The 70270-nt window shown below is 50.1% G+C and overlaps 2 protein-coding genes across 2 annotated transcripts; both read right to left on the minus strand.

Annotated features, from left to right (window-relative positions):
- Positions 1-12097: 12097 nt before the first annotated feature.
- On the minus strand, positions 12098-22366 carry CX3CL1 (C-X3-C motif chemokine ligand 1). Its single transcript, XM_032854394.1, has 3 exons — positions 22108-22366; positions 15860-15980; positions 12098-14095 (listed from the first exon to the last, which is right to left on the minus strand). The coding sequence occupies exons 1-3, from the start codon at positions 22175-22177 to the stop codon at positions 12988-12990; spliced, it is 1299 nt and encodes a 432-aa protein (XP_032710285.1). The 5' UTR covers positions 22178-22366; the 3' UTR covers positions 12098-12987.
- A 7110-nt stretch (positions 22367-29476) lies between these two features.
- On the minus strand, positions 29477-35268 carry CCL22 (C-C motif chemokine ligand 22). The gene is made up of 3 exons (XM_032854395.1): positions 35097-35268; positions 33862-33985; positions 29477-31178 (listed from the first exon to the last, which is right to left on the minus strand). The coding sequence occupies exons 1-3, from the start codon at positions 35167-35169 to the stop codon at positions 31094-31096; spliced, it is 282 nt and encodes a 93-aa protein (XP_032710286.1). The 5' UTR covers positions 35170-35268; the 3' UTR covers positions 29477-31093.
- Between the last annotated feature and the right edge of the window lie 35002 nt (positions 35269-70270).

Raw genomic sequence — 70270 nt, forward strand, 5'->3', positions numbered from 1 at the left:
CACCTCCCACTACCATTTCCTCTCTGTTCGTGGGTGATTTAATTCTTAGTGCTATGGCCCTCACATTCTGGGGAAGCCACTTTGTCGGTGCCTCTCAGCCACCCATGGCCACTCTCTGAACTTCCCATCCCCTCACAAAGGGCAGTATGGGACAGTGGTTACCCACAGATGCTCTGAAAGCATTCTCCACAGCCCTAGGTCCCAGTCCCTCTTCCACGGGTTCCTTACTGTGTGACCACGAACAACTCTATGATCCTCACTGTCCTCATTGGAAAAATGGGCTTGTTGATGGATGCTCCTTCCTGACATTGCTGGGAAAATTAACTAAGATGATACGGGAAAACTTTCTGGTCTCCAGCTGGGTTGATGATCTCCTTGTCATCACTAGGAACCTTTTCTCTTTGTGACATTCCTTCCCATGGGGATTTGGGAGAGGGTTCTTCCCTGAGCCTTCTGTGGGTTCCTTTTCTTGGTAACATTTCCAAGCTCTCACCCCGGGGCTGGGCAGGGTTCTCAGCAATTACCCCTATTAGTTTACTTTGTTCTCACAATAACCCAAGGAGATAAGAATTATTATTGTCTACATTTTACAGATGAGGAAACTGGGGACCAACCACAGTGGTTAAGAAACTGGTCCGAGGGTCCACAAGGCTGGCAAGTGGCTGAAGCGTGCATGGGGCTCTGTCCTAGGTTTTTGGTTTTTTTTTTTTAAGATTTTATTTATTTATTTGACAGACAGAGATCACAAGTAGGCAGAGAGGCAAGCAGAGAGAGAAGAGGAAGCAAGCTCCCCGCGGAGCAGAGAGCCCGATGTGGGGCTCGATCCCAGGACCCTGGGAACATGACCTGAGCCAAAGGCAGAGGCTTTAACCCACTGAGCCAACCAGGCGCCCCTAGGGTTTGTTTTTGTCTCAAGCAACCCTCTCTCCCTTCTTTGACCTTGAGGTCAATGCTTCCTAAATCTCTCTCTCCAGCCTCTTTGGACCTCGCCCCATCCTCTGGCCTCCTCTTCAGCCTAGCCATTCTGGACTGTGGGCTCTTAAGAAGCAGAAATCTGTCCTTTTGTGGTCCGCTCAGTTCAAGAAAAGAAAGGCAGCACCAAGTTCCTCTCAACCAACTTCCCCCACACCCCCCCCTTTTTTTTTGGTTCAGGCTGGCATCATTCTCCACCTCCCATCTGCCCCTCTGGTCTGAAATTATACCCTTGACTCATCTCTCACCTGTAGGCCCCATGGTGCATCAGGCAGAGACGCTGCCCAGCAATGTCTTCAGGGGGCACTCAGCGTCTTGTCCCCCTCCTCATTCCCACTGGCTGGGAACCAGAATCCTTCCCATCCGGACGGTATTGACAACTTCCAGACCTATTTCCTCCTCTCTGGTCCTTCTGCATGCCTACCTCGGATGGGTCTTTCTCAAGGGCTGCTCTGACTACGTACAGCCTAAAAGAACCATCAGTGGTTCCCTAGTCCCTGAACCCTCCACTCAAAACTCTTCTGGCCAGTCTTTAAGCCCTATCATCCCTCCAGATCAGTCTCACCTTGAGGATCGTGGTGCTCAGGTTCTGGGAACGTTGAAGGGTGCCCTCACTGGGCGACTTGGTTTGCTATGTCCTCCTCTTTTCCGGATCACCCACCTCCCTGAGCCAAATTATACCCACTTCTCATATAGTACATGCTATCAAAGATTAAACAGGGGAGGGTCCCTAGGGAAGGGAGGGGCTAGGAGCTATGACACTTGGTCGGGTAACCCGGGTTTGAATTCAGCTCTGCCATCAATCAGTTGTGTGATGTGGAGCAAGTGACTTCTCTCCGAGCCTCAGTCTCCCCACCTGCAAAATGGAAATAATAACAGTAAAGTAGGTGAGCAGGTTTTGGTTCACATCCACCGCCTTCGGGCATATATCTGGCAAATAGTACCGTGTTCCCGACTTTAAATATCATCTATATGCCAAAGACTCCTAAATTTTTCTTGCAAGCTCCAGACTTGTATGTCAGCTGCCTCCTGAACATGACGAGCCAGCGTCTCAGAACCCCCAAGTCCAAAGCCGACTTCCCGATTCCCATCCGCCCCCACACATGCTCCCCCCACCCCCGCCCCCTTTCTTCCCCAGCCCTTCCTTCCCTGTTACTTGGACCAGAAACCTGGGCACCATCCTGACGCCTCTTCCTCTCCCCCCACTCCTTGCCACCATCTGTCAGCCCCTCTCCTGGCTCCACTTCAGAATCCCTCTGGAGCCCACCATCCCGCCCCTGGATCCCGACATCGGCTCCTGGCAGAGTCCCTGCCTCCATCCTTGCGGGATATGCTCTATTCTCAGCACAGTCACCAGGGGAATGTGAACCTCCTGCGCTCACGCCCCGCCGGACTCTGCCCTACACCCTGGAGGAAAGGCCAAAGACCCTGGAGCAGCCTCGAGGCCCCGCCTGGCTTAGGGCGCTGTGGCCTTGGGGAGCCTCCACCGTGCCCGACGTCCTCCATCCCGAGGACGCCCCACAGACCGTTCTTTTGGCCTGGAATATTCTTTCCCCAGATACATGCATGACTCACTCCTTCACCTCCTTCCTTCTCTGCTTAAATGTCACCTTTCAGTGAAGCCTACCCTATTTAAAAACGCAGCCCACCTCACCTCTTCCTCGGCTCTATTTTCTTTTTTTGTGGCAGTCCTCCCCACCCCCTAATAATGAAACCGTTGACATGCTTCTTCCACCCGCGGCTTGTTGCCCGTCTCCCCCTGACACCCTCACTGGAACGTTAAGTGCCACGGAACCAAGGCCCTGTCTCTCTTGTGCTTCACATCATCGTGGCACGTGAGAGGCCCCCGGTATACAGGGATTGATTTCAGTGACTGGACGGCTAAAAGGCTGGTATTTTTCTCAAAGCCAAGTCCATAAACACTTCTCATGGAGTCTCACTCTTACCCGTGGGCTTGTCTCATCTCTCTTTCCCTCTCTCATGTCTGGGGCTCAGCTCCTCCCCCCGGGCCCCCACCTCAGCCCTGTAAATCAATTACTTTCACTCACTGCTAAAGTCCAACTCTCTCTTTCCAGGGAGCCTTTGCCCCTGGATCCAAGTATCTCACCGGCAGGTCTTTGGTTTCCAGACGGCACTGGGACAATCCAGGGTTGAACCGCCAAGGGCCAGTTCAAGGCTCACCCCTCATGGTGCCAGGATGGACCCTTCCTTTAGATATGAGAGGTCTGCTGCAGCCTGTTCCAAACCTGGCAGCCTGCCTGGAGGTGGGGGCGGGGGGAACTTCCTGACACACGGGACCTTCTCTTCTCCCAAGGAAGGTATGTTCGACGCCAGGGTCAGCACCAAGAGCCCAGCATCCTGGAAGCATGCACGTCTAGAAAGGCACCTTTTCTAAGGAGCCTGGTGGATCTGGGTCCTTTAAGAGGCTGAAGCTCTCCCCGCTTTGTCGTCCAATCTCACGGCAAATAAGCCAGCCCGGGGCCGGGCCAGTAGCATTCGGCCATTTGTGACATGACACAGTCCTACCTGGCTCGCGGCTCACTTGCGGGGAGCCCAGGGTGTGGAAGGGTGTGGCCGCTTCTGAGCAAGGTCCAGACCTGGGAAGCAAGTGCCTCTGGAGGCAAATGACTTCCTGCTCTCTTTCTAGAAAGAAGCAGGTGCCTTGGCAGCCCTCCGGACCCAGGCTAGAACAGGCCAGGGCTTGTCCTTCCACAGGCACGGGCTTTCTCCTCGAGCCCACCTGGCTTAAGGGTGCTCCCTTCTTCCTGCTCTGCCTGGGCTTTGTACGGCAGTCGGGACTTGTTCCTTTTTTTTCCCCCAGTGAAATGAAAACTACCTAATCTAGCTCCAAAAATAATTTGGTGTTTTTGTTGGCATCAGGTTGACTCTAGAGACTTCTTGGGGAGCTGTTCTTTCTATCGATTCCCATCTACTCCTTGAAGTCCTTCTCACTTTCCTACCCCTCCCCCACTGCCCACCAGGGACTCCTTATTTAACTGGACCCCACAGTGGGCTGCAGGCTGGGAAGCATGGGGACAGGCTCTCTCCATTGACTGAGGTTGGGCTCATTATGGACACACTCCCGGGGGAGGCGGGGAAGAACAGAGGAATGAAGTCAGAGAAGGAAGTGAAGCCCAGTAAAGGTGTGACCTCTGGTTAGTCCCTGGGGGTGGCTTCCTCCTGCCCTCACAGGGGCTCTAGAGCTCCAGTTAGAGGGGTGCTGGGGTGGCTCATGCATCTGACTTTTTTTTTTTTTTTAAAGATTTTATTCATTTGTCAGAGAGAGAGAGAGAGACAGCACAGGTAAGGGGAGTCACAGGCAGAGAGAGAAGCAGCTGCTCCCCAACCAAGGAGTCTGATGGAGGACTTGATCCCAGGACCTTGGTACGTACCATAACCTGAGCTGAAAGCAGATGCTTCACTGACGGAGCCACCCAGGTGCCCCCTAGCGTCTGACCCTTGATCTCGACTTGGGTCTTGATCTCAGTGTTTTAAGTTCAGGCCCTGCACTGGGTTCCATGCTCTGCATGGAGCCTACTTAAAAGGGGGGTGGGCACGTGGATGGCATCCTGGGATTAAGCTCTGTGTCAAGCTCCCGGCTCAGCAGGGCGTCTGCTTCTCCCTCTGCTCCCCACCCTGCCTGCCCCTCCTGAGCTCTCTCTCAAGTAAATAAATAAAATCTTAAAAAAAAAAAAAGTGTCGGTACTAAAAGCAGCTGAAAGGAGTGGGCTCTGGGTGGGCCACTCGAATGCACCCAGCACTGGGTTAAACAGTAAATATTACCCTCCCTGAGGCCCATGTGCCTCTCCTAATCCATCCCTCCACAGACTGAAAGACACAGAATTGGGCAGACGTTAATCCCAAGCATTTCTTTATCTTACTAACTGCACGTGCGCGTGAGTGTATGTGTCCTTAAACAATGTACGGCATTGTTTGTGCATGTTCTTAAGATTTATATTAATATTATTAATATTATCGAGAGCATCTTACTTGCCCATTTTGCAATGTTGAACTTAAGAGTCATGTGTGTCTGGAGGAGTCAGCGTATTTCTTTTTGGTCACCATTTATGCGATCCCGTTCAATGACTATACCATACTAAAGTTTACTTAAAAAAAAAAAAAAAGGTGGGATCTCTAGTGTGGGATTGCCTGATGGCCTAGTCACTTACTAGCTCTGTGACAATGGGTAAATTCCCCAGGCCCCAGCGCCTTGGCACTTCTGTGTGGAAAATGGGACTCCTATGACTAGAACCTATCTTAGAGCTGGGGCAGAAAATTCATTCAAAGGTTCCCGGTGGTGTGTGATAGGGACAGTGACCTGCACGAGGGGAAGTTTAGCGTCTTATTCATCTCTGGCGATAATGGAGTGACTGATTCCTCCCTCTCCCCCTCCTTCCCTGTAGGGACCCACTCCTTTTGCCCTTGATACCTTGGGAAAAGGACTGCATCCCAGTCCTCACGTGGACGGGACCACGATCATGGTCATGACTATATGGAAAAACTGGGAAACGGGCCGCATAGGTACAGATGAGTCCCTGGGGGTGGGGAGGAGAAGGGGAGACCCAGGAAGATGTCTAGGGGGACAGAAGCTCCCACACTCAGAGACCCCGGAGACCCTAGGGCCATAGATTCCCCATCTGCTGCTCAGTCCTCTAGAGAATCTGGGGGACCATCAGGGCCGTGACCCAGGCCAGGCTTCCCACGGGTCTTGGCTGGGCCTGGGGAGCAATTTCATGACCAAGATGTGAGGGCGGAGGGTCAGAGGGGTTCAAGGGTGACTTGGATGCACCTTCGCAGAGGACCCCTTTCAGTCTCTGAGACCCCTTTGAGGCAATTCAATATTTTTTGCCAGGAAGTGCCTTAAAATGCAGCACACACACCCACACACACACACGCCACAGATCGATGGCTTTCCATCAGTCAGAAAGCCATGTAGTAGGGGCACCGGGTCAGAAAGTGCCCATGGGACCCAGATGGCAGTGGGTGCCGGCCCTTCTTCGCTTTCACGTCTCCTGAGACCCCGGTAGTCACTGGGGCACAATGGGAAACAAGACGCACACATCTTCGTCCTCATGGATCTTACAGAAGCTCCGTGAAGCAAGCAGGCACACCCAGGTCGTGTGAGAGTTACCATGGGTGCAGGTGTCCTGAGTACCCACAGCAGGGAGCCTTCGGGAAACCAAGAAGTTAGGGAAGGCCTCCTTGTTCCAGGCAGGGGACTAGCCAGTGCAATGGCTCAGAGGAACAAGAGTGAAGATTGACTCGAAGATGGAAAAGGATGTGCGGCCAAAGGCATTGCCGTGGGAAGTGGGTAGCCAGACCAGGGGAACAGTATCAAGAGAGCCAGAGGGAGGGCCGGCCGAAGTCCTCCAGGAAAACAAAGACACTGAACACGCCCTGGGTCCCTGTGAGTGTGCAAAAGCAGCCCACTCCTGTGCCAACAGGTCCAGGTTACCCTGGTCGGGCTGCTGGGCTTACGAGGTGCACGGAAGACTGGTTGATCCATATCCGCTGGCCAACAGCGGGCACTCAGTTATGTTCATACTCTCCCCATTTACTTCCTAATCTGCTGAAGCGATCACTGGCATATCTGAGCCAGGCGAACTCCTAAGCACCAGCATATCTCAGAGAAACTACAAAGCCCTTCTTTCTACCGCCACTGGGAGAGAATTCCAGATAAGCCCAGACAGCTGGCCTGCCACCGTTGACCGTCCCCTGGGCAAAGAGAGAGAAGGGAGAGTGGCGAGCTAGATAACTGAAAGGCTGCTTTTTCCCCATTAAGGGAATGTTTTCAAGCCTTTAACACCATCACGAGGTGATTGGCAAGTCATTGCTACTGAGCAAGCAACGACATACTTCTTTTTTTTTTTTTAAAGATTTTATTTATTTATTTTGACAGACAGAGATCACAAGTAGGCAGAGAAGCAGAGAGAGAGAGGAGGAAGCAGGCTCCCTGCTGAGCAGAGAGCCCGATGCGGGGCTCGATCCCAGGACCCTGGAATCATGACCTGAGCCCAAGGCAGAGGCTTTAACCCACTGAGCCACCCAGGCGCCCCTACGACATACTTCTTTTTCCCGATTGCTGTATCCATCAGGATGGGCTAGTTTGTGTTGCAATAACCAATGACCTCAAACTTTCCCTAGGCTTAAAACCACAAAGGTTTGTTTCTTCCACAGAGGTCAGGGGAAGCTTTTCATCACTCTGAGACCCAAGGTAATGAAGCGGTCACTTTCTGGAAAGCTGGAAAGGTCGAGCCAGAAGGATTAAAAGTTCTGGAGAGTTTCTCAGCAATTCAATGTTTGAGTCTAGTGATACGCATGACCTCCCCTCCCAGCTCACTGGCCAAAACGGGTCATGTGGGCCCATGCACCCTAAAGAGGCAGGAAGAACAGCCCTCCCCTGTGCCCAGCGGGTAGCCAGCCAAAAATATGCAGGGAGAGGGACAACCCCAGGCCCACAGACTTGAAACTCACTAACTTCTCTTTCTTTCCAAGTGTGAGATCGGATGTCTTGCTAGTCTGGTATCAGTTAATTGGGATTCATGAGTTTTGACCTCGTCAAGTTCAAAAACAATTTGTAGGAGAAAAGCTACCTCAACTTGAAAGTCATCTATATAGTTTAGGGGGAAAAAAACATGCAAATTATAAATTACTCTTATCTTCTTAATGGCACCATAACATTTCTTCACCTTACTCTCTCCTGAAAACCAAGAAGACTACTTTTCTTTGCAGGTATCTTATAATTCCACAGTCTTGCTTGGGTCTCCAATAACAAAAGTGAATAGAAATAGGATGTTTCAAACCCTATGGAAACACCTACCACGTGATCATAGGTTCTTTTTACTGACAGCTCACTATGGGCCATGGAGAAAACAGCCCAGAGAGGTTAAGCAACTTGCCCAAAATCACACAGCCAGAAATCTCCATGCTATATTCTGCTCCTGTATAGGTAAAACAAACAAACAAACAAAACAAAACAAACAAGCAAAAATCCAAGATGCTCATTGCAAATAATTCTCCTCCATCCTTTGGGGGCAAGAAATCCCTTGAATTTAAGAAAGGCGTATCTCTTCCACCAGTTTGGGGAGATTAAGATTGCCCATGGGTCCAACCACTGAAGTTGCAGTCAGTTTAAGAGAGTCAGCCTGGCGCTAGATCTTTTCTTAAATCCCAACAGCTGTAACATTCTTTCTCCAGGAAAGCATATGACTAAGCAGAATTGAATGGGACATGAGTGCTGGTCCCCTTAGCTCCTGCACACATAGGAACAGCAGGGCACACACACACGGTGCAAACACACACACACACACACACACACACACACACACAGAGGAGCAGTTACCAGGCCCCATTATTCTGCCTCACCCTGGAAATTCCCGGCCATTCATTTCTTTGTTTTTCTGCCTGGCCTCACCCATTCGGGGAATGTACAGAGGACACAGGGGAGGGAAGGGGACTTGTGGTAAAGAAAGGGCAGAGAGTGAGGAGTCTGTAGGTAGCTTCTGCCCACAGGACCCTGCAAGCCTTGTGGGGGATGGAGTGAGTGGGCCTGGTGCAGAGGTGTCAGGGGTAGGGGGGTGTGCTACATGCCAAATCCCTAATTTGGAGGACAGTGCCAGGCAAAGGAGGGTAGGCTGGAGAGGAAAGGGGGTGGGGGCAGGGACAGCAGCCTGAACGTGCAGACCCCCAGCCCTCCCACCCCTGGAGTCTGGGTGCAGTAGCTCTGAAGTGGGATCGGGCATCTATACTTTTAAGAATCTGTGGCTTGGGGTGCCTGGGTGGCTCAGTGGGTTAAGCCTCTGCCTTCTACTCAGGTCATAATCTCAGGATCCTGGGAAGGAGCCTCGAGCCCCACTTTGGGCTCTCTGCTCAGCAGTGAGCCTGCTTCCCCCTCTCTCTCTGCCTGCCTCTCTGCCTAATTGTGATCTCTCTCTCTCTGTCAAATAGATAAATAAAATCTTAAAAAAAAAAATCTGTGGCTCATAACTTCAGCAACAATGGCTAAGATTCAAGTGCTGCAGGGTGCGGCGGATGGGGGCGCTCAATCGTCAGTTGTTAGGTGTCTGACTCTTGATTTTGGCTCAGGTCATGATCTCGGGGTCCTGGGATGGAGCCTGGGGCTCCCTGCTCAGTGGGAAGCCTGCTTCTCCCTCTCTCCCTCCTCTTGCTTGTGTTCCATCTTTCTCTGTCAAATAAATAAGTAAAGTCTTAAAAAAAAAAAAATCCAAGTGTTAGAGAAAGACTCCAGGTCATATCCCATCTGCCATCTCTGCTCTGTGACCCTGGGCAAATCACGTGAGCTTCGAGAGCCTTACTTTCTTCACCGCTAAGATGGGGACGTCCTAGGCAAAGAACGTAGCGCACTGCCAGGCACGGGGTAAACGTTAAATAAGCCTTGACTATTATTATCCGCCGATGGTGCTGATTGCCGATGGCAGGTCAGAGACCCAACAGCCCAGATGAATGTTTCTGAGTCTTCGGCAAATTCTACGTGAATCGGCATCACCTGGGCTGGAACGTGGCTCCCTGTAAGCAAGAGAACATGGACCACTCCAGGATCCCTGGGGAACTGCCCTGACCTGAGCCCACATACAGGTTTCTCCCACTTTCCATCCTCTTGCGGAGCATGAGGAATACAAAACTTAAGGATGAGATTTAAAAAATCAACAAGGAGAGACACATAATTTCACTGTAAAACCTCTGGTGGTGTTCCAGGGGAATTGGGGAGAAGCTGGAGGCCTGTGACCTCATCTCTGAGCTCCTCGTTGGGGGTGGAAATGGGCAAAAGCAGGAGGAAATGGGTTGGAGGGGGCATGGGGAGAGCTGTGGCTTGCTGCTAAGGAAAATACTAGAATTTACAGCTTACGCAAGGGCAGCAAACTCAGACTCCCGAAGGAACCTCAAACCCACGTGTCTATGGGGTTTGGCAGGTAGTAAAATGAAGGAGGAAGCCAGCAGGGTAGAAGCAAAGTCATGTGCCCATCGTGAACTGTTTTCCCTTGTCCTACTTTTAGTGGAGACTCGGACTGAGACAAAAATATCCTTGCTCCAAGACAAACGAGAGAAGGGTGATCATAAATGGCACCTCACATGGCCATAGGCTCCAGGAGCATGAAGGGGTGGAGGGGATGCTAAAGGACGGCGGTCTCACCCCCAGCTGGCCCCATCTCCAGAGGCAGCTGCTGCTTGGGGCCCCACACTTTTGATTAAATTATGACAAGCCTTTGATTGTTAGATAAATCCCAATCCCAAAGATATCCCAATGTGGAAAAAATGCACACCTTTGGATCCATGAAATACTGTAATAAGAGCCTGGACTTGCCTGTGCCCCCTGGTGCAGTTCCCAACCTGCACAACTGTACATAGCAGCTCTTAGGATGCCACCCTGGGACACTGGAGGACTTGGGGACCACCAGGAGGTTAGTGTTTGGGTGTTTGGGTCATATCTATGAACACCCAAGCCCCTTGAGAAATAATCCCTTTTCAATCTTTATCTGCACCAGCAGTGAGTCAAGGCAGCAAAGAGGACAATGTGGCTCAGTTTGCTCCCATGGGTCATCAGATCGCTAATGGTGATACCAAGGCCCCTGAGATGGTGCTTTAGAAGGTATGGGGAAGGGCAGGGGTGGCTTCATACCAGATTCTGATTCCTGTAAGGGGTGGGATCCACTAGGAGAAACCTCACATCTGATTTTACACAGCTCAGAGAGAGAAAGGCCCTGTTCAGTGTCACACAGCTGGGCCAAACAGAGCCAGGCCAGGGGCTCAATCCTCCTCACCCCATCCCCAGTGCTGCTTCTCCTGCTTACTGTAGAAGTTCCCACCACTTGGCCCCAGGCAGGCTGCACCAGAGATTCTTGGCCCCTCCTTGTTCCATTACCCCTGAGGCTCCCGTTGCTGAGCCTGCCTCAGAAAAATCTACGTTATTTGATTCACAAGACTTTTCCATTTTATTAGTAAAATACAAAATGGCACAGACATTGGTGATAGGGTTGGAAAAGCAAAAGGATCAACCAACTCCTTCCAAAGCTCCCCCCCAAATTGTCCATGTCCATGTCCTGCTTGGGGGAACTAATCAAATCCGTGGAAGGGGGACTAGCTGCTCCCAGCTGCTTTCTCACGAAAAGTAGAGGAACCCCATCATGGGGGCCCCACCCCTTGAAGGCTCTCCCACCAACCTCAAGGAGCCCAAAAAAGTGCATTCAGACCTGCTGTCAGCCCTCTGAGCTGTCGGAAGTGGCCCCCACTAGAGCCAGGCCTCGAAATCCCAGGTCATGCCCAGTAGGGGGTGCAGGAGGGCAGGGAGGACCCACGTGGCTGCCCCCCTCTGTGGACCAGAGCTGTGTCTGCTTCCTCTAAGCATCTCTCTGTGGAGTGTCACCCACCCTGGCCTGTGGGAGGCTCCCCGTGTGGAGGAGGGCAAGGGTCACCCACGGGGACCACGGAGGAAGGTGGGGTGCTGCCCCCAGGGACCCTGAGGGGTGAGGCCAGCAGCCAAAAAGGGAACCCTGACTCTGTGCCCACAACTTCCCTCCCCTGAGGATGACGTGTCTTTCAGAGGTAAACATGAAACCTCAGGTTTCAGTGGTGCATTCTGATCTCGTGGAAAAATGTCCTGGAAATTCCTGGCCCTGCCTGTGGTGGGCAGGAAGGTGAGGGAAGATCCTGGAATGGGGACAGCAGTGTTTGCAGAGAGCGAGAGATGGGGAAGGGGAAGCCAGGTCACAGGAAAGAAACAGCAAACAGGGGGCCCATGCCCTGACTCGGGCATGGGGCTGCTTCCTGCTGCCTCCCCACCCCCCGGGGGCCTTTCCCCCTGAGCACCTCAGCCTTCCTGGTGCCTTGAGGGTCCTCCCTCCTCCTCAGCCTGTCCCATGTCACTTGTCCCACTGTTCTCAGGTCCCTGCGAGCCTGGTGGATGCTGGGAGGGCTGCTCTCCAAACTGGGCATGGGCCTGCCCCTCAAGCACCCTCCACCCCAGTCCCCACTCAGGGGGTGCCCACGGAACTGACTCCCTCCCACAGAGCAGGACCTGCGCTTTCAGATCCCTTCCGTGCATACCCCTCGTTCCCCCCCACCCCCAGCAAGGCACAGGGCCCACCAACGTGTCAGGCTCCCCAATGGGTGAAGACAGGCTAAGGTGTTCTTTTGTGAGACTACAACCCGGGTGTGGGAAACCGGGTCTAGAGCAGTGAGTGAGGACCGTCAGGGTACAGGTTACTGTCACACATTTGCCAAGTCTCTTTCCTTCTGCAGACGGGAAAGCAGAGGTACGAATGCTTTGCTGGGTTGGTGGCAAACTGGGCACGAGAACCCCAGCCTTCAGACGCGCACAGCCGAGGTTCCGCCAATGCATGGCATTGGCTGGGGAGAAGAAAACCCACCCAAGCCACCAGGTCACTTCATGTCCCCTTCCCACAATGCCTAACGGAGGGCAGAGTCTTCCCAGGAGCCGTCCCAGGGAACACCACACTAGGCTCATGCAAGAAAAGACAGGTCCCCGGCTGGGTGTGGGCTCTGTACAGGGGACGGGGGGAGATAGCACCGCAGGTTGCCGGGGTGACTGGCGACTGCAGCGGGACCAAGAGACATGAGGAGGTCTGAGGGAGTGGGCAGAGGGGGCCTGGCCTGAGGCTCATTTGTGAGATGGGGTGACCGTGGGCCACCTGGGGACGTACCAGAGGGGCTGGGCATTTTCCAATAAATAATTGCTCATCGGGTCTGGGACGGTGTCAAAGGGAACCTCTCACCAGCCAGCAGCAGAAGTTTCCTGACTTGGGGACATTGGGGTTGAGTTGCACAGGCCACCACTTCTGTCCCCAGGGGGTCAACAGTGGTCAAGAGGGGCCTCCTGGGCTATGCCCGGGAGCCGGGAGCCATCGCATGTAGAAGATCCTGCCTCCTTGCTCCAATCATCCCAGCTCAGGTCAGGCCCTTGGGGACCAGTGGGTGTGAGGACGGGGGACCCCAGGCAGCTGTCTGAGTCGAACAACTGGAGGCAGGCAGGTGGGCAGCTCACACCGGCACCAGGACATAGGAATTGCTGCCACAGCTCCGGGGGACATAGCGAAGCCCCTCCACCATGTCCCCTGCCAGCTTGCGGGGGCAGCCCTGGAGGCTCTGGTAGGCAAACATGGCCACCCCCAGGCAGAAGAGGAGGCCGAGGAAGGCCAGCAGCCCTACCGCCTGTCTCCGGGTAGCTGCCTGCGAGTCGGGGACAGGAGTGATGAGGACACCCAGCCTCTGGGGGTCCATGGTGGCATGGATGGGCTCCTCTGCCTTGGGGGTCCAGCTACCGGAGACTACTGGCTCCCTACTGGGAACCCCTTGAGAGGAGATGGGGACTGTGGAGAAACGGGGAGTGCCTTCAGGCCCCCCAAAATCATCTGTGTGAGCTGAAATAGGACCCATCTCCTCAGGCTCTAGAGGGTTCTCTGGCGTGGGATCGTCTCCCGTGATCCACGCAGGTTGGCTTTCAGGGCCAACGCTGTCCTCTGAGGCTCTGTGTGAAACGGTGGGGACGTGGGCAGGGGGATCCTGGGTAAGGAGGGTCTGGGTGGAGGGGGCCTGGGTGGGGGGGGCCTGGGTGGAGGGGGCCTGGGTGGAGGGGGCCGGGGTGGAGGAGGCCGGGGTGGGGGAGGCCTGGGTGGGGGAGGTCTGGGTGGGGAGGGCCTCAGAGGCCTTTCCCTCAGTCCAGAGGCCTGACCTGGGCTTGTAGGCAGTGGAACTCTGCCAGGATGTTGCGGTGGTGAGGGCAACAGCGTTGAAAAACTCAGTTTTCTGGGACCCAGCTGGTGCTCCTCCATTTGGAGCCTTGGGAGTGGAGGGGAACCTGGTCCCCCAGGAATCAGCCACTCCCGCTGGCAGCTCTGGGGAAGTCCCCGAGGCGCTCTGTGTCTCCTGGCCACTGTTTTCCTGGGTGGCTTTGGGCTCTGTGACTGCAGGACTGTCCATTCCCACGGTGGCCGTGGTGGTCCTGGTCTCACCCCCACCGATCTGCATCGCGAACCTGCCGCCATCTTGGATCGGAGCAGAAGTCTGGCGATCTAGATGTGTTATGGCTCTCCGAACCCATTCCGCCTCTGGATCGGCACAGAAGATTCTGTTCTTTTTCGTCCTCAGGCTACAAGGAAGGAAAACAGGGACCCAGTGATGCCCAGATGCCACGTGGAGTAGAAGCGCCATATATAACACTCTGCCAGAGAACAGACCCAGCTGGAAACCTGCTCCCACCACTCAGGAGCTGTGAGCTGTGAGCTGGTTAGCTCCGGCTGCTTGCCTCCTCCAACTTGGGTGTCCTCACCTGAGAAATCAAGATCGCATACCTACCTCCTGTAGGGTGACCAGCCTCCCCAGAAGAGCTGGGACTGAGCGGGGTGGAGGGGATCCTCAAGATATAGGATGTCTTGTGAAAGTCCCAGAAAACTGGGGCAAGCTGGTCATCCCACTTCAGTGTTATTGTAAAAAAAAAAAATATTCTGTAAAGCATCTGGCTCAGAGTAACAGCCAAAAATGATAATAATGTTAATAATAATGTCTTTACCATAAGGCAGGGGGCTCTGGCCTGTGTCTTCTGACTGGGGGGAGCTATCCACTGGTGCTCCCTGCTGGCAGGTGTGTGACTGGTGAGCTCAGGGTCGGGAGCAGGCGGGGTGGAGGGGGGGGGGTCTTTTCTCTGGAAGGAACTGACTTAAATGTCCTCTTTCCCACTCCCTCAGTTATAGGCTGCCCGCGGGACCTCTACCTCTTAGTGTGTATCCTCAGGCCAAAAGCACACTGAGTGAGCTCCGGCCACATCTATGGGGGTCCCCCTGGGACCCCGAGTGCCATCCAAATCTCGAGTTTCTTCCGAAGCTGTGTGTGGCTGGCTCTGTGCCGGGAACACAGCTCTGAGCTGACGGGAGCTTATGCTCCACACCGCTGTGTTAGGCATTTTGCCTGTTTAAACCTCCCACCCGGGAGAGGTGGCTACCACGACCATCCCCATTTTACAGATGAGAAAACCGAGGCTCAGAGAGGTCATGTGAAGGTGCATGGCTCTGGTTCACTGGGGAAGCCAGAGAAGGGCAGGAAGCAAGCATAACCCTTCAGACCCCCAGAGGCAAGGGGTAGCCCAGGCGACGGCCCCCTCCCTGGGGCTCCCCACTTCCTCTTTACCTAGAAAACAGAAGCAAATACGTGGGGGAGTCTGGGGGAAGCAAGCCTCAACAGGCAAGAGGAGAGGTCAGGGTACTAGCCCCTGAACCCTCTTAGCAGCTGCACCGTGGGTAGAATGAAGCACACTTCTTTGCTGAGCCCTGTACTTCGAGAACCTGCCGGCCATTTCCTGATGAGATGACAGGCCTGAAGGCCAGTCTGTAGATTAGCCCAAAGTCTCACACGGATCCTGTTTCCTCCACTGTCAAGTGTGGATAATAATCTCTGCCTTTCCTATTGCAACAGCTCCCAGGCACCCTGACAAGCTGCTTATTTGCATCATCCCCTGTCATCCTCCCAACTACCTATTTCACAGATAAGGAAACTAAGGCCCAGAGGGTAGATAACATCCACAGAGCCACCCCCGCCCCCTGTAAGTGATGAAGCCAGGATTTGCACCACATGGGTTGGAGTCTGGAGCCTGTGCTCCAAGGCCACCGTGCTTGACGTCCCCAAGAAATCCAGCAGGTTCGACAGTCACCTGAAACACACCCCCTCAGTAGCTGCCCCAGGCCCCAGGCCTTTCAGGAAGCCGCTCCCAACCTTTACCCTGGGGGACAGATATTAAGGTCAGTGAAGGGCCAGGAGGCCAGGAGCAAGAGGAGCAATTTGCTGAGGCCCTTGGCAGGAGCCCAGATGAGGAAGAAGGATGTGGACGGGGATTGGCAGAGGCCCAGAGGCCAGTACCTACATGATGGCAGGCTTGCCGCAGGATTCTTGATTTCGCTGGTAGTGGTCTAGTAAGGCCACGGGGATCTCCGAGGTCATCTTGTTGCAGGTGACGTTGCATTTCTTCACACCATGGTGCTGTCCTGAGCCCACAGAGGCCCCCAGTCAGCAGGACTGTCCAGGGGCATCTGGCTTTCCAGTCCCAGGCCAGCTCGTGCCAGCCACACCATCCAAGCCACGGCCGCTGCCTTGCACAGCCTGGGTCTTCAAGGCCCTTGACCTCAGCTCCCCTGCCCCCCTCCTCAGCAACCCCCTCCAAAAACAAAACAAAAAAAAAGCCCCACAACTCTTTATGCCTCAGTTTCCCCACCTGTACATGAGAGTATCTACCTCATAGGGATGTTATAAAAATTAACGAAAATGGATTCTTATTTAGGAAGCTTCTACTGTCTGGTTAGTAGTGAGGGTTTAATTTTTCAAATTAAGTTGTCATAGTTGGTCAGTTGTACAGAAAGGAGGACAAGCCTGAGAGGGACAGGGATCTGCCCGAGGTCACACAGCCAGCAAGTGAGGGAACGGGCTCTCCTACCAGGCTGTGCTCTGGTCCCTTCTAGGCCCATGGCTCTATGCACCCCCAACCCTCCCTTTACCCCAGTAAGTCACCTTCTCAACTCTCACGCCCCCCAACCCTCTGCCCACCACATACACACCCCCTTCCTCCCTGTCAGGCTGATGATATTTGTGGATTTCCATGACCTCTGAGACACGTCATGTGCCCCCATGCATCCACATGCACCAACAAACGGAACAGCACATACGTATTCCACCCCCGCCCCAAAACCACATAAGGCATAAGGAACAGACAAAAAGTATTAAATGTGGAAGTACAGCCACCTTCTGAGGGGGCTAAGGGTGCAGTCCGCTGAGCAGGGGATCCTCCATTCTGCCGGGGAGAGCCAAGACGAGTTTAGCAGCAGTTGCTGAGGGGAACCAAGGGGGCCATCTGGAGTCCCCTGGGCAAGCTAGAGGGACAGAGGTCAGGAGGAGGGGTGGAGATGGGGCTTGTACACGGGGTGGGGGGCAGAGGAGGATGGCTAGGGGCCTGAGGATGGCACGGAGCCAACAGAAACCCCAGAACAGGATGGGGGGGTGACTCAACAGACAGTTGAGAACCCAGATTTTTTAAAAAGATTTATTTATTTATGTGAGAGAGAGAGAGAGAGAGAGAGAGAGAACAAGTAGAGGGAGAGGCAGAAAAATCTCAAGCAGATGCCCTGCTGAGCCTGATGAGGGGCTCAGTCTCACGACCCTGAGATCAGGACCTGTGCCAAAATCAAGAGTCAGAGGCTGAACCACCCAGGTGCCCCAAGAACCCAAATATTTCATATAAACATCTGAAGTTGTTTGCATTGCTTTTCCTCCTTCCTCCCTCCCCTAAAATGTCCAGCAAAATGTATTCGACTTGGTGTCAGCTCAAGAGGGGTATGTAAAAAATAAGGGAGAGCTTGAGTTTCAGCTCTGGGTCAAGGTCTTAGCAGCAGAAGCAAGATCCCAGAGGGTTTTGCAAAATTCTAGAGGCCAGGACTTCCAGGGCGGTGGAGTCCAGAGAACTAAATGATCTTCCCCAGCCAGGCAGGGCCTGGGAGGCCCCAACTGATCCTTATGGCTCATGCACAAGCATTTACATGGATGTGGACGTGCAAACATGCTCTGCCTTCCTGAATACAGGTGCAAGCACACACACACACGCACACACACACACACACACACACACCCCTTCTAGAATGTGCCATCTCCTCTGCCTTCGCTTCCTCTTAGCCTCAGCCCACTCTGACTATGGAAGGGGGGATCGGGGCCTGCAGGGATCTCTGAGATCTGGGCCATCAGGGGCAGTTCTAGAAGCTCCCATGGTAGGCAGAAGCACTCTGGTGCCTGGTGCCTGAGTCACGGGCTGCCTTTTCTCTCTGAGGAACCAGTATATGAAAGTTACCTTGCTGCCTTTCACCTGCCTTCTCCCCCGGACGGACTTTGGAAAGACTCAGCTGCACCCTCCCATTGGCCCTACTGAATAGAGCCAGGAAGCCGCCCCTGGATTGGTCTGCAGAAGTTTTAGGCTATCTGGAGCCGGCGGAGGCTGCCAGTGGGCAGAAGGGGTGGTTAGGCATGGTCAGTCTGCGCTCTCAACTCTATGTCTCAGGGTGGGGAAGGCCACTGCTCACATGCAGGGCTTTAAAGACCCACAAAGGCAGCCTGTCCCCAAAGTCCCACCCTCTGCCATGGTGCCTGCATACCTTTGGCCAGTCTCTGTTCTTGGTTTTGCATGGGGAAGGGCGATGTAACTAACCTGAGGGGGTTTTTCTTTTCTGAAGTTTCTTTTCTGTAATTGGAAATAATGCCTCTAGCCAGCCATTTACTGTCACATGAATTTCAGGAAGGCAGGGCCCTTGTCAGTCTTGGTATCACAGTGCTTCCCAGCACAAAGTGGATACTCAGCAAGTAGTCATTGAGTGAAATAATGTCTCATTCTACTTACCACTTTACCTACCTCTCCATCTATGCATCCATCCACATCCATCCATCCATCCATTGGTCTGTCCATCCATCCATCCATCCATCAGTCCATCCAACCATCCATCCATCCATCCATCCCACCATCCATCCATCCATCCCTTTCCTAATTCAGCCAACACTTGTCTGAATTACCTTTGTGTACCTACAAAGACCCAGGCTCTCTTGTCCTTGACCCTGAGATCTTTCTCCCATTGGTGCTGAGCTTAGGGAGAATACTTCAATCCCAATAAACACGATCAGCTTGCAGTGTTTACTCTGTCAACCAATAAATGCTGATGTTCCCTCTTGCCTGTGCTGGGTGCTATGAGGCATAATGAGATGGAGGTCTGTCTCTGCCCTCAGAAGCTCTCAGCCTGAAGGACAGCCAAGACAGACCCACAAAGTACCAGAGCTTATCTTATTGAGCATCTACTTTGTACTGGACTGTATACTTAGCACAGGGACAACTGCTCTCATTAATTCCCAGCGTCCTTGCAAAGGGAGTATTGCTACCTCAATTTAATTGATGCGGAAGCTGAAAATCAGAGAGAAATAAATGACTTGCCCAAGGCCACATAGCTGCTTAATGGCAGATTTTGTTTTCCTCCCAGCCTCTAGGCATCCCAGTGTTCTAAACAGCCCTAAACACCAGGTAAAAATACCATGTTCCAGAATAGACCCCCAAATGTGCTGAGATCTGCACAAGGGAGAGACCACTTCTCACTGCAAATAATCAGGGGAGGCTTCTTGGAGGAAGAATCCTTTAGGCTGGACTTCAAGGGCTGGTAAGAGGCTTACAGGCAGGAGAAGACAAAAATGTTCTGGGTCTCTCAGCAAGGTGACAAAGAGAGGGTTTTAGCCATTGCTCAGGTGTGTGTCCTGGACAAGTCACTCAGATTCTCTGAGCCTCAGCTCCCTTACCTGTAAAATGGACATGGTAATATCTGTTTCACAGGGGGGTTGTGAGAATAAAGATTTTTAAATATCTGGACCCTTTGAGTAGGGTTCACTCGACAGCAACACCATTGACATTTTGGACCAGATCATTCTTTGTCCTGGGAACTGTCTTGTGCACTGTAGGACGGATGTTTAGCAGAATCCCTGGGCTCTACCCACTAGGTTTCTAAGCATCCCCCCACCAAAACTGATGGGACATCTGTAATAACAAAAATGCCTCCAGAAATTTGCCAAATGCCCCTGAGAGGCCAAATCACCCGCTGAAAACCAACTGCCTTCAAGATAGCCACAAGGATCTTCCCTCGCCTCCCTCAATGTCCCTTTCTCCGAGGGCCTTCCCTGACCCTTACTTAAAATCTCAACACCTCCCCCTACAACCTTCTCTCTCCATTCATTTTGTTTTTAAATCACAGCCTGTTTTTCTGTTCTTTCTTTCTTTTTCTTCTTAGGATTTTATTTCTTTGTCAGAGAGAGAATGAGAGAGAGCACAAACAGGGGGAGCAACAGGGAGAGGAAGAAGCAGGCTCACCGCTGAGCAAGGAGCCTAATGCAGGACCCGATCCCGGGACCCCGGGATCGTGACCTGAGCCGAAGGCAGTCACCCAAACGACTGAGCCACCCGGGCGCCCCACAGCCTGTTTTTCTAAAAGACCAAATCATTTACTAATTTATTTTCTGTATTGTCTTGTCTTCCCCACTTGGTTCTCCACACTCTGAGGTCTGGGATCTTGACGCATCAGCCCCTCCAACAGTGCCAGGCACGTAGCTGATATGTCCACTATTTGTTCAATGAATGAACAAAATGCACAAGGAAGTGCTTTGTGACATGTAAAATGATAACCAAGGAAGGAACAGAGGAATTTTTATTTAAATTCTACGGGGGCCTGGATCGGACGCTCATGAAGTTCGCCTTCCCTGCCTTCCCCATCCGCCTCCACGGCTGATCAGGGGGCAGACTGCAGTAGCTTAAAACGGATTTTTTTTCCCCTCTTTCTTGCTGGGGCTTGAGTAGGAGTGAATGCGTCACTGCTCTGGGAGAAAATTCTCTGCTCTGACTTGTCTCTGCAGGCTGGTTATATAAAGCAGAGGAGCCTCCCGCCTCACACAGCCCCGCAAGCCCACATTTGGGGACTGACGCAGCCGCCGGGCACCAGCTAGAACCCCCGCCCCCCCCACCCCCCCACCCCCGCACCACCACCCCGGGGCCTTGCTGGGGACTGCCCCCTCCTGCAGGGGCTCCCAGGGGGTCTCCCAGAGCCACAAAGGACAGTGTGGGGGAGGACCTCCAAGGTGGGCCTGGCCAAGTGCCAGCAGGAGGAGGCAAAAACTGAAGCTCAGAAAGGCTGAGATAGTGTAAGTATCTTCCAGTGAAGTCAGTGACCAAGATTAGGGCACAAACCTGATATCCTAAAGCCTCAGACTAATACACAGAGTGTCCGGGGTCCCCCCGTCCCCCCAAACATCCCCTCTTCATCTTATCATAGAAACCCTTTCCCCCGCACCCACCGTCAGGTTTCCTATAAGTAATCCTTCTCCTCCTACTTCCAAAATGCCTTCACAGGAGCCCCACCGCTCCAGCGGCAATGGCTATATTTAAATGTGCAGCACCTGGGACCAAAGAAGGCAAGACCCCACTCAGGGTCACGGCTATGGCAAAGCAACCTCCATCTGACTCCCCGTCTTTTAGTGCTATCTCCAAATACCTCTGGCTTCAGGGTTCAGACCCAGGAGCCCTTGGCCCCTTCTGCAACCCCCGCCCCCCACCCACGACCTGCTTGCTGGCCTGCTGCTTGGTTTTCCACCCCATAGAGGGACTCAAAAGGCAGTGTGTTCCATGGGGGGGTCCTGGAAGCTTGAGACAATTTTCATACTCCCAGACTTGCTGTGTGCCCCAAGGCAGGCTCCTAAGCCTCTCTGAGCCTCAAAATGCGAGACGGTTTCGCTCAAAGAGTTCTCAGAGGCCATGTGGCCCACGGAGGTGGTGAGCATGCAGCCAGGCTCCCTCCTGCCCTCCTTGCTGTCTCTGCGTCCTCAGGCAGGTTTCTAGACCTCCCTGGGCCTCCATTTTAATCATGTCAGTGGGATGAACGCACCCTGCCCTACAGGTTCTGGGCTCTGGAGAGCCAGTATTGGGAGGTGAAGCATTTTCTGCGCTGTGCTTGGAGGAGGAGGACGGCAGCATGGTCGAGGTACAGGCAGAGAGACTGGGACTATAAGACCAGAGCAACAGCAACAAGCCCAATCCGTGATCTGCAGTGACCTTGATCTCTACTGGCCCTAGGTCCCCTATTGGAAATCAGGGCAGGAGAAAACCCTGACTGTGACTTGAGACTCAGGAGTCAGGGTTTCAGGTTACACATTAACCCCGGGAAGGGAGACCCAGCCCACTGTCAGCCAGGGCCTCCCACCCAGTGCCCAGCAGGAGCCTCCTCAGCCTTCGTGGTCCCCCTCCCCCAACACCCCCTTTGTGCCTGGCACCCTTATGCCACCCACACCACCCCTTTGCGCTGCCAAGCAGTAGCCGCCTTGCTCACTGGGCCAGGGGGCAGTCCCTGGAGACTGGAAATCTTTCTAGCGGGAGGGGCAGTCCTGAATCTGGGGTCAGGGAAGAGCCCAGCCCCCTCCACCACACTCTTCGGAAGGACCTACTGTGGACCTTACCCAGGTTGGGTCTGGGGGCCCCCTCCCCGGCATCGGGCCGGAGGGCAGGAGTGGGGCCGGAGGCTCCTCGACCTAGCTCATGCAGGAGTCCTCCCCACTCACCGGCCAGCAGCATGGTCAGATGGCAAAGGGCAGCCAGGCGGAGCAGCCACGAGAGGGGTGGAGGAGCCATGGTTCAGGGCGGGCTGAGGTCCGTGCAGGGGTCCAGGCAGGGCCGGGCCGCCGGTGTCTGAGCTAAGTGCTGTCCCCTCGCTGCCTGCGCTCTGTCGCTTTTTATAATGGCTTTTTATAATGGGGCTTGCTGCCTCTGCCTCCGCCTCCAGCAGGCAGGCGGGTGGGAGGGGAAAGGAAGGGAGTCAGTGTGCAGCGGCTGGATTCCTCAGGATGTTGCCAAGGAACGGAGCCAGCTCAGGCTCTGGGCTCAGGCCTGTGGGGGGAGTGGGGGGGTGGAGTCTGGACCAGGCCTGACAGCATTCAGAGAGCCTTCTCTCCCCGCATGTGCGGGGGGGCCACCTACCTCGGGAGCTGGCACCTGGGGCTGTAGCCCTATGTGAGCCACAAAACAAAAGGACAGGATAGAGAGTGCTGGCAGCCAGTGAGCCGGGAGGGACTCAGGACCCTGGAGTCTGGGTCTGACAAGCTCTCCTTTGGTCTGGAAGAAGTATCTCTCCCACATCATGAAGGACCCCCCAACCTTTCCCCCTTGAAGCCCCAGCTCCTAGGGGGACCTCATTCGTCCACGTATCCCTGAGCCCAGCATGGAGCCTGGCAAAACAGTAGGGGCTCGATCCAGTCAACATTTGCTGGAAGAATGATCCGGCCCAATTTCAGAGGGACAGATGGGGAAACTGAGGCCCAGAGAGGGGGTAGGGGCACCTCAGGTCATCCAGATCACCAGGGCAGAGAACAGACTAAAGGCCCGCAGGGATGTGTACAGTTTAGGACACAGAAAAGAGCCCTGGCCTCCCGGTCTCCAGCTCCTCTACCTCTCCTTTCCACCTTTGCACCCACAGCAAGCCCTTGCTCTGGCCCCTGCAAGGCATGTCAGGACTGCCAGCCCCACCCTGGGTCACTCGGGGCCTCACAATTTGTCCTTGACTCCACAGGCACCCTAGGGAAAGTCCTGCCTCTCCTGGGGGCCTCAGTTCCCCATCTGTGCAGGAGGGAGTTGGGCTCGCCCACAGGGGAGGGAGAGCTTTGCAGCTCTGACTTCTCAGCTCCTCTCCCTGTTACAGATATCAGGTTCCCCCTGCCCCCCCACCGCAAGACCGGGCAAGACCAGCCAGTTCCCACCAGACCCGGGGATTCACCTGCAGGGGTTGCGACAGACAGCACAGCCCGCTTTCACGGCCGCCTTCCCCAAAGACAGTGGCCACAATCCCTGAGACTCCAGAAGACTCAGTTGTCACCTAGCCCAGTCTAGTGCCTGAGTTAACCATGAACCCACCACTCCCATCTAGGTGTCTATGGCAACACGCCAGCCGGAAACCAGTGTGCCTGTATGCCACTGCTCCAGGCTATGGAGCCAACTGGTTTAGAGCTCCCCAAGGCCAGAGGCTCCCTCTCTAACCCAGCACCGGAGACCTACTGGGGCATGGAGGTGAGAGGCTGGACACTCCTTCTTGATGGGGAGGAACACCCCTGGCATTGGCCAGTTGTATTCAGGCTCAGGGATTCCGTCCCAGCCCATGCAAATATAAAGCAGGTGACCTTCACATTGCCGTTGTCCAGCCCCTCATCTTATATCTGGGAAAACTGAGGCCCAGAGAGGGACAAGATGTGATAACACCTGCAGTCCAAGGTTCTTTCTGCTCTGTCCATGGAGGCAGGAGCAGATGAAAAAGGGGGCAGAGGGAAGGGGAGAAAGAAGAGAGGGAGGAAGGGAAGGGAAGGGAAGGGAAGGGAAGGGGGAGAAGTGGGAGAAGAAGGGACAAGGGACAGAAGGGGCTGGGGAGAGGAAGGCGTGCAGGGAAGAGAAGGCTGGAGAGGCAAGGGACAAGTCCTGGGAAGCCCTGCACTTCATGAAGGCCAAGAGCCAGCTCGGGCAGGGATTTGGAGGGTTAAGACCCTTGTTCCTCTGGCCCCAGACTCTGCTCCAAAGAAGTCTAGAAGTTCAGAAAGCAGGGGCTTTGGAATCCGATGGTCCTGGCTCTGGCACTGCTGTGTGACTTTGGGCAGCTTCCCTACCTCTCGGAGTTCACACTTACTCAGACAGGCGCTATTTTAAGTGCGTTGTGTGATTAACTCGAGTCACTATGACCTGGCGTGTGAACGAAACACCACTATCATGGCCCGTTTTATGGATGGGGAAACTGAGGAACACAAGAGTTAAGTAATTTTCTGAGGATCGCCAGCCAAGAAGTGGGGGAGCCTGAATTTGCCCCGGCCCGCTGGCCTTGGAGTCTGAGCTCATGACCTCCATCCCCGCTGTGAGGACGGCTGAGAACGAAGTGAGTTGATGCCAAGAAGATGTCAAAACACCAAGTACAGCTCTGCTTTTCCTTGTTCAGCCCTTGGGGACATCCCCTACCCTCTTCCGGCCCAGCTCCCCACGCCCCTCCCCTGCAAAATTGGAACAGTCAGCCACACTATCTTATCAAGGCATCAAGAACTGAGTTTAGATTATTCAGTTTGGACATGGTAACTAGGCTTTCAGATCAGTCAAGACCTGGAGGCAAACATGATCCCACCACTTAGAAGAATCAACTTTGGCAAGTTATTTAACCTCTCTGAGCCTCAGCTTCCCCATCTGTAGAATGGGATGCTAATAGCCACGTCACCAGCTCACTCACTGGGGGAATTCATAAAAGGAATGACTTTCACAGTGCCAGCTTGCAGGGGCCATTAGTGTTTGCCATTAAGCCCCACTGTGTGCCTGGCTCCATGGTGGGACCGGGGACCCAAAGGCAGATACATCGGTTCTTGCTCTAACGAACCCCAGCTCAACAGGAGAGAGAAGTCCTACCTGAGACTCTGAGGCTGTGGACCTGGGAGAGGGAGAGAGGCCTTTCTTCTTATCCAGGAATCAAGGAAAGCAGGAGTGGAAGATGACGTTTTGATCCAAAGAAGGGCAGACTTTTGCTTTCTTTCTTTTACGCTATTGTCTTGAAAATTCTAAACCGAGGTGTCCAGGTGGCTCAGTCAGTTAAGCGTCTGGCTCTTGATTTCAGCTCAGGTCATGATCTCAGGGTCCTGAGGTCAAGCCCCCCATCAGGCTTTGTGCCGGGTGTGGAGCCTGCTTGAGATTCTCTCTTTCTCATTCTCCCTCTGTCCCTGCTCATGTGCGAGCCCTCTTTCTCCAAAAAAATTAAGAAATAAAAATAAGTTTTTAAAATGATAAACAATAAAGAAGAAGGAATGCAACAAAGATCTTTCATATCTCTGGAACCTAAAGTCAATGATTAGCATTTCCATATTTGCTTCATTTGTGGAGGGGTTTTTGTCTTCTCGTTTTTTGGTTTTTGGGTTTTTTTGGCCAAGCCATTTCAAAGGTGTCTGAAACTTTGCCCCTAAAGCCTTCAGCATGTATCTCCATAGTATGAAGATACTCTCTCTCACATAAATATACTATTATCCCACCTAATAAAATTAACAATAATTCCTATACGTCATGTAACATTCAGTTAATAATTAATTTTCTCCACTGTCCCCTAGATGTATTTTATAGCTTCACCTTCTTTACTCTCCTTCTTCTTTGTGTGTCCTTTCCTTCTCTCCTCTTCTCTTACTTTTATTTTTTGAACCAGGATCCAGTCTGAGCTTTATGCCTTGCAGATGGTATTTCTTTTTGGTCTACAGCGACCCCCTGCTCATTTTTCATGGCATTGACTTTCTAAAGGGCTTCAAGATTGTTGTCTTTTTTTTTTTTTTTTCTGGTCCCAGATGTATTGAAGATATTAAAGCACAACAGAAGAGATTTAACTGCTAGGAAAAGACTATTGTCTTATACACTGTTCTCATTCTTAATTTATGTAAATGGCTTTCTTGTGACATCATCCGAGTCATTCCCCTAACCTGTGCTCTTCCTGTAAACCAGAGTTAGATCTACAGACTCAATTAGACCCCGGCTACATATACTTGGCAAGAACCTGGTATGAGTAATACTGTGTAGTTCACGGTGCACCTTACATCCACCACGGCAAACAGGTTGTTCCGCCGCTCATGGTGGGTTGATGCACAGCCAACCCTAGATCTCTGGGTGGAGAAGGGTCAGCCCCCTTGTGATTTGTAAGTAACCTGCCCTGTGTAGATGGGCTGGATTTTGACATACTGCTCCAGGCACAGGGAAAACCTAACCTACCTTTAACCAAGGTAAAAAGGGAATGGGGAATGATCTGATGCCATGGGCTCTGAGGGAGGCTGTCATTGGACACCTGGAAGCTGGAGTGAGGAACGAGAGTTCTGTTCAGGGGCAGAGGGGAGCTGGGGAGGTTCTGAGCTGAGGACTAATGAGAGCAACAATCAGAACAACCCTGGGCAGCAGGACAAAGCGTTTCCTCGGGCACTTAGTGGAGAGCAGGGGTTGGGGCATCCCCGCCCACGCCTTCCTTGGGCAATCTGCCAGCCTGCCTGGGTGCCCCAGGGAGTAGGCAAGCCTGCATATTCTTGTGGGACGTGAGGGACTCCCCTAGACCCTGAAGCAGAGCAGAAACAGCTGTGGGGAGCAGGGCAGAGCCCCCAGGACACTCCTGTGGGGCCCCAGGATGGAAAGAGGGACAGGGTGACCAGTGAGATGGCCACCTCATCCCAGAACCCCTGGGGGAACCATCCTTCCTAATTCTTCCCCGCTTCACCCCACTCTGCTCAGCTCACCTCTTTGGTCCATAAGGAGAGCTGCTCACATGCACTTGGCCCTCCTCCCTGTCCGTGCACCTGCCTGGCCACACCTTCTTTTATACTGTGGTAAAATATCTGTATCATGAAATTTACTCTTTGACCATTTCTAAGTGTTCAGTTCAGTGACATGAAGTACATTCCAGCGTGTGCAACCATCGCCACCAACTGTCTTTAGAACTTTATCATCTTGCCAAACTGAACTGCAGGACCCATCAAACCATTAACTGCCACATCCCCCTTCCCCCAGCCCTGGCAGCTGCCAGTCTGCATTCTGTCTCTGAGATTTTCCCTATTCTAGGAATCAGACAGTGTTTGTCTGTCTGTGACCACCTTAGTTCACAAATCATCACGTCCTCAGGGCTCACCCATATTGAAGCAGGTGCCAGCATCTCTTTCCTTTTTAGGGCTGAATAATATTCCTTCGTACGTGTACACCATGTTTTGCTTCTCCATTCACCAGTCAGACACTCGGGTTGTTTCCACCTTTTGGTTATCGTGGAGTATGTTGCTGTGAACACAGATGTACAAATGTCTCGTTAAGTCCCCACCTTCAATTCTTTCCTGTCTACACCCAGGAATGAGATTCTGGGGTCACATGGTAATTCTACCCTTAATTTTTTGAGGAACCGCCGTTCTGTTTTCCACAGTGACTGCCCCCACTTTACCTTCTCTCCGCCAATAGGCAAAGGTTGCCATTTTCCCGAACCCTTGACAATCTTGTCTTTCTTTATTTTCAAGTCATCTCTATACCTAGCGCGGGGCTTGAACTTACAGCCAAGATCAAGAGCCATGCTCCTGACACCAATAGATTGAATTTAAATGAAAATAAATATAATTTTAAAAAAGACTAAGGGAAATAAAACTTTTTTTGTCTTTTTTAGAATAGCTTCACATCGTAATGTTTTTTTTTTTTAAGATTTTATTTATTTATTTGACAGAGAGAGAGATCACAAGTAGGCAGAGAGTCAGGCAGAGAGAGAGGGGGAAGCAGCTCCCTGCTCAGCAGGGATGCTGAGGCAGATGTGGGGCTCCATCCTAGGACCCCGAGACCACAACCTGAGCCGAAGGCAGTGGCTTAATCCACTGAGCCACCCAGGTGCCCCACACCGTAATGGTTTTGATTCGCACTCTCCTGATGATGAGGGATATGGAACATCTTCACATGTGCTTGTTGACCATTTGAATATCTTCTTTGGAGAAATACATATTCAAGCCTCTGCCCATTTTGTTAGTGGGCTGTCTGTACTTTCTTATCGGCTTGGATCCTCACCACCTCGTGCACGGATACCTGCTTTTATCGCCCTCTGTTCACGGAGCAAGAGATCGAGGCTCACGGGGACCAACAAGCTTGCTCCAGACACCAGTCAGTGAGAGTTCCTGCAATTGTCTGAATCCATGATGTGTGCCCTTCCCGATGCTTGTCCCTGCCTCCCAGACAGGTGCTCTTGGTGTCTGAAGCCACTGCCTTAGAAATACCTTCATAAGAGGGGTGCCTGGGTGGCTCAGTGGGTTAAAGCCTCTGCCTTCGGCTCAGGTCATGATCTCAGGGTCCTGGTATCAAGCCCTGCCTTGGGCTCTCTGCTCAGCAGGGAGCCTGCTTCCCTTCCTCTCTCTCTCTGCCTGCCTCTTTGCCTGCTTGTGATCTCTGTCTGCCCAATAAATAAATAAAATCCTTAAAAAAGAAAAAAAGAAATACCTTCGTAAGAGCCAGATCTAAAATGGAGCAAAGGTCACCAATGCAAATATGTTTGCGGAGCGATGTTTAAATTGTCCTAATAAAGACTTCCCAAGGACAGAGGAATCCTTTTCTGTTGTTTTGGCAGAAAGAGCTATGTCTAGTCCAGGAAAGTGGACCCATTTGAGAGTCCAGAGGAATCAGCACCACAGGAACTAAACGCTCCCCATACTCACTCCCTCCTTCTCCCAGACACTCGGCTTGGCTGTACTTCCCCGCATCCCTTGGGGCCAGGGTGGCCACGTGACTGAGTTCTGCCAACAGCAGGTAGACAGAAGCCAGGAGCCCCGTTCCCAGTCTGGCTCCCACCAGCCTCATCCTCCTGGAGAGGAGTCCAAGTCCTGGAGGAGGGCGGGGCCATAAGAAGGAAAGAGCCTGGGTCCCTGAATGACCACATGGAAGGTCACCCACAAAATAGTATCGGATGTCACGGGAGAAGAAAAAAGCTCTTATGGAAATGAACGACTGAGATTCGGGACTACTTATTGTAGGAAGCAGAATTTCCTGACTAATACGCTCTCCTCCTCCTCTGTGCTGATGCTTCAAGGGGGAGGGTTGAGGTTGGGTTATTGAATCCGTGACCGACAAATGAATAAATGAATGAATATGCGGCCTAAAGCTCTAGACTGGGGGACTGAATGAGTGACTTCATCAGATCCTCCCAACAAGAGGCTCGGCAGGGGCCTGGCCTGGTGGACAAATGTCTGGGGTTTGGCACCTCCACAGCTACTCCCCGGGTCCTCATGTCTAGTCCTGGCTCCTCATCGCCTCTCAAGGTGACCTTGGGCAGGCCAGCTTACACATCAATAACATCAAGGGCCTCCCCGTTGGGAGTGAGGGGGTGACGGTGCTCCCCTGCCCCACCTTACCAGGCCAGCAAATGCCAAGGAAGCAAGCAGATACTGTTGTAGAGGATTTATTTTTTCAGAAGGCCTGAGGGACAAGGTCAGGACAGGAAGGGAGGGGAAATCCCAGGATGCTGGAGGGCACTATGCATGGGCCGGGGGTAGGTTAGCATTTTATTTCCCGTGTCCTGGACCTAACCCCACAGCCCCCACAGAGAATGGTATTCTCATTTTTAAGTGAGGCTCAGAGAGGTTCAACGGTCTCAGAATTCCAGAGCAATGACCCCCTCCTGCACTGCCCCAGGCCACCTCAGAAAGAAACAAGTTGTGTGTAAAGTTTCTTTCTTTTGTCTGGTGAATCTGTGGTCCCCAAAAAAGTGCAGATAAACCCCAAATCCCAGTCCTTATGCTGACCCCTGCCACCCAAGAACAATCTTCACCCAAGACTCTTCCATTTAACTATGCCTGCACACTCCCGGACCAGAAAAGCTCCTCCTTGTCCCCCTCCCACACAGTTCCTAAAATTCTTCCATTCATTCAGTTGGCCCCTTAAACATTTGCCCTCTTTTCTTATAGAAATATAGCTAGAGCTTGTTAATACCAAGCCAAGTATAGTCATTCACACCATAGTGAAAATTAAGTTACTGGTTATTAGGGAAAAGAGAGGGAAAGTGGGGGGACTCTGAAGAGTTCAGGCCTGGGTATTGGAGGTTCAAGGAGCAATCAAGACTAGAGGAAAACAAGAAGAGTAAAGAGACCCAACACAAAACTGAAATGGGGACGAAAAGTGAATCTGGGCAAATTTGAGGCTTCCCAATTGACTCAGCTGGCTGCTTTCTAGATGAACTTGAGTCTCTGTATTGATGTGTGAGGGTCTTTGGGAGGTGGGAGTTGGGAGCTGGGAGAGGAACATTACTTTTATTAATTCAGTCTATACCCATTCGTTGAGCCCTGATTCAGAGCCAGGCCCTGTGCTCTGCACTCGGTGTTAGAGGCCAGGAGACAAAGTAACTCAGGCATGGGACCTTGGTCCAGCCAGTGGGGCTGGAGGGCAAGCCCCCAAGTCCTGAGAATTCTGGGCAGACTGCAATCAGGGCTGTTAAGAGATGGCAGAGGGTCAGGGGACATCTGAAAAAACAAAAACTAAAACAAAACTCAATCTCTGGCTGCTTGGGCTGTGCAATGCCTCAGAGGGCCGGGAGGGTTGGATAGGTACAGGTGATGGGAAGACATTCTGGGCATCGGGAGCAGCCTTGAGAAAGACCTGGACAGCATATGTACAGCATGAGTTTGGAAAACAGGGAGCTGGATCCAACATGTGCGAAGGGAAGTGAGGCAGGGCTGGAGACAGGTGTCAGGCTCCCCAGCTTTCACTACAGCCTGGGGCAATGGGGAGCCGTGGGAGGGTTTTTGAGCCAGGGAGTAACTGAGCAGGACTGTGGCCTCTCTGGCTGTGGTGGGGTAGAGGATGGGTTGGAGGCATAAGAGGTGGGATGAGGGACAGTGTGGAGGCTCGTCTGAGTGTGACAGCTTCAGGGACAGAGATAAAAGATGGTGGAGAGATTCGTTGGCACGGGCTTGTGTTGGGGGACAGCTGTGATGGCGGGGATGTGGGGCTCTGTGAGCCTTCCCGGAGGAGCCAAGGCCACGGTCCTCAGGGCAGGGCCCTTCCTCATGCGCTCAGTTTCTGGAGAATCTTTTTCACCCAGGGCATTCTGGGGTCAGCACAGATCTCCCGGTCCTTGACAGTTAGGAAGCTGGAAGGAGGAGGGAATGAGGGAGCATTAGCACGCAGCAAGGATGCTACAACTCTTCTCAGGAAGCTTAGCATTTATGAGTCACTTACGGTATGCAGAGATGCCCACCATACAGAGTCGCTTAGCATTTATGTGGCCCTGCCCCGGGCAGAAGTACTTGCTACATAGAATATCTCAACTTTTATGAGGCCCCTGCTGTATGTAAACACACTTCTTCACGGGGAGAGGAGGAGACAGCGGCTAGGACTTCCCGGACTCTCAGTTCCTCAGCCCCAGGCTTGAGTGCCAGGTTAGGTCAGGGAATAAAATGCCCAGGAGTCTCACAACCATTGCTCACATCACCTTGGGGGAGAGGATATTGGGTAGAAACCGAGGAACTTTGGAGCCTGCTCATCTGGGTTAAAATCCTAGCTCTATCATTGCTGGCAAGTCCCTCAGTTACCACATCTTTAAAATAGGGATGATAATCATGGTCCTTGAATGAAGATTAGATAAGTTAATACAAACTGATGGGCTCAGAGCAGCTCCCAGCGGAGAGGAACTGAACTCTTAACAATGATTTTCTTCATAAATCTTATGGGGCCCTATTATTCTACCCATTTCATAGGTGAGGAAAGTGAGGCCCAAGAGGGTAAAGCAGCTTGCCCGAGTGCCAGAGCTGGTAAGATCTGATTCACTATGCCCCCTAGAAGCCCAAAGCACAGAGAAGAGAGGTAGGCACTGATCCAAGATCACACAGCAATCGCAGGCTAAGTCTTCCACCCTCACAGCCATTGTTGGCAGAAATGGACTTAAAGCTGGCTAGAGGTTAAGGACATGCCCATAGCCTTACTCCCTTCCTGCCTCTCAAGAGCCTGTCCATGGGGCCTAGAAGCTCCAAGCTCCCCTACTTCTCAGACCTGCCCCCACCCCACAGACAACCAGTGAACAGAAAGAACAAAGAAGGCAGCAATGTTGATGTTGGCCACGTGGGCAGCCTGCCCTGGCTGCTGTGTGACACTGGGCAAGACTCAGCCCCCCTCTGAAACTCCATCTCCCCATTTGTCAGGACATTCTTTCTAGAGCGCCTTCTGGCTCAAAATCCAATAATCACGTGTGCTGTCTTTTACTGAACATCTTTCTAGGCCAGGGACCAAGCATTACACGTTTCACTTACTATTACCATGCCCTGTGCCTCAGGAGGTTCCATAACCTCTCTGTGCCCCTGGCCTTGCCTGGCAAAAGGTGATCAGAACAGCACCTACAACATAGGGTTGTTTCAAGGATTAAATGAGTTCTAATTTATAAAGTGGTTGTAAGTGCCTAGCATTTAGCGAGCACTCTTTACAGATTTGATAAATAAAAATAAATGAAGGAGGGCTGTCTGGCTGACTCAGTGGGTGGAACGTGCGACTCTTGATCTCGGATTTGTGAGTTCGAGCCCCACATTAGGTGGAAAGATTACATAAAAGTCAAATCCTTAAAAAAAAAAGAAAGTGGGGGCACCTGGGTGGCTCAGTTGTTAAGCATCTCTGCCTTCAGCTCAGGTCGTGATCCCAGGGTCCTAGGATCAAGCCCCACATCCCCACAGAACAGGGAGCCTGCTTCTTTCTCTCCCTCTCTCCCTGCTTGTATTCCCTCTCTCACTATGTCTCTCTCTGTCCAATAAAAAAATCTTTAAAAAAAAAAGCCTTAAAAAACAAATTGATAGATAGATAAATGTGATCGCTCCTGTTATACTGATGGGGAAACTGAGTTTCAGCGTTGAAGTGACACAAACCCACTTCAGCCCTCTTTGTTATTCACCCAAAGACCCCTGTGAGGGATGGAAGATGAGTATGGAGGAGGAAGGTGAGAAGATGATGGAGCCCCAAAGGGGGTCATGAGGCCCCAGGCCCAGACACCCCACTGAGCGGGTTGACAGGTGGCAGCCTGCAGGGGCGGCCCCAGGGACAGGCCACCTCATGCGGCCAGTGGCAGGTGCAGGCCCCAGGCTCCAGGCCAAGGAAAAGGAAGCAAAGACATGGAGAGACAAAGGCAAAAGAGAATAAAAACATCAGGAGAAAACCCTGAGTTGGGGGGGGACCCAGGAGTTCTGATTCGAGCCTGGCAGCCTCGAGCAAATCACTCCCCCGACCCAACTCCCTGCACCTGTTTCTCCATCTGCAAAATGCAGATGACCGCATGCCTTGTAGGAAGGCTATGGGGTGACCTGAGTTCACACAGGAATGCTCAGAACCGTGCCCGGTTGCCTGGCCGTGGGACACTCTCTGTCGGCTCCGTACTCCTTGGGGAGCCATGGGCTGCCTCAGATAACTCCCAGGGTGCTGGCGAGGATTCCAGATGCTTCTGCTAGGAGCATCGCTGCTGACTCAGAGGCTCTGGGCACACTGCCGGCACGCTGCTCCCCACGCTAGAGCTCCGCACGGCCCACGCAAGTTCTGCTATGTAGACAGACAGCCGGCGCCTGGTTCATTCAGATCCGTACCCTCGGGACCGGGCACGCCACCCAGCACCTGGCAGGCACCCCATTAGATTTGTTGAATGACCACAGGATTTCTTTTCTGAGCCATTTCAAGGACGGATTATACGTCCCCCATCCCTGGGTCTGTCCCCCGTCCCCCCCCACCTCTCCCGGACCCTCCTGGGCCAAACCCGCCGGGCTCTCCAAGGCCAGGCCCTGCCTCCCCAGCTCCACACTCACACCACGCCAGGCCTCCGGCACGAGTCTGAAGTCCAGTAGAAAAACCTGATCATGCGCAGAGGCAGAGGGTGACGGAAGTACTCCCGGCAACAGACGCTGTCTTCCACGTTGGCGCCATAAGGACCTGGAGGAGAAGGTTCCCCAGCCTGGGCAGGTCACCCATGGCCCCAACCTCTGAGCCAGCACTTCTGTTCTTACGTGGAAGGTTGGTGCCAGGGGGACTCTGGACCCTGAAAGTCCCCAAGCTCAGGGTCTCTGAAGGGCCCAGTCTGCGTAGGTCAGCTCCAGGGAGAGGGACTTACAGTGACTGAGAATCAATGAAGCCCTAGGCTTCTAGGTGGGACCCGAGACTCTGCACAGGAAGGAGCCCAGCTGTTCAAGGTGAGGCCGGTGCCCCGGCACCATCAGCAGCACCTGGGGGCTTGTCGGGAACGCCCGGCGCCCGGCCCCAGCCCCGCTGGGTCAGACGTGCATTTTGAGTCAGATGAGTTCCCAGGCAATGGCAGAGGTCCGCTTCACCTCACACCTACTCTAACCTTCGAGGTGTACGTGGGGGAAGCTGAAGCCCAGAGAGGGGGATGTCTTACCCAGAGTCACATAGCACGACTCTGGTGAGTCAGGATAAGGGCTCAGGCAGAGTCCAATGGTGCAGACCTGGGTTCGAGTCTTGCTCTGCCCTGTTACCAGGTCACCCTGGGCAAGTCCCACTCTCCTCCCCCAAACAGAAGGGTGGTAACAGTACCAAATCGATGGGGACTTTAATGCAGGAAGAGTTCCCAGGAACCCCCAAACCTGAGTAAAAAAAGGTAGGGACTCAGTGTCGAGGGCAGGCTCTGGAGCAAGCAGGAGGTGGTAGGAGAGCAGGACCGGCTTTCCAAGGGAATATCCCTTACCCCAGCTCCTGCCTTTTCCCATCCCAGACAGCTCCATTTGGTGGCTCCTTCTCCACACCCCAAGGGTCCTATGCTTGAGTTCTCTGGTCTCCAGAGGACCCCAGGACATGCCCACCACAAACCCCCAACCCAGCTGAGACAGATCCTAGACTCCAAGCCTTTGAGACTACACATTTCACAGATGCATAAACTGAGGCCCAGAGAAGCAACATGACTAGCCCAGAGCCAGAAGTGAACTGGCGTCATTTTCTCTCAGGCTGGTGCTCTTTCTGCTTCCTAAGGAAGAGACCGCAGTGTCTGATCCTGGCCTCTGCGGGGAGTCCTCCCTCTCCCCAGCCTTACCCGCCTCAGTTGTTTGAAGTGTCAGAGCAAAAAAGACAAGGGCAGCCAGGAGTGGAGTCTTCAGGCTGGCCATGCTCTTGTCCTTTGTGTCCCAGTCCAGGTGTCTGTAATCACCAGATGACAGGGAGGTCTGGTATTTAAACACTTGCTACACCCACAAGCTTCAGACACTCTTAGTCACCGGTGGGCTCAGAATCTCTGACATTCACATTATGAAAGAAGAACTCCCGCTTCCTCCAAATAAAAGGAAATTCTCTGTGGCTGGGAATAGCTCAGAGGGGACCCCCAGTCTGCCCGCCCCTCTGAGTCTCAAGAGACTTGCAAAATCCCCCGTCAGCTGGGTTTAGAGGCCTGTGCTCTCCAGGGTCCACTGACTCGATGGCCTTCCCCATGTCACTGGATGTCTTTGAGGATCAGTTTGCCCATCTGGAAATGGGGCAGATGGTTTCACAGCCCTACCTATTTACCTCCATGGTTGTTTGTAAGGCAGTTTGGATGTGGGCAGGGGCTGAGCAGTCCTAAACCCTCACCTTGTAGCCTTGATGATCTTCATCACTGATCTCTCCTCAGAAGGAGAGGCCTGAGAATGCACGGGGCTGGTTTCTGCGCCCTGCATCAGCCTCTTCTGCCGTCTCTCCCAAAATCCCAATTTGGGCCAATGCATGATCCCCTCAACAGTTGCAAAGAGCTTCCACACATTTCCCTCCTGCCTGTTCTTCCTTCCCAGCTGTCTCCGGTCTCTTCCTCATCCACCCCCTTCTCGATCTCTCACCATATCCCACTTACTACTTCCTACATTTCTCTTGAATCTGTCCCCTCCCTTCCAGCCCCATGGTCCCTGCCCAGTCCAGGCCACCTCCACCCCAGGCACCCCCAACCCCAGACCAGCTTCAGCCCTCAATCCCCTCTTGGGGTGGCTGGAGCGGCCCAGATTCAAAGCTGCTCAGGCCTCTCTCCTGCTTCAAACCCCTGCTGTGACCTTTGACCCAAGGGCAGAGCCCAAGCCCCTAACTGTGGCCTTCAAGGCCTCCTTCCCAGACACGCTCCCTCCCACACTGGCCACCCTCCTCTGAGGGATCACGCCACAGTCCTCAAACTTCCTCAAAGAGCTCTGTAGTCTGTCCTTGGGCATCAATGCCCTTTTTACTTCTCTACCGCATAAACTCCTACTCATGCATTAAGAGCCATTTGAAATGTCACCTACTAGGTAAGCACACCCCCTCAGGACTTGAAAGTTCTGCAGGGTGACCTAGAACATGGCCTAGAGCAGACGATGTCAAGTTTTCCCTTTCTCAGACCCCTTCCCAGAAGCCAAACTCCATGCTCTTGGAAGACAAGGGTCTGCTTATGTCTGTCTTGGCATTCCCAGTGTCTACTGAGAGTGGGGTCCCCAGTGGGCGCTCAGGACACATGAAACGACGGAGGAAACTGAGGCTCAGAGAATAAAGGGACTTGCCCAAGGTCACACAACCAGTTAGTGACTGAGCTAGCCTAGAAATTCAGGAACCAGCACTCCATTTGCAAAGGGCCCCACCCATCCATTTATCATTCATTCAACAAATATTTATTGAGCCCCGTGGTAGACAAGATAACAGTGCCCGCAATGTGTCTTATTTCCTGAAATATGTGCATATGTGACCTTACATGGTAACTGGGACTTTGCAGATGTGTTTAAGTTAAAGACTGTAAAATAGGGTGCGCCTGGGTGGCACTGTAGGTTAAAGCCTCTGCCTTTGGCTCGGGTCATGATCCCTGTAAAATAGGGAGGTTGTCTGGTTTCTCCTGGTGGGCCCAACAGCTTCACGGAGTCATTATAAGAGTGGATCAGATTCAGAGCAGGAGAGGAGATGGAATGATGGAAGCAGAAGTCTGGGAGATGTAGGATCATGAACCCGGGAATGCAGACAGCCTCTAGAAGCTGGAAAATGCAAGGAAACAGACACTCTTCTGGGACTTCCAGAAGGAATATAGCTCTGTTGATGCCTCGATTTCAGTCCCACTGAAACCGTCTGAGGACATCTGATTTCCGGAACCACAAGAGAGTCGGTTTGTGTCATTTGAAGTCCCTACATTTGGGACCACGTGTTACAGCAGCAGGAAGGAACTAATACGAGCCCCCATCATGGGCCAAGGATAGTACCAGGATCTGGGATGTGACAGTGAACGCGTCCCTGCTAGCGTAGATTTTACCCTGGAGACGGACGATAAACAGGCAAATACCAAACAGGGTAATATCAAGCGATCGTGGGTGCCGTGAAGAAAATCAAACGGAGGAAAGGAGACTGTGACGATAGGGAAGCAGCTGTGGTTGGTCAGTAAAGGCCTCTGGGAGGAGCTGAAACACACAAGATACCAAGGAGCCTGCCAGGGAGGAAAAGGCAAGTGCGAAGGCCCTCGAAGGGCTAGGGGCACCTGGGTGGCTCAGCCACCAGGGCGTCTGACTCTTGATTTCGGCTCATATGTCATGATATCATGGGTCATGAGATCAAGCCCCATGTCGGGCTCAGTGCTCAGCACAGAGTCTGCTTGAGGATTCTCTCTCTCCCTCTCCCTCTCCCTCTGCCCTTCTCCCGCTCACAGGCTTGTGCACCATGCACGCTCTCTCAAATAAATAGGTAAATATAAATAAATAAATAAATAAATAAATAAGGCCCTGCCAGAGGGCAGAGCAGCGGGGGCAGAAAGGGTGGGGGAGCAGGAGGCAGCTGAAGGAGAGGCAAAGTAGTACACAGCACCCCCTGGGAAGACCTCACGTCAAGGAGCGTTACCCAAAGCCAGTCACTGTGTGACTGTCACTGTGTGATTCCACTTCTGTGAGGTTCCTAGTCATCAAATTCATAGAGACAGAGAGTAGAAGGATGGTTGCCAGGTGCTGGAAGGAGGAGGGAATGGTTGGTTAGTGTTTAATGAGCCCAGAGTTTCAGACTGGGAAGATGGAAAAGTTCTGGAGATGGTTGGTGGTGATGGGGCACAACCACCTGAATATAATTAATGCCGCACAACCATCAAAAACCATCAAATAACCATAAAAAATGGTTAAAAATGGTTAATTTGATGTTGTATATATTTTATCAGTTAAAAAAAAGAATGGCTCAGTTGGAGGAGTGTGATCTCGGGGTTGTGAAAGACATACATATGTATGTATGTATGCATGTGAGATCACATACAAACATACATTTAAAAAAAGAAGAAAGAAAACAAAAGTATATGGAAAGATACTCCACATTGTATGTCATCAGGGAAATGCAAATTAAAACAACAGTGAGGTATCATGACACACCCATTGGAACGGCCAAAATCTGGAACACTGACGGCACCAGATGCTGGCAAGGGTGAGGACCGAGAACCCCAGTCCACTGTTGTGCAGATGCCAAATGGTCCAGCCACTCTGGACTGCAGTTTGGCAGTTTCTTACAAAACGAAACATACTCCTAGCATGGGATCCAGTGATCACGCTCCTTGGCATGTCCCCAAAGAAGTTATTTATGTCCACACAAAAGCCTACATTCATTTTCATAAATGCCACAACTTAGAAGTAACCAAGATGTCCTTCAGTAGGGGGATAGATCAACTGTGGCCTATCGAGACAATGGAATATTCTTCAGTGCTAAAAATGAAATGAGTTATAGTGAGTGAGTTATCAAGCCATGAACAGCCATGGAGGAATCTTCCATTTACTTAAATATGACTAAGGGAAAGAAGCCAATCTGAAAAGGCCGTATATCGTAGGATTCCAACTCTGTGACATTCTGGAAAAGACAAAACTATGGACACAGTAAGAAGCTCGGTGGTTGCCAGGGGTTAGGGGGAGGGAGAGATGAATGGGCAGAGCACAGAGGACTTTTAGGGCCGTGGAAATACTCTGTGTGATACCACAATGAGGGATACGTGTCATTAGCGTGTTTTTCTCCAAACCTATAGAAAAATACAAAGCCAAGAGGAAACTGTAAGGTAAACAATGTGATAAGGGTGTGTGTGTGTGTGTGTGTGTGTGTGTGTGTGTGTTGACCAGTTGTAACAAACGGACCACTCTGGCTGGGGATGTTGATAATGCGGGAGGCTGTGCACAGGTGAGGGCAGAAGGTACAAGGAAATTCTCTGTAGCTTCCTTTTAATTTTGCCATGAACTTAAAGCTGCTCTAAAAAAATTAAAGTCCTAAAAAAGGGGGGGGGCACCTAGGTGGCTCAGCCGGTTGGGCATCTGCCTTCGGCTCAGGTCATGATCCCAAGGTGTTGGGATCGAGCCCTGAATCAGGCTCCCTGCTCAGCAAGAAGTCTGCTTCTCTCTCTCCCTCCTGCTTGTGTACTTGCTCTCTCTCTCCCTCTATCAAATAAATAAAATAAAATAAAAAAGGAGGAAAACTTGTTACCCAGAATCTAATCAAGCTTCTAATCCTAACTTCCAGTCTGTAAGAAATACAGAGGCTAGGAAAAGATGAATGACCCCATGAGAAGACAGACATCTCCGGAAGGTGGGTCCTTCCAGTGCCTCTACAAGATTACTATCCTGGGATCAACAAAAAGTCAACGTTGTTTAAAAAAAAAAAGTGAATAGGGACATTTAAGGTTAAAGAGATTTAAGAGACATCACAACCCAATATGTGGACTTTGGGAATCCTAGTTTTGGAACAACTGCTACAAAAGACAATTTGGGGAGAGATGGGGAAATTTAAATATTAAATGATATTAGGGCTTTATTGTTGATCTTAGGCGGAATAAAGACTTTAAGAAGATGTAGGAGAATGTCCTTATTCGTTTTTTTTTTTTTAAGATTTTATTTATTTATTTGACAGAGGTCACAAGTAGGCAGAGAGAGAGGGGGATCCCCGCTGAGCAGAGAGCCCGACTCGGGGTTCAATCCCAGGACCCTGAGACCATGACCCGAGTTGAAGGCAGAGGCTTAACCCACTGAGCCACCCAGGCACCCCGAGAATGTCCTTATTCTTAAGAGACATAAGAGACGCACGCTAAAGTGTTTAGGGGTGAAGGTCATGAGGACCTTCCTTTTGAAGAGTTCATGTTCAGGGGAAATATGTGTGTGTGTGTGTGTGTGTGTGTGTGTACATGTGTAAAGGTAAGTGTGTATATATATAGATGTGTGTATGTGTGTGTGTATGTGTATACATGTGTGCTTTTATCTGTGAGTATATATAAGTGTATGTATATATGCTTATATATGTATGTGTGTGCATATGCGTGTACGTGCATATATACTTGTATATATATACAGATATCCCAGAGAGGAAAGAGAGAGACAAAGCGAATATAGCCAAATATTAACAATGTTGGAGCTAGGTGGTGGATATGCTAGCCATCACTGAACTACAAAATTCCTGAGCATTTAAAGTGTTTCATAATAGGGGCGCTTGGGTGGCTCAGTCGTTTGGGCCTCCGACTCTTGGTTTCAGCCCAGGTCAGAACCTCAGGGTCACGGGATGGAGCCCTCCCTGCCTTGGGCTCCGTGCTTAGTGGGGCATCTGCTTGAGATTCTTCTCCCTTCCCTCTGCACCTGCCCCTGCCTCTGCTCCTCCCCACTCCCCTCCCCTGCCCCACACTCACAGGCACATGTGCACACATGCACTCTCTCTCTCTCTTTCTCTCAAGTAAGTAAATAAATAAAATCTAAAAAATAATAATAACAAAAATAGTAATAAATTGTTTCCTAATAAAAACATGAGGAGAAAAGAAGAAATATTTTTTAAATGTGGAAGTCATCCTGTGGAAAATTAGCTGTCATTGGAAAATTGCAAGTGACAGGCAGAGAACCAGTCTGGTGGTTCTTCATCTGAACTTGGGGTTTTCTTACATGGAGGCCCTCCGGGGCGGAGGCCCTCCATGGGTGGACTCAGGGGCTGCCCCTGGAGAGCACCTGTGTCCCCAGGGACTCAGCAGGGCCCCAAGGCCCTTCCTGCTGGCTCAGCCTCTGCCACTCCATCACCCCACTTCCCTGGGGGTGGAAGGAGGGTAAGTCACAGGGGCAGCCAGCCAGCCTCTGCGCTCCAGGGATCCTCGGCCTCCCTGGAACAGGAGCCCAGGCAGGTACAGTGTTCAAGGAGCCCTGAACTCCCAGGCAGGACTCAGGGGACCAGCTTTCAAAGAAAGGAAAGGGGAGTTCCTCTCGGGGCTGAAGGTGGGAATCACCGGCAGTTGCCCACGGGGCTGTTTTCTCCCATCCTAGGGGGTGGGTGATGCCGCCCCATCCTTCTGAGCTCACTCTGAAAAGCTCCCGGATCAAATCCGCTTTTCTCCAAACTTCCTTCGCTTAAATGAATTCTTGCATATTAAAAGATACACAGAAGTGGAAACAACTCCAACATCCACTGACAGACGAACAGATAAGCAGAACGTGGTTGGCGCCTACAGTACAATACGATTCAGCCTGAAAAAGGAAGGAAATCCTGACACGTGCTACAATGACATGAGCCTCCAGGACATTAAGCTCAATGAAACAACCCAGACACAAAAAGACAAATGCTGCAGGACCCCACTCAAAGGAGGCACCTAGAGGCAGTCACGTTCACGGAGACAGAAAGGGGGCTGGTGGGTGCCAGGGACTGAGGACTGGGCTGTTTGACAGGATGGAGTTTCGGTTCAGGAAGTTGAGAAAGTTCTGGAAGGGATGGCAGTCACACAGCATTGTGGATGTACTTCGTACTACAGGGCTGTGCACCTGAAGCGGTTAAAACGGGAAATTTTAGGTTAATGCGTATCTTACCTCAATAAAAATATATGCGATTACATACAACTGTGTATTCACACCCATACCTAGTTTAGATCTTACTGGTCATCCTGGAGGCAGGGACAGGGTAGTGGGTGGGGGCCAGTGTTCAGAGGAGGGGAGACTTAACTTTCCACCTAATAGCCTTTTGCATGGTTTGAAACTTTTTTCCCATGTGCATGATGGACTTTTCAAAAAGATAGCATCTATAATGTATGCACACAAAAGCAGTAGACTGAGAAGTAATTCTCCCACTTCTGACCACCAGCTCTCCGTGGATCACTTCTTTTCCTCAGAGAAAAACAGGATGAATGATTTCTTGTTTGTCCTTCAGAAACAATGTAACCATATGCAAGCACATATATAAAGGTATTCCTTTGAAAGTAATAGAAGGGGGGGAGAAGAAAAAAAAAAGTAATAGAAGGGAGGGAGGGAGGATGGGCAGGCAGTATATAGTAAACACAAAAATACTGTTTTGCACTCTGCTTTGTTGACCTAAAATGCGTCTTGGAAGCAGTGCCCTGTAGTACACTTAGACTGGCCTCATGCTTCAGTGGGTGTGTGGTTCTCCACTGGGTGAATGGACCAAAATGTATATAGCCAATCCCCCCAATTGATGGATATTTTGGGTTTTTCCAGTCTTTTCATTTAAATTAAAAAAAAAAAAATGCCGAAATAACTTTCCTTAAGCAAACTCACCAAGGGGAATGCAAGTGGTGGATAAATTCCTAGAAGTAAGATTGTCTGGGCTTTTGCTTCCAGGGAGATGCAAAGAGAAAGTCCCTGCCCCAGACAGCTGCCTCGGAGCTTCCCCTTTTCAGCAAATGCAGGAAGGGGCTCCACGTGGGGCTGTGGGGACTCACCAGTCCCCTGATTTTGGAGCAGCTGGGAGCCCCACTCCATTCTGAAGCCTCCTGGAGGGCATCCTGCCATCCCCCGCCACCACTTGGCTGGGTGAAGATGAGCACCCCGGCTTTCCCAGGAGCTGGAAAGAAGGATGGGCACATTTAATTGAGGACAGCAGGCTGGCAAGTCTGGGCGCTTGTGGGCAAAGAGAATTGGTCAAAAGCCCAACCAGGAGGCAAGGTCTTTGAAGGTCCCGACCACCCCTTGGGCCAGACAAGCAGACTATGAGGCGAGTGGGAAATCCTGATATGGGGAGAGAAGGATGAGGAGGAAGAAGTAAAAGACTTTGGGGCTAACTGGCCACAATAACCAGGATGACAACAGAGATGCCAACTGGTTGTTACTGAGTGCCAGATGTACTCGGTCTTGGATTTTATATTCACTAGCTCACCATCTCCCCATAGCAACACTTAGAAGGGGCCACTGTCATCATCCCCATTTCTCAGATGAGGAAACTGAGGAGAAGATCAGATAAGGACACAGACAGTCCGCAGAGAGTGGCGGGGCTTATACTGGTGCTCAGGTCTGACCCCAGAGCCCAGCTGCACCCTAACTGTTGACCCTCTTCAGCCAGGGTCACATTAGGCCCAGAGGCACCAGAGAGAGTGACAAGCCACGTGTGGAGTCCACAACAGACTGAGTTACCGATGCCTGATGGCTTGGATGAGGAACCAAGGCTCAGAGACCGGAAGCCATCTGCTGGGGCCACAGTAGGGAGTCTGGGTTGAATCCCAGGGTTTGTGCATTTGTTTTTAAGATACATTTCACATACCATAAAAAGTCACCCCTTTAAAGGGTGGATAATTCAGTGGTCTTTTAAGATATTCACAAGGCATGTAACCACTTCACTATTTCATTTCCGAAACATCTTCATCACCCCAGAAAGAAGCCCTGAGTCCAGCAGCACTCACCCTTCATACCCCCCTGTCCCCAGCCCCTGACAACCACGAATTTACTCTCTGAGTTGGCCTTTTGCGGGCATTTCACAGAAACGGAACCACACAACATGTGGCATTTTGTGTCTGGCTTCTTTCGCTGCCCAATTTCTCTCAAGGATCACCAGGGCTATAGCATGCTTCAGTAGTCCGTGCTTGCTTCCGACTGAATGTTTCCTAGTGGAGACCATATTCGGTTCATCCATTCATCTACTAGCAGTCTACTACTACTAGCGGTCGTTTCCATATTTTGGCTATTCTGATGATAGCCAAATGATAACATGATGTCCACGCTTTTGTGTGAGCGTCTGTTTTCAACCCTTTGGGGTGTTTAAGGAGGAGTGGAATTGCCAAGTCATAGGCAATTCTATGGTTAACTGATTTTATTTATTTATCTGAGCCCCCCCCCCTTCCTGCATTTGCTGCAAAGGGGAAGCTCCGACGGATAGAAGGAGGAAAACTCGCTGCTGAGCAGGGAGCCCGATGCGGTGCTCGATCCCAGGACCCTGAGATCATGACCTGAGCTGAAGGCAGATGCTCAACAACTGAGCCACCCAGGCACCCCTCTATGGTTAACTTTTAAAGAACCTGTCAGGCTGTTTCCAAGGAGGCTCCCCCAATTTCCATAGCCACTGGCAATGAAGCTCCAATCCTTCCACTTCCATGTCAACCCTTGTTAACATCTGGATGTTGATTACAGTTCTCCTAGTGCACATGAAGCGGTATGTCATCGTGGTTTTGATTTATGTTTTCCTAATGACTAATGTTGCTGAGCATCTCATCACGTGCATATCTGCTCTTTGTATATCTTCCCTGGAATGTCTATTCATGTCTTTGCCCTTCTTCTTCTTTTTTTTTTTATTAAAGATTTCATTTATTTATTTGACAGACGGAGATCACAAGTAGGCAGAGAAGCAGGCAGAGAGAAAGGAGGAAGCAGGCTCCCTGCTGAGCAGAGAGCCGGATGTGGGGCCCAATCCCAGGACCCTGGGATCATGACCTGAGCCGAAGGCAGAGGCTTTAACCCACTGAGCCACCCAGGCGCCCCTGCCCTTTTTCTTTTTTAAAGATCTTATTTTCAAGTAACCTCCACATCCAATGCAGTTTCAAACTGGCAACCCCAGGATCGAGAGTCGTATGCTCTTCCAACTGAGCCAGCCAGGCACCCCCATCCTTTGTCCATTTTTAAATTGTTGTTTGTCAGAGCACGGGGTGGTGGGGGGTGTGGCTCAGTCCATCAAGTGTCTAATTTCGGCTCAGGTCATGATCTAAGGGAATCCTGGGACTGAGCCCCATATGGAGCCCAGCAATAAGCCCTGCATGGAGCTCCCTGCTCCATGCGGAGTCTGCTTCTCCCTCTCCCTCTGTCCTTTCTCCACCTCTCCCCCTGCTCCTGCTCTCTCTCTCTCTCTCTCAAAAAAATAAATAAAATCATAAATATATAAATAAATAAGTAGGGTCTCTTGTCTTTTTGTTGTTGAGTTGTAACTGCTCTTTGTGTATGCTGATACCATCTTCTATTTTAATTCAATTAATTAACATATGAAGTATTATTGGTTTCAGAGGTACAGGTCTGTGATTTGTCAGTCTTATATACGCTCAGTCCTCATCACATCATGTCCCTCCTTAAAGCCCATCACCCAGTTACCCCATCCCTCCACTCTTCTCCCCTCTGACAACCCTCAGTTTGTTTCCTATGATTAAGAGTCTCTTACGGTTTGTCTCCCTCTCTGGTTTTATTTTATTTTTTCCTCCCTTTCCCTATGCTCCTCTGTTTTGTTTCTCAAATTCCATGTATCAGTGAGATCACATGATAATTGTCTTTCTCTGATTGACTTGTTTTGCTTAGTATATGCTGATTTTGGATCCTTATTTTCTCCCATTCTTTGGCTTGTCTTTTCACTTTAGTGATAGTATCCTCTGGAGCACCAAAGTTTTTAATTGTGATGACATCCAATGGATCTACTGTTCCTTGGGTTACTTTAGGTGTCATTTCTAAGAAACCATTGTCTTATCCAGAGGTGTGAAGACTTATCCTTATGTTTTCTTCTAAGAGTGTTACAGTTTCAGCTCTTTCTTTCAATCTTTTTTTTTTAAGATTTTATTTATTTACTTGACAGACAGAGATCACAAGTAGGCAGAGAGACAGCCAGAGGGGGGAGGAGGGAAGCAGATTCCCTGCTGAGCAGAGAGCCCAATGCGGGACTCGATCCCAGGACTCTGAGATCACGACCTGAGCCGAAGGCAGAGGCTTTAACCCACTGAGCCACCCAGGCACCCCTTTCATTTCAATCTTTGATCCACTTTGAGTTAATCTTTGTATATGATGTGAGGTAGGGGTCCAACTTCATTCTTCTGTCATTGTGCCAGCATTATTAGTGGAAAAGACTATGCTTTCCCCCATTTCATTGTCTTGGCACCTTGTCAAAAGTCAATTGTCTGCGCTTATTTCTGGACTCTCAGTTCTAGTTCACTGATCTTCACACCCATCCCTATGCCAGTGCTAGGTCATCTTGATTACCGCACTTCACAGTAATCCCCTCTGGGCTTTTTAATCTTTAAAACTTTCACACTGAAACCTTCCAAACATACAGAAAAGTAAAATAAGTCTTGGGACCCACAACCTAAATTTAATGGCAGTTGGTATTTTGCTATGTTTTAGTTTGTAGTGTGGTTCATCTCTCTCTTTCTGTTTCTTTCATTAAGAAATAAAATATTTTCGATACAACCAAAGCTACCTTACCCCCACCCTTACCCATTTCCCCTCCACCGTTTTCCATGGGTAACCACAAAACCACCATACTGAAGCTGCTGGGGGCCCCTCCCAAGGAGGTCATTATCCTTTTATAGCTTTATAAATAAAATATAGTATTGTTTTGTGGGTCTTAGAGAGGTAGCATCACACTTGACGGAACGTTTTCACAATTGCTTATTTCACTCAAGTTCACGTTTATAAACTTTATTGATCCACATGGGTCTGGCACATTTTGTTTTCACTGTTGAGTGTAGCAAATTCTATTTTAGACAAATCTACTGTTTATCCACTCCCCTGGCAATGGACATTTAGGTTGTTTCCAGATATTCACTATTACTAAGAGTTCTGTAATGAATGGACATCCTTGTCTGGGTCTTCCTGTTGCCTTCATCTTTTTGCTCACTTTTTCGTTCTAAACTTGGTTCTCCTCTGAGGACCCTGGGTCCCTGTAGCTTTCTTCGCAGTACCCATTATCACCATGGGGCCAGGGGTGGGATAAGCATCCTCCTTGTTCTTCAAAGCTACTTCCCAGTCAGCCATTCTTCCTCTCTCCTCCCTAAAGCCCCTAGATACTTTGAAATGGATGTGGCCAGACATCCCTTACCAAACTCCTGGCTGCAACCCTCTCCACCACCCTTGGCTGACAATTTTAGCTCCCAGCTCATAGTCACTCTCCCCAGTGTGATTGTGTCATAATCCTGGTAATTTCGATAACCACCCTCTCAGTTCCATGACCTCCTCTGTGCTGATGAACTTATCCTCCCCCTACCTCACCTCCTCCATCCCAAGGTCATATCCTTGACCACATCATTACCCATAACTGTGCTTGCATAATCTCAATTTCAAAGACCCCTCACGAACCGCCACCATCAATCAGTCCAGCTTACTACTTGCGTATCCAATTCCAGCAACCCTTTGACCCCACCCAGATCAATCCCGTCCTCTTTCACTGTCCCTTGCTACCCCCTTAGGTCCTTACTTCTCTCCTCACTCAGTTCAACTTCCACGGTCTTTCATTACAAGCATTGTCTGCCTATGCCCTCAACTCTCTTGACCAACTAACTTCAACTCCCATTCCTCTTGCTACCTCCTGGCACAACCATGACCAGAGTGAAACCCAACACTCCACTCAGTGCACCTGCACCCGTGCAGCTGGACATGGTTGGAGAGAAGTACCAAGTCACTCCAACTATCCATTCAAGATCACCAGTCTCCCATGGTCCCTTGGTGCTGCCCAAAAGTCCTACTACGTCTCCTTGGCTCGTTCACCCTCCCCTTCTTCCAGACTATTCCATCCGCTCTTCCCTCCTCTCAAACTTTCAACCCTTCCTCCCTGATCCAGACCCCCAACCTTATTTCCGATTTTCCCAAGAGAAGAGAAGTTATCAGAAAAACTCTCACCCGCAGCTACAGTATCTGGCCACAGAAGTGCATCTCCCTTGCTCCTGACCTCTCCGACTCAAGGGAATTCTCATTCTCCCACGTCTTCCCGGCAGCATCAATTTCCCCCCGGACTGTAGCAGCTCATCAGCATATATTATACTGCTGTTTCTCCTATCATAAGAAAACAGTGCCTTGACCTCCCATCTCCTCCAGATAACCCGCCGACCAGAATCTAGACACGTGGCCTCACCTGACTGCTAAGGGAGGCAGGAGCCATAATCTGGCCAAGTGCCCAAGAAGAGGAAACGGGTTTGATGAAGAGTAATTTACCAGTCTTTGTAAATGATGAAACATGAAAGTCCTTCAAGGAGCAGTGGCCAGATGAGGAAAAGTTGGTTTATCCTCCAGTACCTTATTCTGAATGAAGAGCTAGCTCTGGCTTGCCATCAGAGAGCAAGCCCCATTGCCAAACCATCAGTGCTTTTTTTCCTCTTAGAAAAGCAAACAGTCCTACACATTCCATCCATCCCTTCAGCCATTTGCTATGTTTTTGCATTTCCAGTCTGGCTTTTCACTGCACCATAAAATGAGAGGCACCTAAAAGCTTTAGAATGTGTCTCCTGTGGCTATCCCCTAAAGTTCAGAGATCCCGACTCTGACTCGGCTACAGCACCAACTGACAGTGAGAGCTGGGCTAAAAGCCTCATACTCCTCGGGGTCAGGCTCCAGTTCTGTGAAATGGGGATTTCACCACCACATTGTTTGAGAACCAAAGACTTGTTCATTTTCTGCTTCAAATGGTCCTCACCACAGCCCTTTTGGGGTTGAAAGAGCATAATGGCCATTGCTCATTTCACAGATGGGGAAAGTCTGAGCTAGAGAGATTATATGCCTGGTCCAGGGAAATCCCAGTAAGCAATCCCCAGACAAGAGGTGGTGGCTGGAACTATGAGGGGACATGACACCCTCCAAGGAGGGAGGCAGAAGAGGGTGAGGAATGATGTGGAAGGAGGAGAGGAGAAAACCCATGGAGGTACATCTCCAAGTTCAAGGTTCTTTCCACAGTGGCGCCTAACCCTCACTTGCTTGTCACTTGTTTGCCCTGATGCTCACTGATCTGGGTCGGGAGAGAGGACTATGAGAGGTGGGGGAGCTAAGAGTACCTGGAATGCCCAGGAGCTTTCAGGTAGGAGGATGACTGAGGTCCGTATCTCTCTGTCCAGAAGGATCCTCCAAGACCACCCACGAAGGAAAAGGATGCTCTCCCTGCATCTTGTATCCTGAGCTCCAGAAAGTGGCTGCCCCGGGGATGCTGTCTCTGCCCCATGAGCTAGGATGCCTTATCTGGAAAGAGAGAAGGATTTAAAAAAGAAAGGTAACAAAATGCTAACAATGACTCCGGGTGACGGGAATACAGGAATTTGTCATACTGTTTTTGCAAGATGGCTAGAAACTTGAAATTACTTCAAAACAAAAAGTAAAAAATAGGAGATTATCAGCACTCAGAAACCCCCTCACGACCTCTTCCAACCACGAGCCTCTCAAGGGAAGCCACCTTCCCAGCACCTCTGCCAAGACCAGTGTTTTGTCCATCTGCACCAGGCAGAAAGCATTCTTTCGTAGGTGCCTTCTTTTCTCCACACGGTGTTTGTGAGATTCAGCTACGTGGCTCCTTTTCCCTTCAGTGCATTTGTCCTTATGCCTAGACCATATTTCATTGTGAGAATTTACCATTCACGGCTGGGATTTCTGGAATGACTGACAAACTCTGAAAACACTCCCCCACCAAAGAACAATGATAAAACAGTGCAAGGTAGTCAGAAAGAACCAATCAAAAACTGGAAATTGGGGAATGCAAGCTGGTGTGGCCACTCTGGAAAACTGTGTGGAGGTTCCTCAGAAAGTTGAAAATAGAGCTACCCTATGACCCAGCAATCACAGTACTGGGTATTTACCCCAAAGATACAAATGTAGTGATCTGAAGGGACATGGGCACCCGAATGTTTATAGCAGCAATGTCCACAATAGCCAAACTATGGAAAGAAATCTAGATGCCCATCAGCAGATGAATGGATAAAGAAAATGTGGTGTATATATATATATAATGGAATATTTATGCAGCCATCAAAAAAAAAAAAAAAACCAAAAACCCGAATTGCAACGACGTGGATGGACTGGAGGGTATTATGCTGAGCGAATTAAGTCAGTTGGAGAAAGACAATTATCACATGATCTCACTGATAAGAGGAAATTGGGAAACAAGACAGAAAATCACAGGGGGAGGGAAGGAAAAGTGAAACAAGACGAAACCAGAGAGGGAGACAAACCATAAGAGACTCTTAATCTCAGGAAGCAAACTGACGGTTGCTGGAGGGGAGGAGGATGGAAGATTGGGGTGTCTGGATGATGGACACTGGGGAGGATATATGCTATGGGGAGCGCTGTGAATTGTGTAAGACTGATGATTCACATACCTGTGCCTCTGGGGCAAATAATACATTATATGTTAATAAAAAAACAAAAACAAAAACAAAAAACTGGAAATTGATCAAAGTCATATACAGTAGACAGATTCACGGCCTCCCAGAAATGCTCATGTCCTAGTCTCTGGAACCTGGGAAGAAGCCGCTCCATGCGAGGGGAGGGGATTAAGCTTATTAATCAGATGGCCAGACATTAAAGAGATTATTCTGGATGATCTGGCTGGGAAAAGCAGCAGACCCAACAGAGGAGCCAGAAATGGAACAGGGAGGCCAGGGGAATGGCACAGCCGAAGCGGACAATTTTATTTTAAAAGATACAAAAGAATAGTGGGTGGCTCAGTCGGTGAAGCGTCCAACTCTTGATCTCAGCTCAGGTCTTGATCTTAGGGTCCTGGGATCCTGGTTTCAGGCCCCACATAGGGCTCCAACACGGAGGCTACCTTATTTAATTTTTTAAAAATCTTTTAAAAAAATTTTTTTAAGATTTCATTTATTTTATTTGACAGAGAGAGAGAGATCGATTTAGGGTTTGATCGCAGGACCCTGAGATCATAACCTGAGCCCAAGGCAGAGGCTTAACCCACTGAGCCACCCAGGCGCCCCAAAAGGGAGCCTACTTAAAAAAAAAAAAAAAGTACAACTGAATAAACAGTGAACATTTCTCCATCCCAGACTGGTTTCTTTCCCCAGAGGCAACCCCTGTTACTGATTCCGCACAGAGCGCTGCGGAGTATTTTCTGCTTCTGCAACCGGATGTATGCAGCAACCTCCCCTCACCCCTCCTAATGTTGCAGTCTTCTCTGCACAATGTTCTGTTCCTTTTATCCCCCCATTGTACAACATAATCAGTGGCTTGCAAAAGCTCATGGTTGTTTTATTTTTGTTTTCAAAGATTTTACTTTGTGTATGTGTCATATTTATTGAAATTCAATTAATTAACATATAGTGTATTATTAGTTTCCGAGGTAGAGGTCAGTGATCCATCAGTTGCATATAACACTTGGTGCTCATTATTTCTTTTTTAAAGATTTTATTTATTTATCTGACAGACAGAGATCACAGGTAGGCAGAGAGGCAGGCAGAGAGAGAGGAGGAAGCAGGCTCCCCGCTGAGCAGAGAGAGCCTGATGCGGGACTTGATCCCAGGACCCTGGGATCATGACCTGAGCGGAAGGCAGAGGCTTTAACCTACTGAGCCACCCAGGCGCCCCCTCAGTGCTCATTATTACATCAAGGGCCCTCCTTCATGCCCGCCACCCAATTACCTCATCCCCCCCATCCCTGCCCCCAGCAACCCCCTCCAGCAACCTTCAGTTTGTTTCCTAGAGCTAAGAGTCTCTTACGGTTTGTCTCCCTCTCTGAGTAATTTCTACAACCAGCATGAGGCTCGAACACATAACTCCGAGATTAAGAGTCACAGGCTCCACCGACTGAGCCAGACAGATGCCCAAGAGTACATGGTTTGCAAGAATACATGCATACCTGTAGAATCAGTTCATTTCACAGAAGGGGAAACTGAGGCCCAGAGACATCTAGAACCCTCTTGCCTCCTGTTCTGAAGCCCTTTCCTCAACAGAGAGGGTGAAATCAGCAGGGAAAAACTGCCCCTGCTGAAACATATTATGTAAAACAAATCATTCACTGAATGAAATAAAACAAACAAAGCTTTATTTGTTTGTTTTGGGAGCCTTTGGCTTCTCAGAAGGAGGAGAGGAAATCAGACCTTCCCAGTACAAACTGGAAAATGGCATCCCCCTTCCTGGGGGGTCATCTGAGAGCCAAGGCCTGCCCCTGTCACAGACTGCTGCCTCCCAGCCCAAACTGGGGCCAAATCTATGGAGGCCCTTTCAGCTCTGCCGCAACAGCTGTGTGGCACAGAGCAGGTCACCTTCCCTCTCTGGGCCTTCGGGCCAATCTTCTCCAAGGAGCCATCTCTCAGCCTCACCAGCTGGAGTTTGTTGCTCTTCAGGGCTCCCACACACATGATTAACAACCACCCTCCCTCTGCCCCCACTTCCCCTCTCTTAAATAATCTTTAGTTAACTGAACACTTTGAACGTTCTGGGTCTACGCCAAGGATTCCTCATGGGCTGAAGTCGCAGAACAACACTGAGAAAAAGGGAGAATCTGGACACACTTGATAGATAAACAGAGTTTTCAAGAGGTCAAAGAACTTCTCTCTGTCACATAGCTGGTTACGGTTAGGGACAGAAATCAGACCAGGTCAGCTCTGCCAACTGCAGAATGACTCCGGTGACCTACCACTCGCTTGGGCCTTGATATTAAAGTGTCAGCTAAGACAACTTCACATCCACCCCCAGACAAAGAGGGCCAGCCCAGAGAGGGAAAGCAGATTGCCCAAAGACACACAGCCACTGAGGTAGGGCTAAAAGTGGAACATTTCATGAGGTCTTTTGGATATTTATCATGTGCTCAATGTTGCCAACGTGGAGGTGAAGAGAACACCTCCTGTTTGGGGCGCCTGGGTGGGTGGCTCAGTCGGTTGGGCGTCTGATTCCTGATTTCTGCTTAGGTCATGATCTCAGGATCATGAGATCAAGCCCCGTGTGGGGGTCCATGCTCAGTGCAAAGTTCTGCTCAAGATGCTCTCTCCCCCTATCCCTCTGCATCCCCACCCCCACTCTCACTCTCACTCTCTAAAGAAAATCTTTAAAAGAAAAAATAGAACACCTACTCTTTGCACCGAAGCTGCTCGCAGATCTCATCTCTGCAATGGTCGAAGCCAGGTTCGGAGCAGTAGCTACGGGCCAGGCATTGTGTGGCTTACATGTGGGTTCTTCACAGTGACCCAGGAGGAAGGGCCCTCTTGTCCCACTTTACAGATGGGGAAACTGAGGCTTGGAGAGGGGAAGGAATGGCAACCCTGGAGCTGGAGCTCTGGCCCGACCCCAACCTATGGTCCTAACTCTCCTGCTGCCTGGCTTCTCTGGCTCGGGAATGCACAACGCTGGGAACAGGTCGGGATGAGGTAGTATACAATACTTCATAATAATAATTATTATTATTATTTACAATTATTATTTTTTAAAAGATTTATTTTAGTGCTAGAGAGAGTGTGCGAGTGGTTGGGAGGCAGAGGGAGAGAAACTCAAGCAGACTCCCCACCGAGCGAGGAGCACAACCCGAAGCTCAGTCTCACAACCCTGAGATCACAACCTGCGCCGAAACTGAGAGTCAGATGCCCGCCCAACCGTGCCACTCAGGCGCCCCTACTTCATAACAATTTATCAGTAAGTTGCTGTTACTAGATGACCCTCCCGCTGAGGCCTGGGCAAGAAGAGTAGAGCTTGGACAGAGGACTCAGGACCTTTCCTGGCCCTTCATCCCCCCAGGGAGAGCAGCCAAATGCCTTCCTCAGACAGGAAGGTGACTCAGACATTCCTCCAGGACATTCCAAGTCCCAGAACGTCAGGACTGGCCCAACCAGCAGCTCCCATCTCTTTCCCAGAGAATGGCCTGTGGAGGGAAAGTCCTCAGGTGATTTCCCTGGCAGGGAGAGATGGGGCTTTCAGCAGCTGAGGAACAATTAGAGAAAAAAGCTCAGTCCTGGGAACCACAGAGATGGTTCTGAGGTGAGAGAGGAGGAGTGATTTATCCCAAGTCCCATGGACTTATCCAAAATCCCACAGGAGCCAGAAAGGCAGAAGCTGAGGCAAGCCTCATCTGGGACACTGAACAGCTCTTGGATGGGTCTGCTGCTACGTGCTGGAGGCTGAAGCACCACAGTGGACAAGGCCCAGGGCCTGCCTGGAAATGTCCATGGCTTGCTGTGGAGCGACGTCATGACTGGGCAAAGCCAACATGGCGTGTCCACGCCACAGTGGAAAGAAGGGGCAGCCTGGTGGCCTCGAGGAGGATGCCTGGAGCTCTGCCTGGCTCGAGTATGAGCGTATGAGGGGAAGCACTGAGCTAGGTCTGGAGGGGTGCATTTTGGGAGGTGGAGGAGGAAGGGCATTCCAGTAGGAGAGAACAGCATGACCAAGAGCTCAGAGGTCCCAAGGGCTGGGAGAAGCAGCAGATTATACAAGTCGAGAGCCCACATTCTGGAGTCAAACCACTTGGGTTTGGATCCTGGCTCTATCACTTACAGCTGTGGACCTTGGCAAGCAGCCTAACCCGTTGGTGCCTATTTCCTTCTCTGCAAAACAGGGAAAACAAGAGTACCCACCTCAAAGGACTTCTGTGAAGATTAAATAAGTCAATCCACATAACAGAGAGCCAGGCCGAGTTACCACCTGCTACTTTCACAGGGATGATGTCCGTGAAATCCAGTGCTCTCTCCTCTGAGCTCGCCTCTATCTTGCTCCTTTGCGGCTCCATGAAACCTTCCCCCACTCTTGCCCAGTGTTCAAGAGCCCTGAAGGAGGGCGTGGAGAGGGGGAGATGCTGGGAATAGGGCAAGTGGAGCTTCTGGAAAATCCTGGCTGCAGGACTGGGGTCCCACCTCAGCAGTTAAGGACAAGACAGAGGAGATTCTCTAAGGAAGGTGGGGATACAGGAATGGATGGAGCAGAGAGACGCCGCCACCCCACGGCATGCAGTGGCCCTCTTGTCTAATGGCTCCGGAAGACTCTTGCAGGACAGGTCAGCTGGAGGAGGTCACAGACTTACAACCATCTGTAGGAGAAAGAATTTGCCTGGACCTCCCAGGCAGAGACATGGAATTCCCACAAACAGCTGGGGTGGGGAAGAGTGGGCAAGGGCAGAGGGGCGCCAGGGCGCCCTTGAGCAGCTCAGTCCCCGCCCCTGGTCTGGGGACGGCAGAGGGTCTCCAGTCGCCATCCCACCTTGACCAGCGCGGGGGTATGGAGCCGAAAGAGGCGACCCCCTTCTCCAGTTGACTCAAGGGTCAGTGGAAGATCTCCATCAGACCCAGTGACTTTGAGGAACAGGATGTGCTCATGACTTCTGCGACAGGGTCATGCCTTAAGGACACACAGGAAACAGTACTCAAGGAGACGAATGGGACTGCCCCAATGATCACATCGTTGGGGGGGGTCCCCTGCCCTCAGGAACGCGACCTCCAGCTTCCTATGCCAGATGTTCGGCCATCTTGGTGACTTAGCTTCTCCCTGGGTCTGGATCTTTCTCTGGGGCTCCTGCAGTCTCCCTAGGTCAGCCGTGGCTCTCACCTCCTCACATCCCTCACGGCGCATGGGCCCTACTCCCAGCTTTCCCTCAGGAGGCCTTGGCTTCCGTACCACTCTCTTCATGTCAGAAGCACAGTGGAGGGGTGCCTGGGTGGCTCAGTTGGTTAGGCCACTGCCTTCGGCTCGGGTCATGATCCTGGAGTCCCGGGATCGAGCCCCGCATCGGGCTCCCAGCTCCATGGGGAGTCTGCTTCTCCCTCTGACCTTCTCCTTGCTCATGCTCTCTCTCACTGTTTCTCTCTCTCTCAAATAAATAAATAAAAAAAAAAATGTTAAAAAAAAAAAAAAAAAAGAAGCACAGTGGAGTTTGGGGACCGAGGCTAACACGTCAGCACACCTCCTTCCGGAGATAGAGCTTTCCCTACAACTGTATTTTTAAAAACCTAGAAATAAAAAGTTTTAAATTAACACATAATGTATTATTTGCTTCACGGATACAGGTCTGTGATTCATCAGTCTTACACAATTCACAGCACTCACCATAATACATACCCTCCGCAAAAACTTAGAAATAAATCTAATCAAAGTTATGCAAGACCTCAATGCTGAAAACCACCAAACGTTTTGTTTCCTTTTAAGATTTATTTATTTATTTATTTACTGGAGGAGGGGGCACAGAGGGGGAGAGAATTTCTAGCAGTCTCCTTGCTGAGAGCAGAACCCAACACAGGGCCCAATCTCACAACCCTGAAGTCATGACCTGAGCCAAAATCAAAAGTCAGATGCCCAACAGACTGAGCCACCCAGTCGCCCCGCACTGAATGTTTTTGAAAATAAAATTAAAGAAAAGCTAAATGAATGGAGGAATATACCATGATCATGGACTGGAAGTTCAAAATTGTAAAAAAGTCTACTTCTGACTTCTTCACATTGGTCTATAGATTTAATGTAATTCCAGTCAAAAATCACAAGATGGTTTTTATTATATTAAGACCCTAAAAATTGGGGAGCCTGGGTGGCTCAGGTCATGGTCTCAGGGTTCTGGGATTGAGCCCCGCATGGGACTCTCTGCTCAGCGGGGAACCTGCTTCCTCCTCTCTCTCTGCCTGTCTCTCTGACTACTTGTAATCTCTAGCAAATAAATAAATAAAATCTTTAAAAAAAAAAAAGACTCTAAAATTTATATGGAGAGGCAGAAGACCTAAAATGATATTTAAAAGCAATCTGAGGAAGAAAAACAAAGCTGGAGGACTTACCCATCAGAGTAAAGACTTATTTTAAAACTGTTATGCTTTGGAGGACCTGGGTGGCCCAATGGGTTAAAGCCTCTGCCTTTGGCTCAGGTCGTGATCCCAGGGGCCTGGGATCAAGTCTCTCTCCTCAGCAGGGAGCCTGCTTCCCCCTCTCTCTCTGCCTACTTGTGATCTCTGTCTGTCAAATAAAAAACAAACAAACAAAACTGTTGTGCTTTAAAAAAAAAAAAAAAGTGTTGTATCCATCAATGATCCAAATGGAAAAAATATATATATATGGATCCCCTGCCTCAAACCATATGTAAAGTCAATTTCAGATTGATTGTTAATCTAAATGTGAGAAAACAGTAAGTATTTTAGAAGAAAACAGGAAATATCTCCGTGGTCTTGAAGTAGGAGATAACCTCTTAACTGGGGATATTAAAAAGTATTAACCATAGGGGCAGCTGAGTGGCACAGTCAGTTAAGCGTCTGCCTTCAGGATGCCAAGGTCCTGGGATGGAGCCCTACATCCGGCTGCCTGCTCAATGGAGAGCCTGCTTCTCCCTCTGCCTACTGCTTCCCCTGCTTGTGCGTGAGGTCTCATTCTCTCTCTCTCTCTCTTGCTCTATCTGAAATAAACAAATAAAATCTTTAAAAAAAAAAAAAGTGCAAACCATAAAGGGAAAACACCTGATTAGTTAGACTACACTAAAACTAAAATTTGTGTTCACCAGAAAACGCTGTTAAGTGAAAAGTCAAAAAGTGGGATTTAAAGTTTTTATCTAGAATATATAAAGAACTCCGAAAATCAATAAGAAAATGACGAGACTACTTAAGGAGGGGAAAAAGGGCAGTAATGCTTGAACCAGAATTTCCCCAAGGAGGATTTCCAAGTGGTCAGAAAAACAATCAAAGAAAATTTGAAATGACTTTCAATTTTATTAGTCACCAGGGATATGCAGATTAAAACCAGACTGAGATACCCATTACAAACCCATCAAAATGACTGACAAGAAAATGACAGACATTCCTAGTGTCAGCAAGGATGTAGAGTAATGAGAAAGTTCATACACTGCTGATGGAGAGTAAGTTGGAGAAAACTTGGGAGAATTCCTCGGCAGTAGTTACTAAAGGTGAGTGTACTCACACCCTGTGATCCAGAATTCTACTGTTAGATAACGCCCAAGAGAAATGTGTACATATGTCTACCAAGTGACATATACAAGAATGTCCACATTAACAGAATTATAATTGTTCCAAACTGGAAACTGCCCAAATGTTTATCAACAGTAGAATGGATAAATAAATTGTACATTCTTTTGTTATCATTGTTGTTTTGTTCTCTGAAGTGTACAATGCAATGGTTTTTAGTAAATGTACGGAGTTGCGCAACCATGACCACAATTACATTTTAGAACATTCCATTAGAAAGAGCCCTCACGCTCATTTGCCATCACATCCCTTTCTCTTTCTTCAACCCCAGACAACTACTAAACTATTTACCGTCTCTATGGCTTTGTCTTTTTTGGAAAATTCATAGACATGGAATCATCCAATATGTGGCCCTTTGTTTTTGTCGACTTTCAGTTAGCATAGTGTTTTCGACATTCATCCAGGTTTGAGCATGCATCCATACTTCTTGCCTTTTTTGTGGCTGAATTACAGTATTCCATTTGTATGTATGTCCTACATTTTGTTTATTCATTCATCCATCCACGGACGTTTGGGTTGTTTCCACTCTTTGGCTATCATGAATAATGCTGCTCTAAACATTTATATGTAAGTCTCTGTGTAGACCTATGTTTTTATTTCTCTTTGGTAAATATTCATAGGGTTATATAGAAAACTTATATTTGACTTCTTAGGAAACTTGCCAAACTGCTCCAAATAGGATGTACCATTTTGCATTTCCATCATCAGTTCATGAGGGTTGTAGGTTCATCCTTGTTAATACTTAATATTATCCTTTTTTATTGTAGCAATTCTTGTGGTATGAATTGGTATTTCATTGTGGTTTACATTCACTAATGACTAAAGATGTTGAACACCTTATCATATGCTTCCTGGATGTTTATACAGCTTCTTAGGGCAATATCTATTCGCTTATTTTGCCCATTTTTAAAGAGTTTACTTTTAAGTAATCTCTACACCCAGCATGGGACTCAAGCCCACAACTCCAAGATCAAGAGCTGCAGGCTCCGCCAACTCAGCCAGCCAGACACCCCAATTTTGCCTATTTGTGAATTGGATTATTTGTCTTCTTTCTGAGTAGTGAGTGTTCTACAAAGTGTTCTCTGTGTCTTTAATCACATGCATAACTTATGAATATTCACTTTTAGTGATTAGATTTTCTTTTTTAATTTTTTCAAGATTTTACTTATTTATTTGACCGAGAGAGGCATCGCAAAAGAGGGAACACAGGTAGGGGGAGTGGGAGAAGGAGAAGCAGGCTTCCCCCTGAGCAGAGAGCCCCATGCAGGGCTTGATCCCTGGACCCTGGGATCATGACATGAGCAGAAGGCAGACGCTTAACAACTGAGCCACCCAGGCGCCCCTAGTGATTAGATTTCCTTAACGGTGAGACTCATAAAGTTTTAAATTTTGATGAAATCAATTTGTTAATTTTTTAATTTTATGGATTGTTCTTTTGCTGTCATATCTAAGAAAGCTTTACCTAACCCAAGGTCCCAGAGATTTTCTCCTAAAAGTTCTAAAGTTTTGCCTCTACATTTTGGCCTCTCTCACTGTGACTCTCTCTGTCAAATAAATAAAATCTTTAAAAAAAAAAAAAAAAAGGGAAAGAAAAGAAAAAAAGAAAACGAGTCTCCCAGGGATACTTGGGTGGCTCAGATAGGTAAGCTTCTGACTCACTTTTGGCTCAGGTCATGATCTCAGGTTTGTGAGATGGAGCAGAGTTGGGCACCCTGCTGGGTGTGGAGTCTCTCTCCCTCTGTCCCTCCCCCCACAAAAAAGGAGAATGGAGGAAAAAAAGAAAATGAATCATCCAATCCAGAGACATGGAATGTCTGTCTGTTTATTTAGATCTCTTTAATTTCTCTTGGCAACAACTTAAAATTGTCACTGTGCAAAACTTTTTTTCACTGCATTTGTTAAATTTATTACAAAGTATCTTATTCTTTTGGATACTGTGCTAAAAGGAATTGTTTTCCTCATTTTTATTATTGGCTTGCTCGTGAGTGGTATACGGGAATATAGTTGATCATTATATATTGACCTGTCCGCAACCTTACAGCACTACGTTTGTTTCTAGTGGGGTTTCTAGTGAGGGTTGTTTGTTTGTTTGTTGCTAATTCCCTGAAACTTTTCTGTGTATAAAACCATGTCATCAATAAAAAAAAATAAGATAAAATCATGTAATCTACAAGTAGGGACAATTTACTTCTTCCTTTCCAGTCTGGATGCCTTTTACTTCTCTTTTTTGCTTATTTCCTGGCTATAACCTCCAACAAAATGTTGAATAAAGGAGAGCAGAGCAGAAATCCTTGTCTCATTTCTGATCAGAGGGGGAATGCATCTAGTCTTTTGCTATTAAGTATGGTGTTGGCTGTGGGTTTTTCAAGATGCCCTTTATCAAGTTGAGGAAGTTCCCTTCTATTCTTAGTTTGTTGAGTTGTTTTGTTTTTTTCTTTTTAATCAGGAAAGGATGTTGGAGTTTTTCAAATTCTTACATTATGTACGTGTAGTGCCTGCTAAAATTTTTAAAAATATATATAATGTAAAAATGTGTAAAGTATTGAAATTCAGCATTTTTGTATTTTTAAAATGATATGAGTGACTAAGGTTTTAATTTCCTTTTAACACACTGGGATTCAAAGAAGAAAACCCTCAAAGGGCAGAAATCTCTGGCCAGAGACTTCCTGATGTTTGCAGGAAGAGGAGTCAGAGACAGAAAGAAAAAACATACACACTTGGAAAATTCAATCCTTATTAAGAAAGGCACGAAAAAGGAAAGTGAAAGCTCTCTCCCTGATCAGAGTTAATCTCTGATAATAGTTTTTTTGTGATTCATTGGTGTGTTGGGGGGGGTGCCAGGTGACTAAAAACAAAAACAATAATAAAAGGAAGGAAAAGAAAGGAAAAATAAGCATGTGAACAGTTTCCATTTCATGTAACCCCTTGCATCTCTGTAGGACCTGTTCTAGCGGGTGACTGGGGCTGGTCTCAATTCTCCTTGGCCAGGAAGGCAAGCCAGAGGGCCTCCTGGAAGCAGCTTCCCTGTCTACCATAAGTTAGATGCTGACATCCCCAGCTGGCTCCTGGGGAGAGGGAAGCCACCCAGAGCCTGCCCACCCTCAGGGCCTGTCCCCTGGTAAAAAAAAAAAACCAAAAAACAAAAAACAAAAAAAAACAAAAAAAAACCTTTATGCCCTGCTTGGCCACCTCGGTCATCTGTCCTCAGAACCACAAGCATCTCCCCCATCACTCTGAGAAAGGCAGTGAGGTTTTCCAGAGCACAAATGCCTTTTTCTAACATCTTTTTTATGATAAAAGGAATACATGCTCATGGTTAGAAATTCCAACACCACCGAGAATGGGAACTCCTTTCTCATCCTTTCTCCCCAAAGTGAACTGAGGTGCCTGGTTTCTTGGCATCCTCCCAGAGTTGTCTGTCAGTTAGCCCCGGGAGGCAGTAAGGGTAATGATCCCATCCTATAGATGAGAACATGGAATTTTGAAAAGAAGAAACTATTAAGGCCACACAGCTGAGAAGTGGCAAAGTTGGGATTTGAACTTAACTCTCCTGCCCTCAAGTCTACAAATTCCCAAGAGTCTGTCAGAGGTATAAGCCCTGAATGGCTCCATCCCAAGTTCAGAGTGCTTTGTTGCTCCATCCCTGTCCCATACAGACAGGCAAATCCTCATGCCCGCATACAACACACACACACACAGCCACTAAGCCAGCCACCGAAAATGCCCCCCATACCCACACTGGCCAGCAGGGTGCCCTCACCCTCAAAGACACGCATCCATCTCTAAACCAGCATGCACACTCACACACATTTAATCACATGTGTATGATGTGCATAAACACACTCACACACACACTCTCACTCCCAGAGACACACACTTGCACGCACCCACAGACACAGATGCTGGCCCATCCCCGTCTTGAAGCCTGCCCTAGAGCGGCCACAACCCCGTCTTGACCGAGCTGTCTGCAGGGGTCCTGCCTTCTTCTGCCCAGTCGAATTTCACTTGTTTCCTAAGTCAGCTCTTGTATCAGTGGGTGCCACCTGTCTGCAGCCAGAGCTGGGCACCCATCCCTCCATGACCTTCCCCTTCTGGCCAAGACTCTGTGGCTCCTGTTCTCACCCCACAGCCTTGGTGCCTCATGCAGTTGTGGGGAAGAACCACATGGTTCGTGGCTCCCGCCTCCTGAGGGTTATGGGCACAGATATCTTGAATGGGACCCTGGCTGAAAGACAAATCTGAGCCCAGAGGTAGAAGCCCAACCCCAGTGACCTTTGTCTTCTCCAGCGGCTGGCTTCACAGGATGTTTCCAAATCCCTTGCCTCAGTTTCCCCCAAGAATTCTCAGAGGATAGAGAGCTGCATGCTCGGTCTAATTTGAGGCTCCCTATAAATGTACCTCCTTAACACAGCAGGCACGTTGGGGAGACTTCATGGAAACACAAACTCTTGCCCCCACACCTATCTGGGGCCCTTAGGGCTGACACAAAGCGGCCACTCGATCTGGGCACTGACTAGGTGGAGAAAGGAAATGTCTTCTCTCCCACAGCCAGACCTCAGGAGAGAATCGACTCATCTAAAATGTCATCTCGGGGGTTGGAACATAGGGACTGAGGTCCTTAATGGGGGTGTGGTAAATATCTAGCGGGAAAGACTCTGAACGTAGGATTTATCCATTCATTTGCTCAATTACTATTTCCAGGGGCACCTCGGTGGCTCAGTCACTTATGCGTCTGCCTTCGGCTTGGGTCATGATCCTGGGGTCCTCGGATCATGTCCCACATGGGGTTCCTTGCTCAGCGGGGAGCCTGCTTCTCCGTCTCCTCCCTGCTTATGCTCTCTCTCGCTCTCTCTCTCTCAATTAAATAAATAAGATCTTTTAAATAAATAAATATTTCCAGGGTGCCTACAAGGTGCCAGGTGCTGGGGATCAGTGGGGGATGAAGGGCCCAGGCAGGCCCTGCCCACAGGGAGTGTGGGGTCTGGTGGGGGCATATGTGGTCTGAGGTTCAGGCGCACACACACACACACACACACACTTACATGGAACCACACACCATCCTGGGGGGCTGGTGCACTTCTAGTGCAGATGGGGAACCTGGCTTGGCTGGGCGCAGCTTCCCTGGGGGAGGGGGCAGCCAGTGGGGAGCTGAGGGCCAGGAGAAGGCAATGAAGCTGAATCTTTTTCAGACCATGTGCCCTAGAAAACTACTGCATCAGATTCTGCCTCATTTTTATGGGGAGCTTGATAAACCAAGACACTCAGTCCTGTATCTGCTGAAACCTTTGGAGAACATAAGAGGTGTCCGTAATGGTCTTTTTTTTTTCTTAGAGTGAAAAGTCATTTTCATGGTTTCTTTCTTTCTTTCTTTTTTTTTTTTTTAAGATTTTATTTGTTTATTTGACAGATAGAGATCACAAGTAGGTAGAGTGGCAGGCAGAGAGAGAGAGGAGGAAGCAGGCTCCCCACTGAGCAGAGAGCCCGAAGTGGGGCTCAATCCCAGGACCCCGGGATCATGACCCGAGCCAAAGGCAGAGGCTTTAACCCACTGAGCCACCCAGGGGTCCCCTCATGGTTTCTTTCTTTTGCACTGCAGAAGAAGTAAATTTGGGGAGCATTGCTACCCCGGGGAGACTCTGGCTGGGGCATGGGCACCCTGATTTTGTATGACTCAGCAAGGACTCCTGGGACTCCAAGAGTCCACTGTCACCTGCCCAGGCCCCTGCTGGCATATCCTTACCCTCTGTTGAGGTCCCTAGGACATGAGTATTTCTCCTAGAATCTGGATCCCAGTGGCCATAGAAAGGCACTGCAGGAAACAGAAACAAAAAAACAGTGTTCTGTTTCCTAGATAAAACAGAAATTGGTAGGCATAACAAAAGTTCAGAGGAAAATCCGCAGCTATTTGAAGATGAAAGAATTTCTGGAGGAAATGTGAGAGCTCTGACTGGCTCCACACTGGTGGGAAAGGCCTGCAGCCGCTGATTCCTGTCTGTGCCCAGAATTAGGGCTCTTCTTTCCCGCCTCAGAAGCCCCATTTTGATGGGCGTGGGCATCGGACATAGCCTGCAATTCTGGGTTCCAGCATTTCGGGGACCAGAACCGATTCTACACAGCGAGGGAGATGGTTACCCCAGCCCTGGGTCCTCGTGATACAGACGGAAAATGTATGGTGGCTAAAGGGCAAGTGAAATACTTGTCCCTTTGTCCCACACCGTCCCCAAGAACTCCTCCTCCTCCCAGCTTCCCTGGAGGAATCAGTGGCCCATCTTAACCCTCGAGTCTCCTCTACGCCACCTTTGGTTCTCAGACCCATCTTGTCTGAGTCTCACTCCCAGGCCTTTGCTCATGAGGTGCCCCCTACCTGTGATGCCCTTCCTCTCCATCCATGTAGATCAGAACTGTCCTTCTTTGCCTTCCTTCTCTGGCATTGTTGGAGTTTTTCCCAGGGTGTTGCCTAGTTTCATTGGATAGGCTCTGATTTCCTGCTTCCCGATGTTTTGTTGATCAGCCAGGAGCCCAGCACTGTCTGATAGAAAGATAACACAAGCCACAAACATAAGTAGATTTTCCTAGGAGCAACACTGAAAAAAGGAAATAGAAACAGCTGAAATCAATTCTAGTATTTTTTATTTAACGCAACACAGCCAAAATATGATCTAGCCAAAATATGATCTCTTTGACATATCATTGGTATTATAAATTAATAATAAAATAGTTTTCACTTATTGTCCTACTTTGTATGAAATCCAGTTTGTATATTACGTTTATGACCCATCTCAATTCACTGCAGCCACATTTCAAATGCTCAATAGCCCCCTTGTGACTTCCATGTTGGCAGAAGAGATCTAGGCTGTATTTATTTGGGTTACATGTGGTGGAAGTTTGCATTATATTGTCTGATGTGAAAAAACCAGGGATGGATGGCTTCAGGCACAGCTAGATCCAGGTTGGTACCAGAAGACTGGAGTGGAGAGGTGGAGGGATGAGCAATGGGAGGGGGAGGCAGCCAGAGTTGGGATTGGACTGAATCCAAAGGGGGCTCCCAAAGAGTACTGGGGTATCAGGCAGAACAGGAAAGCCATAATGTAGTCCTGTGGATATGTTCAAAATATTTAACGACTAGTGTGGCACCTGCCAATGAGGACTGACAACAGTATTTGTGCTGCAGCAGGCCAGGCGTTGGGGGACTCTGAGGAGTCAGGAGTGAGGAGGGGGCCACGGTGGTGGTAGGCGTGCAGCGCAGCCTGCTAACCAACTAGTAGGGCAGAAGCCTACTCCATCACACGGATGTGGGCAGAGGGAGTGTGCCAGGGGACCAGCCAGGGTTCTAACCCTTAGCCAGCGCCTCACCCTGCTCCCTTGCTCTAAGCAGTCAGCCTGCTGGCGAGGAAGCCCTGGGCTAAACAGGCCTCAAGCAGAATACAAAAGCCTTTTAGCTGAAAGAAGCAGAGCAGATCAGGCCTCTGAGGGGACCTGGAGGTGCCTGAGCACCAGACGGGCACAAGGAGCTGATATACCCATGCAAAGGGCTGAGCATGAGGGTCAGAGATAAAGAGGGGAACACAAGGGGTCATGGGGGCCACACCTGGGGAGGTTTCCTGAATTCCACCCTTGAAGGACAGAAAACCCAGGAATTTACTCGTGCACCCGTCCATCCACCCAACCACCCGTCCGTTCATCCACTCCTGCAATACGGCTTTACCAAGCTCCTGCTGCGTGAAAGGCGCTGAGCTACCTGCTGGGAGGAACTGGTGAGCAAAATGGCCAAGACTCCTGCCTTTACCGAGCACAGAGCCTAGTAGGGGAGAGGCACGATGAGCAAAGAAGCCAGCAATGAGCCCAGGGGCTTGGCATCTGCAAGGAGACCAGCCAGAGCGAAGGGGAGGGGCCGACTGCAGAGACGTCGGAGCCGACAGAGGAGCGATAAAAGGAACCAGTCCTACATAAGCTGCGGGTGGGGGGAATGGCTCCTCAGAGGGAATACCAGTGCCATGGCCCCGGGAAGGAACAGGCTTTTGGCACTGGAGAAACAGATGGGGGTAGAGGGCAGGATATGGGAGGCGAGGTTAGAGATGTGAGCCCGGCTAGCTCTAATGGGGCCGTTGGTTGGGGTCTGCTGTGGTTGTGGGATCTAGGGGATGGCACCACGGACACTCTTTCTGCAAAGTCAGTTTGGCAGCTGAAAACTTGCCCCACAAGTATCCACCAGGGGCCAGAGACGGCACAGGGCTTTATTTTTTCTAGGCTAAGGCATAATTCTCTGCCAGCACTCTACCTACTCGGCGTGCCTTAACTCTTTAATCTTTACAACAACGCTTTGAGGCAGACACTTTTCCTAAACCCATTTTATAGCTAGGGAACTGAGGAAGCAAGGAACAGAGAAGCTAAGGAACTCCTCTACGGTCACACAGCTAGCAAACAGCAGAGTGGTTTCAGAAGCCACATGCTGAAGCACTCAGGTTAGAATAGGCTCTGTGCCTCTTGCTTACCAGAGTGGTGAGCTACAGGGTCTGCCCCATTCCTAGGGTTCTCTTTGTAGGGCGACCAGAGGCTCTAGAGGCATGATAAGTGATCTAGAGGACTTGGAAGTAAACTCCTGGCCTTTGGTCCATTCTGGTCACCACTGTCCACCTGACCCATTCAAAATCGGGAAACCGGGCCATCTACCTCTGTCTCTGCCAAGGCTGGACTTGGGTGGACCGAGCCGTTCCCAGCCCATCCCCTCAGTGATCCACGCCTGCATCATCCACTTCACCCCTGGGCTCCCCACTCGGCCCAAACCAGGGCCTTGGCAGGGCTTTGCTGGTGGCGCCTGATGATTTCTGTCCCCCAACCTTTGCCAAGGAAACCAGAGCCTCAACACAAATACTTGGTCATTCTGCTTGGCCTGGCTTGCTGGGAAAAGCCTACCCTTTCTTTTAAGTCTCCTCCAAGAATAAAAACAGGAGTAAAAATAACATCACAAAGTCTCGCTGGCCATTTGGCAACCTTCATTAGGGTTTTTGGGTTTTGTTGTTGTTAAAGAAGACTATGTAAAGAAAAGCACCTATCACAGTTCTAGGCCCCCAGTAGTAGTCCAGCAGGGGTACTGAGCCAGAAAAATCAGGCTCTACTTATCTGCTGGGCAAATCTGGGTAAGTTACTTGGCCTCTTTGAGCCTCATTGTCCTTCTCTGTGAAAGAGGAGCCGTGACAACCTATGTTGTGGAACTGTTAGGAACATCAAGTGAATGGGTGTAAAAAAAGCATTCATAAAACTCAGTTTCCTGCCACTCTTATCCCAGGCAGAGGTGGTGATGTGTGCCAAGGTCACAGGGATGCTAGGATCCCCCTTGCGGGCCCCTTGGCTGGCTGAGCACCGGCTTGCCAACTGGCCGCTGATTCCATCCACACTAACTGGGGCTGAGCACAGGAAGAGCCAGGCTGGGGCATCCCCAGATGCTGGTGGACTTCCCAGGCTGAGCTCAGGGGACTTTCCTCTTTCAGGCTGGACAAAGGCCTACAGTGGGGACTGGGTAAGGCCTGTCCCTCTACTGTCCACTGTTGATATCTAGGCTGCTGATAAGCGGGGAAAATGAGATAAACAGGATCTCTCCTTTCCCATTTTTTGGTCTTGGGGGCCTGAGGCTGGAATGGGATCCTAAAAGCCTTCCTCCAGGCCAGGAATCTGGAGCCTTAAAAGTGTGGAGGGGGGGGGTGCCTGGGTGGCTCAGTAGGTTAAAGCTTCTGCCTTTGGCTCAGGTCATGGTCTCAGGGTCCTGGGATCGAGCCCCGCATCAGTCTCTCTGCTCTGCAGGGAGCCTGCTTCCCCTTCTTTCTCTGCCTGCCTCTCTGCCTACTTGTGATCTCTCTCTGTGTCAAATAAATAAATAAAATCTTTACCAAAAAAAAAAAAAAAAGTGTGGAGGGAGGACAGCTGACCACCCACCCAAACCTGGAAGACAGGGCTGAGCAGAGCTCCAGCATTGATCCCCCTCCAGTGAGCACTTTCTCCCAGCCAGGCCCGGAGGGCAGCAGGCAGAAAGGGGCTGACTTGGGCTCCATCTCCAAAATGATACACGGTCAGAAAGGTTGGTGGTATAAGGCTTGGCAGGGTGGGGGTGGTTCCAGAGGCTTCTGGAGCTTCCAGAGGACCCTGGCAAGTCATTCAGACTGTCTGAGTCTGAGCTTCCTGCAATGGGGCAGGAGTGGGGAGCTAGCAGCGCCTGTCTGATGCACTTGCCTTAAAGAAAAGTTGTGAGTATCTGGTAACCTGACCCTGCTATGGCCTTAGTGACTTTCTGTCCCATCCTGTGTCCCGTCTCTCCACATCTGCACGCCAACACACATACCAGCCAGCCAGCAAGACTAGTTCTTTTTACCACCAGAACACACCTTGAATCTTGAATTCAGCCACATTTTGCAGTCTTCACTACCCTGGTCTAGCCACCTCATCTCTCATGGCCTTTCCCTGGGCTCTGATTTTTCTCTTGGCTTCTCACATCCCTGCTTCACGCAGCAGCCAAAGGGATCGTTTTCAAAGGATCCAGTTAGGATCACTGTCCTGCTGAAAGCACTCCAGTGACACCATCACACAGAGTAGAAAATCCAAATTCCCTTCCCTGGCATCCCAGCCCTATGTGACATGGACTTCAGCCTCCTCCATCCTTACCCTTGTCCCACCAGCTTGCTGCCCCTCCAACAGCCCACACTCCTCCCTGCCTCAGGACCTTTGCATTGGCTATGCCTTCCATGAAGAATGCCACCAGCTTTGATCTAATCTCTCCCTTTTGAATTCAGCATCACCTCCTCAGAGAGGCCCTCCCTTACCACGATTCCTATGAGAGCTTCTAGTCATTCTTGATCATGGCTAAAGGAGATTGTTTTTTAGGGTAAAGTCACGATTCTCATAAAAATAGACAATGAACAGGGACACCTGGGTGGCTCAGTTGGTTGGACGACCGCCTTCGGCTCAGGTCATGATCCCGGAGTCCCGGGATCGAGTCCCACATCGGGCTCCCAGCTCCATGGGGAGTCTGCTTCTCCCTCTGACCTTCTCCTAGCTCATGTTCTCTCTCACTGTCTCTCTCTCAAATAAATAAATAAAATCTTAAAAAAATATATATACAATGAACATAAGTCAAAGATTTCTTGCAATTCATTAATTTTGAGGAAACCAGTGAGATGTTACAACTTGTTCTTCTTTTTTTAAATCTTATTTATTTATTTGACAGACAGAGATCACAAGTAGGCAGAGAGGCAGGCACAGAGAGAGAGGAGGAAGCAGGCTCCCTGCAGAGCAGAGAGCCCGATGCAGGGCTCGATCCCAGAACCCTGGGATCATGACCCAAGCCGAAGGCAGAGGCTTTAACCCACTGAGCCACCCAGGTGCCACTTGTCCTAAGGAGAAATCAAAGATACATGTATGGGGTGCCTTCTCCTCACTCTAATAAATAAATCTTTAAAGACACATGCATATTGGCAATCAGGAATGATGAAATGAATTTATAAGTCAATGGGGAAAATAGTCAGTATCCAGGAGGCAATCATTAATTGCATTCCACCGCAACAAAATCCACTTACATCGCTATGGACAAGATTCATTTGTATGTAGAAGTCATGAAAAGCCGTATCAAATCAGATGGCCAGAAATGGTGCCCCAGACAGGATTGCTGGCTACCTTATAGGATACCTGGTTGCAAGTTTCCTAACACATCCTCTGTCCTGCAAGGATCAGCACCTGACCTTCTTTGACATTTTGCCATTCACCTCTGTCTTCTCTCTTTCTCTTCACCCCATGCTTGAATGTATCTTGAGGAGAGAAATTCTGTTTCTTAACAGAATTTCTTAACAGACACTCTAGAAGAGTGTCTGGCACATAGCAAGTGTTCCCTAAATGTTTGTGGATGCCCTTTCCTGTATCCAGGGCAATTTGTATTTCAGGAGAAGACACAAAAGAGGTCCTTGCTGAACCCGAAGAAATAAATTCTGACAGCCAGTGGGGAAGGGGCATTTGTGGAAAGGAAAGGGGATGGGGAGGTTCATCACCCATTAAAGAATCAGGACCTCTGCATACCCGAGAAGTTGGACCACCCCTTGGCATCCTAAGCCCTAAGGGCCCGACAGGGTCCTGAGCTAGGGTTGGTAGGGAATGTTCTCTGCCTAAGGCTGCTCTGTGACACCATCTCTGGTGAGTCAGAGGGCACTGCGGGACAAGCGTGACTCCACTACTCACAGTCTCTGAGTCTGTCCCCTGGACTCCAGGGTAGAGGGTCCAGGGTCAGCTCCCAAAAGTCACCCTCAGTCACCTTTCAGACCCAGGGTACACATCCAGTCAGGGGCCCCGCCTCGACAGAACCTCTGTCTCCTGTCCCCCCTACCTCTACCCCTTCCTGCCTGCCTTTAGGAACCGCGTCTTCAGGGCCTGGGGACTGGGGTGGGGGGCGGGCGGGTCAA

The sequence above is a fragment of the Lontra canadensis genome, unplaced genomic scaffold (assembly GCF_010015895.1).
Source record: "Lontra canadensis isolate GAN:19392208 unplaced genomic scaffold, GSC_riverotter_1.0 scaffold8, whole genome shotgun sequence".
Lineage (NCBI taxonomy): Eukaryota > Metazoa > Chordata > Mammalia > Carnivora > Mustelidae > Lontra > Lontra canadensis.

What these genes read in the sequence shown, in the direction of transcription:
- CX3CL1 (XM_032854394.1), bottom strand. Translation starts at nt 22,177, where the DNA reads ATGGCTCCTCCACCCCTCTCGTGGCTGCTCCGCCTGGCTGCCCTTTGC. An exon ending in TCTGACCATGCTGCTGGCCG is followed by an intron (nt 15,981 to 22,107) that starts GTGAGTGGGGAG and finishes CTGTGGGCTCAG; the next exon opens with GACAGCACCATGGTGTGAAG. An exon ending in TGCGGCAAGCCTGCCATCAT is followed by an intron (nt 14,096 to 15,859) that starts GTAGGTACTGGC and finishes CCTTCCTTGTAG; the next exon opens with CCTGAGGACGAAAAAGAACA.
- CCL22 (XM_032854395.1), bottom strand. Translation starts at nt 35,169, where the DNA reads ATGGCCAGCCTGAAGACTCCACTCCTGGCTGCCCTTGTCTTTTTTGCT. An exon ending in ACTTCAAACAACTGAGGCGG is followed by an intron (nt 33,986 to 35,096) that starts GTAAGGCTGGGG and finishes CTTCTCCTCCAG; the next exon opens with GTCCTTATGGCGCCAACGTG. An exon ending in TGCCGGAGGCCTGGCGTGGT is followed by an intron (nt 31,179 to 33,861) that starts GTGAGTGTGGAG and finishes TCCTCCTTCCAG; the next exon opens with CTTCCTAACTGTCAAGGACC.